We start from the raw sequence: 72089 nt of genomic DNA on the forward strand, positions 1-72089 counted from the left end.
ATGCATTTGTGGGAGGAGAGGGGGACCTCCACTCAATCGTGGCAGAAGGAGAGGATCTTCACGATGACGTTGCTGGTGTTGAGGGAGACCCTATTTCTGAGGCCGAACCGATCATCGATGCATCTAAGGGAGAGGAGGGGACCTTCACTCAATCATGGCAGAATTAGAGGATCTTTCTCAGGCCGATACATTAGTGGAGCCAACAACAGGAGGGGACCATCTTCTTTAGAGTACTCCTGAAGCTAGTGGCTCACTGTTGTCGTCACTAGAGTCATCTGATGTCCATCATGGTGCAGCAAAAATTTCAAACCAAACTGAGCGAGCCCGGGTGAAAATGGCAAGCAAATACAAGGCAAGCCCTACATCAACCCCTCAGTGAGCCGTCAGGATGTAAAGAGCCCAACGGTTAAAGCGTATGAAACTTTCAAGAAAGACGAGTGCGCAAGGTAAGCTCATAAATAACATTGCAAATATTGTTTTTTAATGAAACATTAATCCACCAAGGCTTTTCAAACTCATTCTATTACATATGCAGGTGTAATGTCGGGATCTTAGGGGATCGAGGGCTAACTTTTTCACAACATTAGAGGATCCCAAAGAAGAAATGAGTAGTGAACATATAGCCACATGCCTCAGCGTACTTTGTAAGTAGATGACAAGGCTGAAGTCGAAGCTATACACTACCCGTGCATGCGTGGTTGACACGATATTCTTCGTAAGTTTTTTTGAAAATTTTTCAATTCTAAAAATATTAAGTGTTTTATTGCATTTAGTGTAAGCTAATGTATACATGCTTCACAGGACACCATCCATATGCTACACACCTCATTTTCAACGAAGATGCCCGGTCGACTATGGTAATTCCCAATGAGTTACGGGCATACGTGGAGGGTGAAAAACTGACATAAGGGAAAAAATGATAAGATGTCGATTTCATCCTCGCACCTTGCAATGTTGGTGGGCATTAGGTGGTAGTAAAGATCGACTTTGTGAGGTGGACGATCAAAGTGGTGGACTCTGCAAGAACTTCGGATGCTAAGTATAACGAAGTGCGAGCGGCTCAGATGACACCCCTTACGACATTTATGCCAATCATCTGCCACCAAGCCGGTTATTTCAACAAAACACGCCAAAAGATACGAAATTTGATGCCCATGCCATTGGACATTCATTTGCCAAAAGTTAAAGTGCATCGGTAGGATGATAGTGTCAGCTGCGGTATGTTCATGATAGGGTACATTGACGATATCTTGCAATCAAAATCGATCAAAGTTAAGCAGAATATGATTGCAAATATGAGTCGCCAATACGCTCTAGAAATTTTTCCAACAGTTGTGAGAGCGAACCCTAAACATATCGACCCTTGTCTGAACATTTTTTGTATATACAATTAATTTTTATTAATTTTAATATTCGTTCACTTTATACATTACTTTTTCTTTCTCAATTCAAACATAGTGCTTAAGCAACTTATGGTACGCTTCAATTTGGTAATTCTCCTTGTGTTGATAACTATAAATAAACAATCACCAAAGATATTCCTGGTGATACACTAGAAGTATTAAAGGAATGTTGAAAAGCACAAAACATCAACAAAGGTTCTTCAACTTAATGGCAAGAGCATGCTTGTATCAAGTCATTAGCAATTGCTCTAATACATGAATGCAAAGCCATAGCAACAAAGTAATAAGAAACAAATCCAAATGAGAGCAATTTACAAGGGTTGAAATACATATAAAGTGTTTATCAAAGTTTCTACAAGGATAGACAACTTACATTTACAAATCTTTCGAATATAATGACTTCTCAAGAATTACTTCTTGTCTAAGTAAAAAAATTGAAAAATTGTTTGTTTAATAAGAATCAAAGAAAAAAAATATCTTTATGACAATTACATAATATATAAATTGCATACTACGATTGGATATAACAAAAGAGCTTTAGAATTTGAGATAACAGCTCTTAACTCTTTCTCAATTTCAACTCTTTTTAAAACTTGCACAATAAACAATTTGGTTAAAAGAACAAAAAATAATTTAACATCTTCCATAGAAGAAAACACAATACCCAAAATATATCTTAGTTTGCAACCTTTTATGTTATTGGTTATTATAGTAAACATTGGACTAAAGCTGTAAAACATCAACATCCAATTCATACATATTGATATATACCCAAAGCACCAGATGTGATGCAATGTATTTCACTCATTTGGCTTGTCAAAGTTAGACTGATTACACCATTTTTCAGATTTGATACATACCAATCAAGCATAGATTAATTGTTTTGAAAAAGTTTTGAAAAAGAAAAATAAAAAAAATACTCAACACAACAAGAAAATTACAAGTTTAAGGAGAAGAAAGACAAGAAGTGAATCATACCTCAAGGGAAGAAAAAGATAAATAAATCCAAAGGAAGGAGAAAAAGATCATTCGTTTTGCTCAACTAAAGTTTCTCTTTTTTTTTACTTTCAACAAAGTTATTTTTTCTCCCTCTTAAATTCCATTAGTGGTTAAGTGTAAACCCTCCTAGCATTTATCGATGGCACCGCTTTTTAGCTACAATATATCCTTTGAACCAAAATGGTGTTGATAAGTTTGAGAACATTACTATTTCTGATGCACAAGATCCAATTGAAGTAGCAAGTGCAGAGCATACTCAAGACTGAACTCTCTACATATCTATTCTTATTTTATTCATGAGAATATTGGAGAAGAAGGAAAAAAGTTTAAAAAGACATCGTTACAAACATATTATTCTTTATTTAGTTGAAAGGGGTCTTCTTGCCCCAATATTACATAGACTTCCCCTTTTCATAGAGGAAGGAAAAGAACAAACAAACTTTAAACAGTACAAGCATTATTATACATTTTGGATTATTTGAGAAAATTATGCTAATTGGATGTTACTTCGATCAGTATCTAGATTAGAAGCAAGGCTGAGTTTTTCTTTCTTGTTCTGCTTTCTCATGCGATTAGAAAAGTTTTCTGGGTCTTTTGTGCAATTCTTGTGAGAGACATGACATGCATTTTTGTTTTTTATTCATTGAGATTCTGTGGTGAGTTTGTTGAGAGATTTTTTCGTAGATAGATCTTTTCTGCAAGATTTTCCCATATTGCTAAGGATTTTATGACTATTCATAAGAGTAAGGGATACTAATTGGATAATCAAATAATATATCTACAAAATCAATAAAAAAATAAAGACTCATCTATAAGAGGAAACTAACAAACACAAAATCCAAATATGAATGAATGTAAGATATTGTAAGAGCAAATTGTGACAAAGGTATTGCACATGGGTTACACATTTAGTTAAGCCGATAAGCTATCTTCATCCATGACACACCCTATGTTTTCAGACATTGTCCTTCGTATTGGATAGTTGTTGCGTGTGTGACCGGTTTGTCTACAACTTGAACATGCTTTCAGTCAGCGCACTCGTGGAGGCACCGATTGACTTGGAAATGATGCCGAATTTGTGGATGGAAATACAAATGGTGATGGGTAATTCTGTCTATTATGGCAATACCTCTTGCATTGCGAACATTTTCGTGCTCGACTGCCTTCACCTGCCAATGGAATCTTACTTCTCCTCAGTCTTCTTGCTTGGCCTCGCTAAGGTGGTGGCAAGACGACAATTTGTTTCACATGAGAGGGGATGTCCCACTCACTATGATGGCCTATCGAGCGAATGGACCACACATAACCCTCTATCAAAACGGTTGTCTTGTAGTAGTCAGCGCAGAATTCAATGGCTTCACGTTTGCATTTACTAAAAAATACAACAAACTAAATCTTCAAGCATAATGTAAATACTATGTCAATTAGGGTTCAAATAATAAATAAAGATATTTTGACCTTATTGCTATAATGGCATGGCTACATGGCAGTAAATCTGTTTGAAACTCACAACATGAACATGTCTTCGTGGACAGGTTTACAAGTCCATCCATCTTCTCGTCTTTTACTTCGAACTCCACTAGATTGATAGGTTTAACCACAAAGCGATGTGCATCATTGAACTGTTTGCTCAACTACTTGGCAACCCAAGGACTGAGGGGCGTGGTCACCTTGACGGCCTCCTCGTACTAGTCATGGAACCAACGCTGGAACATGTCTCTAATAAACTCAATCAAAATAGTGATTGGCATTTGTCTTGCATGCTTCAAGCATGAGTTAACACATTTCGCAATGTTGGATGTCATCATTTGGTATCGCCTTGCCGGTGAACAAACACATGCCTATCTCTTAGGGCCTATTCTCATAAGGTCAGCATGAGCTCCCGCATGAATCTGCTTAACCTAGTTCATATGTCTGTTGAAATCGAAAACCTTATAGCAATCTCGAGCAATGGTGAAAATCATAGAAATGTCGTCACGCTTGAACTTGTTTTTAAAGTTTTTCTTCAAGTGGTACCCGCATAAACCATGGTGTGCTTCTGGGTATGCATTTTGGATTGCTTTTTTAATGTCGAGATGCTGATCGAAAATGAACATAGTGTTTTCAGGACAACCAACCGCATCACGCAGCTTGCTAAGAAACCACGTCCACGAGTCTTTGTCCTCAACATGGCCGATGCCAAACGCAACTGGATATATGCACTCATTCGCATCTTTGCATACAACAGCAAACAGAACACTCTTGAACTTACCTTTCAGATGTGTTACATCAATTGCAATCGTAGGACGCATTACATCCCTAAACCCCCGAATACAAGCCCCATATGCCTAGAAACAATATTTGAATCTTTTTGCCTCGTCAGTAGCCACTATAGTGATTGTGTCAGAATTTTCTTGTTCTAACATATAAAAATACGACGGTAGTAGTTGAAATGACTCCCTTGGGGGATCAAAAACAAGCCTCTCCGCATACTCCTTCGCTTGCCAAGCCTTACCATACAGGCATTCCAATCCCCACTGAACCTTCATCTCACCAATTATGTCCTTAGGTCTCAATGCTACTCCATTAGCCTGAAGCTTGTGTGACATAAGTTCACTAATTATCTTTGCACTTGCGGTTGCAAATCGCCCTTGCAAACCATTGACAGTACACGTGTGTACTTTGTGGAATGTCTGAACTTGCCAATATTCTCCTCCTTCAAGTAACTTCGTTGCACACACACTGAATTTGCATGCCTTGTCCTTGCAACCAACCTCATAACGAGCTTTACATGACCTTTTTACTCTTATCCCAAACTGCTCTTTTAGAGCCAACATGTTTAAAGCTCGTTTTAACTCGGCCTTCAAGGAAAATATTATTCCTTTGTATAAGCAACCATCGGCACATGTCGACTCTTCAGTTGTAATTGTTTGGAAGGAGAACCTTTCTGCACCTAGAATTACCCACGTACGAGATATCCCTGCATTTCCCCTTTCTTGATAACTGTCATGGAGCAATGTACCAGGGGAACGAATCCCATTCTCATCAACGATTGGGTTATTGTATATGGGGTCATCACACTGAACATCTCCTACATCAACACCTCTAACAAGTTCCGTTTCACCTTCAACGTTATTACAAATTGGAATGTCACTGTCATAAAGCTAGTCCTCGTCTGAACTCTCATCATGCCATTCATCAGGCCCATCATCTGAATTGTGATCAAATTTATCTTCACCGGCAGGGAACAAATCCTTATTTCCCTCATCATATGTAGTATTATCCTCGAGCGTCGCAGTGTCACCCTCCAACGTCACAGTGTTGTACTCAAGTGTCGCATTCTCATTTGAAAATGTCATTACATCTTGTACAGTTTCACCTGGTCATTGCATTTGCTGGACAGAAGTCACTAATTAATTCGATGCATATCCTGATCGGAATTGTGCAGCCAACTATTCTATGAATGTCGTGTGTCTACCGAGCTGCACAAACTCTTGTGCATACGTCAATTACCATTGTTGTGGGTTACGGACCGAATGTTGTGGTATATGTGAAGCATTGTATATCTCATTTTGATTGGGCTAATTACCATGTTGTTCAGCTTCTTCATGTGACATAACATTTGTTTGACATCCCTTAATGCTGACATACACAGCCGGAACATTCCTTTGTTCTAGCAGAATTAATGCAACATCTTCATCGTCCCTGATAATTAGTCGTGATAGCTCTTCAGGTGTACTGATCAATGCATATAACTGAATCTCGTCAATTTCTGAATTTACCCCAACAACATCTTCAACCAGCTTCATCAATCCCACAAACGACAAAACACTCATAACCCCCCACATTCGTGACTCACCACCCTTGTAAATGCCATCCACCCACTAACCACCGTGTCTTATCACAAGTCGCACAATTGGAACCCCACTGAAATTTTGAAAACAACAATAATTTGTCAATCATTTAACACATTACATGACATGACGTGTTCTAGAATTTGTCAGTCATGTTGTAACACGCTATGCATATAATGTAGAATGTGGTAACATGCCATGCATATAACGTAGAATGTGGTAATGCGCCATGCATATAACGTAAAATGTGGTAACACGCCACGCGTATAACACCAATGTTGACACACCAATGACTATAATTACTGTGTCCTTACATGAACTGGCATAAAATACTCATCGTGTGTGACATGCCAATCAGTGTAATTATTGACTCGTTACACGAACTACCATAAAATAACCAATTTCGTGACATGTTAAAATAACGCTAACACATGTTATAGATGCATGGCGTGTAACAACTCTGGGCAATGTTTCTAATCCATGTTCTAATTTACACCAAATGTTTCAAAAATTTAAGTGTTGCAGCAATAAACCTAATAACATACCTTGATGTCATCTCTGCTGCCTGGGTTTGTTAATCTACGACAATATGGCCAGATGCGGAGAGATAGACCACAGCCCGATGACGATAGTGCTCAACAGAGAGTTGACAGAGCTCATACAGTTCAGAGAGTTGAGAGAGCTGATGGCGATGTTGCTCAACAGAGAGTTGGCAAAGTTGAGAGAGTTCAGAAAGTTGAGAGAAAAAGATGACCTAGCTCAAACAATTGAGCATTTATTTTTATTTTTTTCTATTTTCTCTCTAGTGGGAGGGAGATATCGGGACTCTAATTTGAAACGATGTTTTTAAGGATATTTTGGTCTACTCATGTTTATTTTAGTCTATTCGTGCTTCTTTTTGGCTAGAAACAGATAACTTTATATGAGTGGTTATTTTTTAAATCACTTTATCACGAGGTCCATTTCTCACAATTTTCTCAAAATAAATTATCACATAAAAATCATAAATGACTGGTGCTATTTACTATTAACTTTATATGAGTACTTTCATCAGATAAAAATAATAAATAAATAAATAATTCACATAGACGTTAAAGTAATTAGAACATAATATAAAATAATTTTATTTTTAATCCTTAATTATTTTGTTATTTAATTTAACTGTAATAGTCTTTGCTATATATAGAGACCAAAACACACTTTCTTATATGTACACACTCAGTTGGTGTGGTCGAAGACTCTTGCCTCTGCCCAAATGGCCGATGAATTATTTGTTCCTTTATATGAAAAAATTGCTCGCAAAAACACTATACAAAGATCCTTGGATATTACTCTATTGTTCCTTCTAGTCTCACTCCTTGGTTATCGTCTCTTTTGTCTCAATAATCATGGACTCCCTTGGTTTATTGCTTTGGTATGCGAGTTATGGTTCACCTTCAATTGGGTTCTTGTTGTTAACTGCAAATGGAGTCCAGTGGAATACAAAACATACCCAGAAAACCTCGAAAGAAGGTAGGAAATTAATCCTATTACTTATTTTCCTTAATTTTGTACCCTGTTTATTTAAAACATTAAAAATCCTCGACATTTTTCAGGTTTCCTGAGCTTCCCAACGTAGACATGTTTGTTACTACTGCAGACCCTGTGCTAGAACCGCCAATCATTGCCGTAAATACCGTTCTCTCGCTATTGGCTGCTGATTATCCAGCAGACAAGCTAGCTTGCTATGTCTCGGACGATGGCTGTTCCCCTCTCACCTTTTACTCTCTGGTGGAAGCATCAAAATTCGCTAAGCTTTGGGTTCCATTTTGTAAGAAGTATAAAATTCAAGTTCGAGCTCCCTTCAGATACTTTTTTGGTGATTCCGAACCCTCAAGTACTGACGGTAATTTAGAGTTCCAACAAGATTGGTTAAAGATGAAGGTAAGACAAGAAGCTAGGCCACTGCTGGAGTGTGCAATTTTTTTTTTTTTTATTTCATCTCAGCCAAAATCAAAGAATGAGAGTTCAGTATTTCACATACAATTAGCGGATATCAATCCCATATAAACTACCGTGGGGCAAAAAATATCACGACAATGGGATGAAACAGGAAAGTAGAGAAGCAGCAATGATTCTGTTTATGATTGTCATTTAAATTTTTGTATAGGCCGAGTATGAAGTCCTTGCTCGGAAAATAGAGGAAGCAGCCAGGAAATCAGTCCCATGTGATCTAACCGGCGACTTTGCTGTTTTCTGTGATGTTGAACGCCGCAACCATCCAACTATAATCAAGGTAATGCCTTAAGCTATCAATTGCAACTCATTTAGTTAAGTATTGGATCTCTAGTCATTGGCTTAATATATAGCCACATAGAAGTAAAATCACAATTTTTGTTGCTCATGAGAGATCAAAATATTTAAAATATTAAAAATGTCTCTCACTTATCTATACGGTTTATAAAGATAGCTTTATACTTTCCCAAAAAGGCAAAAAGGGCTGTAAAGGGTGTGAATGTATCCTTTAACTTCAGATTATAGTGGACAACAAGGAAATTCATTCAAATGCGGTGGTGCCCAACTTTGTTTACATATCCAGAGAGAAGGCGCCAAAGCAGCCACATCACTACAAAGCGGGCGCCATGAACGTACTGGTAAGCTGACAGCTAATTTGATCTAAGTTAAAAAAAAACATTTATTTTTACAAATTATCTTCAACTTGTTATTTTTTTGTAAAAAAAAAAAAAGACTAGAGTGTCAGGAGTGATGACGAATGCTCCCTTCATTCTGAACGTCGACTGCGATATGTTTGTGAACAATCCACAAGTTTTTCGTCATGCAATGTGTCAGCTTCTTGGCTCCAAAAATGAAAGAGAAACTGCATTTGTTCAGTATCCTCAAGTTTTTTATGATGGATTAAGGGATGATCCGTATGGGAATCAGTTTGTTGTGCTTTATCAAGTAATTAAGTCTTCTTTTCGTGTAAACTTGCGATTAATGCAATCACTTTTCCCCTTTTTATTTCACTTACTGAATTTGTTGCAATTCTTAGTATATGTGCCGAGGAACAGCTGGAATCCAAGGACCTTTCTATGGGGGAACAGGTTGTTTTCATAGACGAAAGGTCATATATGGTGTATGGCCACGTGATCGAGAAAATGAAGCTCGAAATTGTACTTCCATCAATGGTATCAAATTATCTTTCTATCCTTTATTAATTATTTAGCTCCTAATAGTATTTATAATTTTGGGTACATTAATTAAATAGCTCTTTTACATAAATATGTCTCTTTCAATTTGGTAAAAATAAAAAAGGGAGGTGCTATATTCCCCGAACGTCTGAGGCATGAAAGTAGCACCAATGATATTAAAGATTCTACAATTTCAAAAATTTAATCCCTTTTTTGTAGGAAAATCAGTAGATGATACATTGCTAAAAGAATTTGGAAATTCAGAGGAGTTAATCAACTCGGCAGTGCAAGCTTTGAAAGGGAAGAAGGGTTTTCCAAACAATTTATCGAATTCTCTTGAGGCAGCATGCAAAGTCGCTAGTTGCAGCTATGAATATGGTACTAGCTGGGGCACAAAGGTCAGCAACAGAAACCTACAAAATAAATATTGAGGGATAAATGCTAATGTAATTAATTTCATTTGAGCGTAAACATTCAACAATGATACACTGGTTGCAGTGCGGATGGATATATGGAGCCACAGCAGAAGATCTCCTCACTGGTCTAAAGATTCATGCGAAAGGGTGGAACTCCGCTTTACACATGCCAGAGCTACCGGGCTTTATGGGGTGTACACCATCTGGGGGCCCGGAAGCAATGGCTCAGCAGAAGAGATGGGCTACAGGTCTAGCGGAAATTCTCGTTGGCAAAAATTGCCCCATAATTGCTACTCTGACTGCCAAGCTCCAATTCAGGATGTGCTTAGCCTACCTCTGGATTCTGTTTTGGGGCCTACGCTCAATTCCCCAGCTTTGTTATGCCGCTCTGCCTGCATATTGCATCCTTGCAAACTCACATTTCTTGCCCAAGGTGAGGAGAGTCATGTAAACTAACATTGTCATTGATTTGCTGCTACTTTCTTTATATGCTTCCAACTTCCAAGGTAGTATTGGTCTACTAATCAAGTGATCGAGGTGATATTTTATTGTCTCTGCATCAAATTGTTAAGAACCAAATCCCACCTTACCTTACCAATTTACTATCAGCCTGACCTATTGCTGAATTATGAATTAAGGAATGTTAGTTTTATTTCAATACAAAATGCTAAAGTACAAAAGTACAAGTATTGTTGAACAAAATTTAGATTAAGTTTTCAAGTCCCACAATTATCAATGTTTCCTACTAGACAACACTAATCAAACCAAAACTTAGAAACCAAACACATGATTTACCTTTTTATGGTAAATGTACTTGGGCAGAATTGTAGTTTTGCTCCTCGATCCTTCAACTCACATTTCTGGATCAAGGCAAAATCTAACATGTATGTATGTAGTTGATAACACAGAGTAGTATCATTTTACTACCTAAACCAGACTAAGTATTTGCTTGGAAACCAGATTCTTTAAATCTAATAAGTACTTATTGTTGGATCGGATGGATTATAGTGATTCTGGAAAAATGGGCCTTATCTAACGGCTAAAGATTTTTGAATTCAGGTCGAAGAACCAGCTATATGGATTCCTATTGCCACTTTTGTTACTTACAACCTGCACACTCTAAGAGAGTACCTAAAGGCTGGCTTGTCAATCCGAGCCTGGTGGAATAACCTGAGAATGGGAAGCATAACAGCAACCTCTGCGTATTTGTTTGGACTGTTTGCTGCCATTCTCAAACTCTTGAGAATATCTGAAACAGTCTTTGAAGTTACTCAGAAGGATCAATCTTGTGATGGTGATGACCCTGATGTGACTAAATTCACCTTCAATGAGTCTGCAGTTTTCGTGCCGGGCACGACGCTTTTGCTGGTGCACCTGATTTCTCTGCTTTGCCTTTCATCAAAGTTGCCAACGCCAGTTCATGATATGCACGGGGTAGGGCTAGGGGAGGTCTTTTGTAGCCTGTGGGTCGTGTTATGCTTCTGGCCATTTCTGAACGGACTGTTTGAGAGAGGAAAGTATGGGATTCCACTTTCAACCATACTCAAGTCAGCTGCATTGGCATTACTATTTGTTCATTTTTGTAGAACTTGAAGAGTTTGGGACTTGGGGTAGAATTCGGTTATTGTTAACGAATTACATTGTTCTATTTAAATTAAGCTTGTTAAATCTATCCCCTCTATATTGTTGGAAACGCTGTTTGAAAATAAAATTACATTTTCTTAATCTTGAAACTGATATAGAGACGCTAGGTGCTAGGGCTTGCACTTGTTTTGGCACTCAACTTTGCAATGCAAGTCAGTTAAAAGGAAGACAGCCAGGTCTAAAACTTTCTGCAGAAACAGATCATTAAACAGAACAAAAACAACAGAGCAGAGGTGCTGTAAATCTCTGCAGAAACTGATATCCTTTTCTTTTTCTCTGATCTTCTCATCAACTTGTACAAGTATATATTTATTTAATCCAAAGTTATCTACACTCATCACCATACACAATTCTGTAGACGCCCAATCTTGCTTGGGTTTCTTTTTATTCTTGTTTGATTATTAATTTATTATTATGAAATACAACTTGATAGAACAATTATAAGAGAAAATATTTAGAGAGAGTAAAAAAATCTTATGTAAGTGTGTATTTATAAATGAAAGGAGAGATTTATTTATAGGTTAATAACTCCTTATATAAATGGAATTTACAACATAAGCATAATGCTTAAGGGATTTGATTTGGATGAATTAAATTTTAATTTTAACCCAATCTAATTTATATCGAAATCTAGATATCCATAATCAAATATTAGATTACACTTTTGACCTTTTGCACTATTTGACTTGGTATGAATTTCTTGAATTATAACATAATAGACATTCAAACGTATATTCATAATACTCCCCCTTAAATGTCCACTATATTAAGAATATACTTCGTTAAAACTTTACTAGAAAAAACCTCATGGGAAAAAATCTGAGTGAAAGAAAAATATTGTCTTATTAAAAATTTTATCAAGAAAAACCCAATGAGTAAAACTTTGATGAACAAAGAGTACTTAATAGTCGAGTTCAATTATTTTGAACCAATTTCCAATGATCGAATCTCTTCTAGAATGTGAAAAGTCACATTTCCAAGTTGAATTACCTAGGTGAGAAATTTAATTAAGATTTTCACCAAAGTATTAGGAAAGTCTTAATTTTATATTTCGAAACTCCATTGGTTCAAAAGATATTTTCAGATCTAATAAGACTAAAAGAAGTATTCAACTAAAGCAAAATATCAATTATATAACCACAAAGTTCTAGATCAAATATCACATTTATAAATGCATTCATTTGGCATCATCTTTGATTTTGCATTGCGTATGATTCAATTAAATTGCAAATGGCTATAAAAACCTCGATGATGGGATTTTCAAGAGAAGCTTGTAGAGACGAGTTTTTTTAAAGAATTTCCCTAGGTGAGAAAAAAACTTTTAAACTTTACTAACGCTTTTGGATGATCTATGAATTATTTTTTCGATACGAAGTTTTTCCCATTATTTAAAATTGGAAAATTATATCATCATTTCATGGTTGCATCATGCGCATTAATAAGATATATTTGGTTTGTGAGTGACAATCTTCGACGATGGGATTTTCTTAGGAGGCTTGTAGAGACGAGCTTTCTCAAGAAATTTCTTAAGTGAGGAAAAATTCTTAAACTTCACCAAAGAGTTGGAATGGTCTTAGAAAATTTTTCCGTGACGAAGATTTCATTCACACATCGATAATAATAATAATAATAATAATAGAATTAATAATAAACAATAAATTATTTCCTGCAACTTTTCTCATTTTTTATACTCCATTAATGTTGCACTTATGTAGTGTTCCCAACTCCTCAAAAACATTAACTGCTACTTCTACTATGTTAACAGTTAAACACGCGATAAGTAATTATTTTTTTTGAAAGTCAAGTAATTATTTGTTCACAAGTTCATTTCACATAAAGACACAAAGGCATATATGCATTAACGGCTTTTTATGTCATATACTACTCTCCATATTAACCATAATCTTAGATGTCAAAATATTTATTTTTTGAATTGAGAGAATAGAAACTTAAATCTTACTCTTTAAATAAGAAAGATCATATACCAATTAATGAATCAAATATTTTATTTAATTTTATTATATATATATATATATATTTATATATATATGTAAACCAAAATCCTAACACTGTCAATAGTAAACCCAAACCGCTCAAGTTCTCTGCTGTCCCAATGGCCAAACCACTCTCCCTCCCTTTGTATGAAAGAGTCTCTTGTAAAGGCATCATGATCAGGCGAACCTTGGATGTCACCGTCTTCTGCCTTTTACTCTCTCTCCTCGCTTATCGCCTCCGTTCCCTCAGCAATCAAGGATTCACTTGGCTCCTCGCCTTTCTATGTGAGTCATGGTTTGCTTTTTTATGGCTTCTCAACCTTAGCACTAGATGGAATCCCGTTGAGTACCAAACATACCCTGAAAATCTCTTGCCACGGTAATACATATATGAAAGTTATTTTTCTGACTGTCTGCCTTTAGTTTGGGTTTTAATTGGTCATAATTTCAAAGCATATTTTTTCTCAACAGGTCACTTGAGCTTCCCCCTATAGATATGTTTGTAACGACTGCAGACCCCGTGCTTGAACCGCCCTTGGTAACAGTAAACACTGTTCTCTCTTTGTTGGCAGTGGATTATCCAGCTGAAAAGCTAGCTTGCTATGTATCAGACGATGGTTGCTCCCCTCTCACCTTCTACTCTCTTGTTGAAGCATCAAAGTTTGCTAAGCTTTGGGTTCCGTTTTGTAAGAAGTATAGCATTCAAATCAGAGCCCCCTTTCAATACTTCTCCGCCAAGTCCCTGCCTCCTGTTGATGGCTTATCAGGTTTCGAACTGGAATGGAAAAAGATGAAGGTAAACTAATTAATTAAAGTAGCAATAGGATGAATGGTTGATCTGTTTCGATTTTATTTTTCATTATCTTCAACTTTGAACAACTTTATCTATACAATATAAAAAACAAAATAGGGGTAAACGGAAAGAGAAGTTTGTGGCAGATAATTGCAACTAACGTACAAAGGTGAATTTGTCTTTACCCAAATTTCTTACTTTTTTTTAAGGATGAGTACGAGCATCTTTGTCGAAAGATAGAAGATGCAGTCCATAAGTTGACGCTGGGTCCCCATTCCACTGAATATGCGGTCTTCAAGAACATAGAGCGTGACAATCATCCAAGTATTGTCAAGGTAGAAATTTATTCCTTATCACCCCCTCCCAACAGCCGCGCCCCCCCAAACAAAAAACAAGAAAAGAAAAGAAAAGAAAAGAAATTTATTCACTTTTTACAGTCTAATAGTGTTTGTGTTCTTTTAGATATTTTTCACCAAATAATATTTTTGCTACAGGTTATATTCGAAAACAAGGAAGATCATTCAAGTTGTTTGCCTCATCTAGTTTACGTTTCCAGAGAGAAACGTCCAAATCATCCACATCATTTTAAAGCCGGTGCCATGAATGTTTTGGTATGTCAATTAATTATATAAATTTGTATTACCAATTAATCTTCTAGTAATAAAATTCAATAACTCTCCTTTGATTTGACAATTAAGCAGACCAGAGTCTCAGGAGTGATGACCAATGCTCCCTTTATGTTGAATGTGGACTGCGACATGTTTGCCAGCAATCCAAAGATCATTCTCCATGCCGTTTGCTTACTAGTAGGCGTCGACGATGAACAAGAATGTGCCTTTGTTCAATGTCCTCAGATATTCTACGATGCTTTGAAAGACGATCCTTTTGGAAACCGAATGACAGTTCCTTTCACTGTGAGTACGAATTTGATCAGTTATATAAATTTCGTCACCTGCATGGTACATATAAAACGCTGATAAGAATTCCGGTATCAAAAGAATTTTACGACATTCTTTTTAACGTAGAAATAAGACTTCATTGCATATGAATCTCTATCTTCTGTCAATGGTAACGAGGATTGGATATTAAGAACTCTTTTAAGTCCCTAGTTCTAATCCCACTATACATGTGGAGCGATAATCCAATCTTATATTAGTTCTTTTTTTTTAAATTTTGTTATTTAGATTTTTTTTAAAATTTTTACTGAATTCAATATGTCATTCATCGACGATAGTCTAATTTTATATTAATTATGTTTAATTGATTTATTATAAAATTATATGTGTGTGTGCAATCACACAAAATTATTACGTATTGTAACAAGTTTCATTACTATTTACTTAATTTATAGTCAAAATAAAGGCTGTTGCTTAATGTAGATTTTCGTAGGCGGGATGGCTGGGATACAAGGGCCTCCCTATGCTGGAACTGGATGTTTCCACAGACGTAAAGCTATATACGGATTACCCCCAAATCATGATTTTGATATCAAAGGTAAGTAAATATTTTTAGACCTATAAAAATTTGTAAATCATTTTTTTTTTTTTTTGGAAAGGTGAGTTTGTATTAGTAATCGGAGAATAGAGGATTCTCCTTCAAAAAGCAACACAAAAGGTAATTTTGAGCCATATAGCCATCTCAGAGTTGGGCATACTCACTCAAAATCCACCATGGACCATCAAAAAGGGTGATTTACAAAATATATCACACTGCACAAAACTACTACTACTACTACTTTATACACCTGCGCATCGGTAACACATCCCAATTAACATATCAAATCATCAGGACACTCAGCAGCAGAAAAAAAGTCCCAGCAGTGTCGCAGCAAAAAAATAGACCGTCCTGCATAGCAGGGCAGCTCAAAACAAAACCCCTTGGTGTTTCCCGCTTGAGACCCCCCTCTGAGCTAATCTCCTCTCATCTGCTTTGAGACAAAAAGCTGTCAGAATAATAAGGAAACCCATCCCGAGCCGTGAATTGCCTTAGAGAAAAACCATCCAACGCAACCTCAGTCTTTCCCCAGATCAAAAACTCCCCCTTGTATATCTTGCCCAATGACAGTTTATTTCCCCATCCTCCAGGCAGCCAAGTCCTTCCCAAGTCTGTGTTATCCGATTGCATACACACAACCAGTGAAAACTCACCCCACATAATTTACTGTGACCATGTGATAGTATGAAAGTCCACAAAAACAAAAAAACCAATTAACTCAGTGATTTTCCAATTTGCAGCTTGTTCATGGTATACATAGGTGTAAAGGTTCTTTCTCAATATTTTTTGTTGAGTATTTACATTTTTTATCACTTTATAAATATTTTTTTTGTTTTGGAATAACATTTTGGTCGACGTTTATAATCTTAGAGAATAGTGGGCCTCTCAATTGAGGTAAACTGATTTACCATGTGATAAAAAAATAAAAAATTTAAAATTCTCTTAAAAAAGTATTTTTTTTGTACGATGTGGACATGGTCTCGTGGCAAAATAGCTGACGTGGATGATGATATCAAACGTCATGTGAGAAGTTTGTTATCCTCTAACAATTGAACAATGAAAAATGACATTTGATCAAAATATTATTTTTTAACTTGAATGACAAAAACAGAAAATTAAAAAAGTTAAATGACAAAAAAGTAATTTTATTTTTTCAATTTAAAGAGAAATACTGACATATCACTTTTTTTTTTGAATAATTCAGGTAAAAATTTTATTAATCACCAGAAACATTGATACAATGAGACATACTCTTATTAGACATAAACAACTTAAATTCTAGTCCTTGCCAACTCTAATTTCGTACAAAAAGAGCCTCGTTAAAATAACCTTTGCATCAGATAAAACTCACGGAAAGAAAAAAGAATGCCATTTCATATATGTCTATTTCATTTATCAAGGGATCTTGTAACCCTTCCATCACTTTTTTTTTTTTTTTGGATAAGCACAGATTGCAAAATATTGGAAGAAAGATTTGGAAAATCCACCGAGTTCAGCGAATCAGTGGCTGAAATCCTGTTTGGGTCAGGAGAAAAACATTTTCCATGTGATATTTCAAGCATCACTGGGTCAGCATGCAGAGTTGCTAATTGTAGCTACGAGAATAATACTTGCTGGGGAATAGAGGTATTTCACGCCATGGAAAATTGCTTCTTTTCTTTTTTCATAAATGTTTTTCATTGCTTGGCAAGCTTACTAAAACGCAACAGAAACAACAGTTAACAATTAATATGTGCACTTGAACTATTTTGTATTTAATATTACCTTCATTAAACATGAAACAAATATGTTTTGAAAATGTGATCTGTTGTTACATGAATTGAGACTGAAAGAGTAATTTATTAAAAGAAAATTACATAGTTGAAGATAAATAGAAAATCACTGTATCTCAATTTGGCTAATTTCAGGTGGGATTGACGTATGGATCTGTAACAGAAGATGTTCTAACAGGATTAAGGATCCATACAATGGGTTGGAAATCTGTTTTGCTGATGCCCAGTCCACCGGCATTTATGGGCTGTGCACCTCCAGGTGGACCCGTCTCAATGACACAAATGAAGAGATGGGGTACAGGCCTGCTTGAGGTTCTCTTCAGCAAACATTCTCCCATTCTTTCAGCCTTCAGCACTAAGCTCCATTTTAGGCAGGCTTTAGCCTATCTGCAAATTGTTATGTGGGCTTCACACTCCATTCCTCAGTTCTGTTATAATATGCTATCCGCCTATTGCATCACCACCAACTCTCAATTCTTGCCTAAGGTACGCGAACAACATAATCCCTTAACTAAGGCTCCATTTGTTCATGTTTTTATTCGGTTAAATGTCACCCGGGGGCTTAAGTTTTGGATATAATTCAGATTAAATCCATTAGTTTTGGAATTGAACAATTCGTCTCAAATCTACAAAGGACTAGTAACAGAAATTAGGTAATTACTAATTTACCAACAACCTAAACACCAAAACCCTCAACAATCATGCTCTTTGAAACCAGATTGCACGATTCTATTTTATTCTTCATCATCCATAATCCAAACCTTCGTGCATGACTTCAATTGTGTTGGGTTTTTTCTCGTTTTCAGATTTTTTTGATCATTGCAAACAACACCTTTGATTGTTTTATCATCTTTATTAATTAGTGCAAGTGCAATTTGAAGGGAAATGCCTAGGAAAAGTAGCAAAATGTTTAATATCATTGATCTGTGATGTTTTCTTTCCAAGTATAATGTTTGATATTCTTGATCTATTGTGTTGTTTGTTTGATATTTTTTATATGAATTTATGGACATAATACTTGATTTCCTTGATTTGTGGTGCTATTTTTTTAGGCATAATACTTGATATCTCCGATCAGTTGTGTTGCATGCTTTATATCATTGATATGTGATTTCAAGCATAATGCTTGATATCCTTAATATGTTGTGTTGTTTGCTTGATATCCTTGATTTATGGTTCTAAGCATAATGCTTGAAATCCTGGATCTGTTTTGTTGTTTGCTTGATCTCCTTGTCCTTGATCTATGGTTCCAAGTAGAAGGCTTGATATCTTTAATCTGTGGTGTTATCTTTTTAGACATAATACTTGATATCCTTGATCTATTGTGTTGTTTGTGATTCAAGATATAATGCTTGATATCCTGAATTTACAGTATTGTCTTTTCAAGAATAATGCTCATTATCTTGCGTTGTCTACTTGATATATTAAATTTGTGGTTCCAAGCATAATCTTCGATATCTTGTGTTGTTTGCTTGATATCTTAAATTTGTGGTTCCAAGTATACTTAACAATACAATTGTGGTGTGGTCTTTCCAACTTGATGTTGATGTATTTTCAAAATGAAATATTTTCCTTTCAAATAAAAAGTTATCTTTTCATACTATATCTTATGAATGAATGATTATACTTTCAAAAAGTAATTATTGAAGCATCCTTTTATCTAAAAGTTGTGTCATAATGCGAAGATATCTTTTAAACAAAAAGGTGCCTTGATGACAGAGTTATGTCCTTGAAGAAGATATACTAGCAAGCTCATATAGAGGACTTGCAGTTAATCATTTTGACACATAAAAACAAAAACAAAACAAAAAAAAAATCAAGAGTGAGAGAAGTGTTGTGTTCTAAAAGTTAACATAAACACTTAAGTTCCCATCAATTATAAAAAGTGTCCAAATTCCTTATAATTTACTTGTTGTAGAAAGTAGGCTTTAAAATCGAACAACTCTGCAAACCCTCGAATGTATCTAGCAGTCTACTCTCATAAAGTGCAAGATAAAGTTAGACGTTGGCTTCATTGTATCCCTAAGGCTATTCACATTATTCCTTTTTGCATATCAAGTGATAGGGGCAAAATAAGTCTTAAAGATAGCGTCAATTGAAAAAGCTCGCCTTGAAGTCAATTTTGTTGGTTCTTTGAATTCCATCTAAAACCCATTTACACCAACAATTTTAAGATTTGTTTTCGTGTTATTAGATTTAAGATTTGACCCAATTTTTTCGGGCCATGACTGGTGCATGAGCTCAATGAGTATAGCTCACTAAGCCCAAGCAAGCCTATCCATTTACCTTTGCTTAACAAATTTATCATATTATGCATACACACACACACATTTTTTCGGGTGTGAACATAGCCAAAACACAATGGCATTATCGATAATAATATACATGCACTATACCAGTCATGTATTTAGCAATTTACATTGCATACACATATTCACATTGTTAGATTGTATTCACAATACAAAAGGATCCATGACTTTCAGCGGAGACATTTACAATAAAAGAGATTATTTTTGAATGCCAGACACATACTTAGGAGATGCACTACGGGGACTCCTCGATCTAGGGTCCAACAGTCACCTGATCTGAAAACATGAATTTTTTAATAAAACGTGAGTATAATACTCAGTGAGTGAACAAAAAGGGAACAAGCATACCATAAGGAATGTTTATCGAAATCATGATGCATTCATTTTCTCAAAACCATGCAATTGTTTTAATTCCTTTAAACCCCTCATGTAAACCCCACATGAGTAAATCACTTTACAAAAATCCATGCTCAACTATGATACCAAAGAAATGAGAAATATGGCAAAAATCCACAAGTTAGCAAAATGGACAGAAAGTTTCTCGCTGTAGCGAGAACCAGTTCTGGTGAAGGCCCTCAAACCTGAGAGTTTCTTGCTGCAGCGAATCAGAGCAACAAGAGAAAAGTTTTTCTTCACTCAACAAAAAGGCCACCCTACTAAACCAAAAAAATCAACATAAAACTCATGAAAATTCTCAAAGTGCAAAGTATCAAATTTCACATATATGTCAACCATATATCACATTCATGAGCTTTCATTTCATAAGTCTAGATATGCATAATTAGATAGACAAACATCAATATCATCATAATCACACCCGACTCATGTACATCCCCCCACATCTTGCACATAGTCGGCACCATCGTGTGCATCCCCCCACATTGTGCACAATCAATGCCATCGTGTACATCCCCCCACATCGTGCACACGGGCACTATCGTCATCCACCTCTCACGCCACCATAAAATGGAGCTCTGATACCAAGTTTGTCACTAAAGAGGGACATACCACTCAACTCCTTCACTACGGAGGCGACAAATGGTACCTATCAGAGCACTCATAGGGCGGCTCCACCTTTTTGGGTAGCCCTTTCCTCTATAAGCCCCTAGGCGAAGAGCCACGCTTCACCCCTGTTCACGAGTTAAAGTTCCCAGGGATCGGGTAAAACCTTTTGCTCTTATACCAACTTAATTCTTCCCACATCGTGCACACACACGGTTACAATCATTATACACAATATCATTCATCATGCACAACACACACACACACACACACACACACACACACACACACATATATATATATATATCATCATATTGCAATAATGCATGAATCCATAGCAATCACATATCACAACATCAAACCATTTAACAAAAGCTTGTTCCCAAGGTACATTTTCTAAGACAAGTTGGATAGAATCTTTCATATTCCCCAAAACAAGTTTGAAATGCAAGTCCACTCACCGATATCAAAAATCTGGATTTCGGGTCCACTCGGACTAATAGTCCTCTGGCGTAATTCTTTTGCCTTTTTCAGACGTCTCACTACCTTGACAAATAACAAAATCAAGGAATTTACTATATTGTCCCTAAATTGATATAAACTAATTTAAATTACTAACGCTTGATATGTAAATACAAAAATATGTCCGATTACCGCTTAATCGCGGTATCGATTAAATTTGACCGATCACCGATTAATTGGCGATTGTGTCCAAATCACCTCCAAATTAATCCATTTCTCCTCTAATACCTTAATTTACCACATACTATTTAAATAAAGCCAAATTCAGCATTAGAACCCTCACAGTTCCTTATAGAAAAATTCGGTCATTTGGTGCACTAGCACCGAAATTTTTTCTACATAACCGTTTCACCTTAATTCATCATTTTTCAAGCCATTTTTCTTGAAATAAAAACAATCCCCCATTGATATTCAGCCCTGATGGTTCAACCAACAAGGAACCCTAGAGAAATTGAATATTTCTTTTGTGTTTTTGTTCATAACCATGCTTAACTATCCCTAAACACTAACATAGTCTAAAATCAAATTATTCCAACAACAATTCCTCTTCCATACCCATTTTTCAGAATTGAATTCATCATGATAACTCAATATTCAACCATGAAAATCAAGAACAAAAGCATGGGTAAGCTAGGTATCAAGGAGAATTAAAGAAATTCTAACTTACCTAACTTGTTTCCTTGATTTTTTCACTTTTTCTTTAAATTTCCACCTAAGTGTTTTTATTTTTCCCTTTGTTCTTCCTTTGTTCTTGTTGCTAGTTGCCTAGACCAAATATGGTGAGAGAATTGGGGATTTAATGGGCTGATTTCTATAAAAATTAATAAAATAATCAAGCATGCCACGTGTCACATGCTTATTGGCCTAATTTTTTTTTAACTTTTTGACTTTTTCTTCTTAATTTTTCACCACAAATATTCTGGTATTTATCCAATCCTACCACAATTAAAATCCCTTGGTCTTGACAAGTGTTGGGGGGAAAAATTTATCGATTTACCCTCGAAGTGGAAAAATTACGATTTTACCCCTATACTCCAAAATGTACCGAAATTATATTATTTCTACCTTTCAACCTCAAATAACACTAATATTGATCAATATTAACCAAATGGGGCAAAAATCGTTTTATAAAAATTCTCGTTTAGTCCTCTAGTGACAAAATTATCATTTTACCCTTGTGCTCCAAAAATATCGAGAATCATAATTTTTCACTGCTAAACATCATTTTATACTCCAATAATCATAATTATATTTCATATAATTATTCTTGATCAAATGTGATCAAATCTTGGTTAAAAATCTCCATTTTATCATCAAATGGTAAAATGACCGTTTTATCCCTAATCGGTCAATTTTTCTGATGGACTCCAAACTGGATCTTGAACTCCAAATCACTATTCTAAGCCATTATGTAGGTTTCAAAATTTTCAAATTCCTCTTAAAATTTCTATTTGAACTAGTTCAAGACTTGATTTAACTTAGTTGTACCACTCGGTATAATACCGTCTTTTAATCGAGCTTGACAGATCTCACAGAAATATTGTCCTTTCAAATAAAAAGTTATCTTTTCATACTATATCTTATGAATGAACGATTGTACTTTCAAAAAGTAATTATTGAAGCATCCCTTTATCTAAAAGTTGTGTCTTAATGCGAAGATATCTTTTAAACAAAAAGGTGCCTTGATGACAGAGTTATGTCCTTGAAGAAGATATACTAGCAAGCCCATATAAAGGACTTGCAGTTAATCATTTTGACACATAAAAACAAAAACAAAAGAAAAGAAAAAAAATCAAGAGTGAGAGAAGTGTTGTGTTCTAAAAGTTAACATAAACACTTAAGTTCCCATCAATTATAAAAAGTGTCCAAATTTCGTATAATTTACTTGTTGTAGAAAGTAGGCTCTAAAATCGAACAACTTTGCAAACCTTCGGGTGTATCTAGCAGTCTACTCTCATAAAGTGCAAGACAAAGTTAGACGTTGGCTTCATTGTATCCCTAAGGCTATTCACATTATTCCTTTTTGCATATCAAGTGATAGGGGCGAAATAAGTCTTAAAGATAGCGTCTATTGAAAAAGCTCGCCTTGAAGTCAATTTTGCTGGTTCTTTGAATTCCATCTAAAACCCATTTACACCAACAATTTTAAGATTTGTTTTCGTGTTATTAGATTTAAAATAACTTCACTTAAAGATATGGCTACCAACATTGTCAAACTAGACTGCTTTGATGGAAGAAATTTTATTCAAAGGTAGAAAAGATGCGTCTCCTCCTTACATCTCTTAAGGTTGCTTATGTTCTAAATACACCAAAACCGAATGAAAATGGTGATGGAGAATCCATGAATCAAACTCGTTTAAGGAAAAAATGGGATAATGATAACTACATACGTAGGGGACACATTCTTAATGGAATGTTGGATGCATTGTTCGATCGTACTAGAATGAAGCTAATGCAAAACTACTTTGGGGCAAATTGGAAGCAAGATACATGGCCGAAGATGCAAGTAGCAAGAAATTTCAGGGTAATTGTTTCAATAACTACAAAATGGTTGATAATCATTTTGTTATGGAGTAATTACATGAGCTTGAATGCATTCTAAATAGCTTTAAGCAATATGATCCTAAAATGAATGAAGCTATTATAGTATTTTCTATAATTGATAACCTATTCCCCTCATAGAGAGATACTAAAAAAACTATATAACATAAAAAATAGGAAGTGTCTCTCGAGAACCTCAGTAATCATCTTCGAATAGAAGAAGATTATCACAAACAAGAAAAAGTCAAGCGAGATGACAAAGAAAAAGGTTCTAATTAAAAAAGACTTAAGATTTCGAAAGTCCATGTGATGGAACATAAACCATCAAACAAGTCGATCTCGCGCAGCAAAAAAAAACATTCTATTGGTATGAATAACAAAAGTCATAAGATCAAAAGAAACAAAAAGGGGTCATGTTTCTATTGTAGCAAAGTTAGACACGTCAAGGTGGAACGTAAGCTTTTGAAAAACAAGACACAAAGTGTAAACATTAACAAGGCTATGGTTTTCGAGATCAATCTTCTCTAAGATAATGGAGCATGGTGGATTGATATTGGTACAACTAAGCATGGATGTAAAGACAAGAGTTTCTTCAAGAACTTGGAAGCAGTTAATGAAGGAATTGTGTTATACGTGGGAAATTCCTTCACTACACAAGTGAAAAGAAAAGGCACTGCGGAACTTATGCTTATTTCTGTAAAAATACTTGTACTAAACAATGTTTATTATGTAGCGAAAGTTAGAAAGAATCTTGTGCTGGGTGGTTTGTTGAATAAGTATAGCTTCAAATTAGTATTTGAGACGGATAAGTTCATCATTACAAAAGATGGACAATATGTGGGAAGTGGATTTTTTGTGCAAACATGTTTAAGCTTAATATTAATAAGAATATTTCCAATTCTACTTATATTGATGCCTCATTCAATGTTTATGATAGTAAAACAACTTTGTCTAAATTATAGGATAACAGATTAGGTCATGTTTATTATAAAAGAATGCATGATATGACTAAATTAGAGTTAATACCCAATATTGATGTAAACAATGATACATGCAGGACATGCGTGGTTACTAAAATCATAATAAGCTCATTTCCTTAGGTAAAAAAAACTCCAAATTACTTGCATTAATACATTCTGATGTTTGTGACATGCATAGTACTTCATCTATTGGTGGAAAGAAATACTTCGTAACATTTATAAATAACTTATGTAGATATTACTATGTTTACTTACTGCATGCTAAAGATGAAGTAATGGAGAAATTTAGAATCTATAAAAATGAAATTGAATTGCATTGTGAATTGCTTATCAAATGTTTACGAAGTGATAGAGGAAGTAAATATTATGATCTCAAGTATTTCGAGTTCACTAGTATTATTCATAAGATTACTGCTCCATTTGCACCATAACAAAATGGTATAGTGGAATGTAAAAATCAAGTTCTTACAGAAATGGTCAATGATTTGCTTTCTAATTTGGATTTAGAAAAGGATTTTGAGGTAAAGCTTTATTAACAGCTTGCCATATACTAAATGAAATCCCAAACAAAAGGAGTAAAACTACTCCTTATGAGCTATGGAAAAGGAAGAAAGCTAGACCTTAATTATTTAAGAGTTTGGAGATGTCAAGTCATAGTAAGAGTTCCAGTACCAAAGAAAAGGAAATTGGATGAAACAGGAATTGAATGCATATTTATAAGATATGCTGAACATAGTAAAGCATATTGTTTCATGGTGATAGAGCCCAATAATTCATATTCCTTAAATACAGTTATAGAATCAAAGGACATTATTTTTGATGAAATAAGGTTCAATTCAATTCCAAGACCCAAAGAACTAGTAACGGAAAGTAATAAACTTTTAAAAAATGGTGAGGAAACTATTGAGCTTTAAAGAAGTAAAATTATTAGAAAATCAAAGAGATATGGATCCAATTTCTTCATATACTTAGTAAAAGGTACAAAAGAAAAAACATACAAATACTTACCTTACTGTTTAATATAGAAGATGAAAGATGAAGGTGATCCTCAAACGTATGAGGAGGCAATAAGGTCTCGAGATGCTTCATTTTGGAGAGAAGCAGTACAAATGAGATGGACTTGATAATGGGAAATAAACTTGGAAATTGGCAAGCCTTCCATCGGGGTTTCAAGCCAATAGGCTGTAAATGGATTTTCAAAAAGAAAATGAAAGTTGATGGAACCGTAAATAAGTTTAAAGTGAGACCAGTGGTCACGCGCTTTAAACAAAAAAAAAGTGTTGAATATTTTGATACATATGCACCGGTAGCAAAAAAAACCATAATTAGAGTGTTTATAGCACTTGCATCTATACATAATATGGTAATTCACCAAATGAATGTTAAAATGACATTCCTAAATGGTGAATTAGATGAAGTGATTTATATGGAACAACTTGAAGGGTTTGTCTTTTTTAGTCAAGAAAGGAAAGTGTGTAGGCTTGTAAAGTCCTTGTATTGATGAAAACAAGTACCTAAATAATGGCATCAAAAGTTTGATGAGGTTGTGCTAGCTAATGGCTACAAAATTAATCAATCTAACAAATGTGTCTTTAATAAGTTCCATAATGCTGAAGGTGTCATCATTTGTCTATATGTGGATGATATGCTAATTTTTGGCACTAATTTGAAACAAGTGAAGTACAAAAAATGGTTATTGTCAAAGAATTTTGACATGAAAGATATGGGTGTGGCAGATATTATTCTAGGTATAAGAATAATGAGAGACAATAATGACCTAACATTGTCTTAAGCTCATTACATTAAAAAGATTGTAATGAAGTATGGTAAGTCAGATTGTATGCTAATGTCTATGGCTTATGATTCTAATCTAAAGCTAGTACTTAATAAAGATAAGTCAATAGTATAAAATGAATATGTAAGGGTGATTGGATGCCTAATGTATGCTATGGTGTTTACAAGGCCGGACATTGCTTTTGCGATTAGGATGCTAATCTAGCTTACAAGTAATCAAGTAAAGAACATTGGTATGTTGTTCGTAGAGTTATTAAGAACTTAAAAAGTATAATGAATTATGGCATTTGTTATTAAGGTTTTCCTTCGATTTTAGAAAGGTATACAGATGCTAGTTGGAACTTAAATAGAACAAATCATACTTCTATAACTGGTTGGATTTTTACAATTGGTTGGGGTGTTATTTCTTAAGGTTTTAAGAAATAATCTTGTCAAGCATGCTCAACCATGGCAGTTGAATTTATAACATCTACCACCCAAGAAGCATAATGGTTGAGAGATTTACTTTATGAAATTCAGTTATGGCCTAAACCAATGGCATCGATCTTAATACATTGTGACAATGAAGCAACGGTATCAAAGGCATATAATCAAGCATACAATGGAAATGGTCAATATATTGGACTTCAACATAACATTGTAAGACAAAAAATTAGTGATGTTATAGTCATTATAAGTTATGTGAGTTCTTTGAAAACTTAGTGGATCCATTTACCAGAGATTTGAAAAAGGATTTGATGATAAATACCTTAAGAGGGATAGGTCTCAAGCTTATCAACTAAATCTCCAATAGTAAGAGCTCGCATCGACTCTTATAGCTAACCTACAAGTCTTGGGTACTGACCATTCTACCATATGGTGATTGTAAGCACAAATTTATATTTTCCATCCTAATGTGTATGGTGCTTGGCTCTCATAATGTGTAATGTACGGTTGAACAAAAGTTTTTAATATACCCATAACATGTATACGTTGAAGTATTATAATTACGTGGATAGTTCCGATGGGGGTTACCTATGTGAGTGGAAGTATGGCCATTTCTAAGAGTTGAAGGCTTAACTTTGACAAGCACTCATGAATGGATACAAAACACAAGGCTATAAAGAGTGTTGGAAAAACTAGATACAAAGCGAGCAAGGAAGCTTGTGTGTGTTTAGTGGCCAAACTAGTGAAATGAAGAATCGATGATTCAATACTTGGTCAACCACTCAATTCAAACTAAAACCAACCATACTCACTAAGTGAAGGTTTAAATCTGCAGGATACCTTCATTTATGACAAGATTCTCAAAGTTGTTGGTATTTTGAAATTTTGAAAATGGTGAAGGATTGTTGATGTATTTTCAAAATGAAAGATTGTCTCTTCAAATGAAAAGTTATCTATTCATATTATGTCTTATAAATGAATGGTTGTAATTTCAAAAGGCAATTATTAAAACATCATTTTATCCAAAAGTTATGTTTTAATGCAATATGTCTTTTAGATAAAGAGGTGCCTTAATGAAAGGTTTATATCTTTGAAGAAGAGATACTTGTAAGCCTACATAAAAGACTTGCTGACAACCATTTTGACACATCAAAACAAAAACAAAACAAAAGTAGAAAAATCAAAAGCAAAAGAAGTGTTGAGTTCTGAAAATTAACATGAACACTTTGGCTCCCATCAACTATAAAAAGCGTCCGAATTTCTTATAATCTACATGTTATAGAAAGTAGGTTCTAAGGCAGAACAACTTTGCAAACCCTCGGGTGTATCTAGTGGTCTATTCTTGTAAAGTGCAAGATGAAGTTAGATGTTACTTTCATTGTATCCCTAAGGCGGTTCATATTATTTCCTTTTGCATACTGAATGATGGAGGCAAAATAAGTCTTGAAAGTAACGTCTATTGACAAGGCTCACCTTGAAGTCAATTTTATCGATTCTTTGAATTCCATCAAAAACTCATTTACACTAACACTTGATATCCTTGATTGTGTTGTTTACTTGATATTCTTGATCAGTGGTTCCAAGCATTTAAATGTTATTTTCTTATATGCATTTAGTTTGTGTTATTGTTGATTAGGATATTACTTTGCATGATTGTATGTATTTATTTAACACTGATGCTTATTATTCTTTATTTGTATTTTCTTTATATCAATATTTTAATTCCTTTCTCATTCTAGTGTACATTCAATTTAAGCCTCTTTATAAGAAAAACAAAGCCAGAAGTTGTATGCTAGGGTGTCTTTTTTTTTTTCTTTTTTGGTGTCAAAAGCTAAAATTTATATCTTAAAATCTCATCACCTAAGCAAAACCTTACCTTTTCACCTCTTATTTCCTTAAATTCCAACTAAATAGAACAGAAGTAAGCATATACCTAAACAACTTCTGAAAGAGGCTGAAGATCAAATCAAAATTCTTGAGAAATTTGATGAAAAGATCTCCTCTTTTACTTGTGATTTTGATTTGCTTTTATAAACATAAACAAACTTTTTTTTTTTCTTAACAAATGAAGGTTATTATGGATATCATGTTATATCCACTTGATTACACTTTCTTTACAAGAACCACCACTTTGATTGTAGTTTAATGACAAAAGTTATTAGACTTGTCAATTTGATTTTTTTGAACAAGGTTGTCCAATTTTCAAATTATTGGATTCAATCTTAATTATATCCAAAACTTTAGGATTTAAGTGAAATTTACTGTTTTACTTGTTACTTTTTGTTATTTGTTTTAATTTGTTTTTAGTTTTTATTTTTTCCTTTCTATTCATTTTTTGCAAAAAAAAAAAAACGTATCAAAGCCTTGACCGAGAATGAACATGGTGGAAATAGAAATGGTATTTACCAAATCCACCTAATTAAATAGCTATGATTTGTAATTTTTGTATATTTCATAATCATACTACTTTTAACACTAGTTTCTTCTTTTTCTTTTTCTTTTTTGGTACATATAAGAAAATCAGTACTAATATATAAAGTTACTCACTGAATTAAGCAACAGATTATTTTTCTTACATGTAAGCTAAGTTTTCTATTGTAATAACTAAGATCTGTTTATGTTTGTGTCCATGTAGGTGCATGAACCGTTTTTTTATATTCCCGTTTCCTTTAGCTTGATTTCCAACCTACACTCATTATCTCAATATCTTCAATATGGTGAATCAATTCAAGCATGGTGGAATCATCAAAGAATGGAAAGAATACATGCAGTTTCTTCCATGTTATTTGCATGTTTAGGTATGTTTGTCAAGCTTTTAGGATTTAGTGAAACTGTCTTCGAAATAACACCGAAAACCCAATCTGTTTCTAATGATGAAAATGATGTTGAGAAAGTAGGAAGGTTTAGCTTCGATGAATCTCCAATTTTTATACCCATCACAGCTTTGTTGCTAGTGCATTTGATAGCACTGGCTATATGGCTACTTGGGTTGCAACCATTGGCTCGTGGTGGAGATGGATCAGGGCTAGGAGAGATCGCATGTAGTGTGTGGGTGGTGCTAAATTTTTGGCCATTGGTGAGAGGGTTATTTGGCAAAGGGAAATATGGAATTCCATTGTCCACATTATGCAAGTCAGCCACTTTGGCATTGCTTTTTGTACAATTATCTAAAAGTACCTTTATGTATTGAAATTAATTGTCAACATGAGTTGTAATTGTTAATTCTATGAATATTTTAAGGAGAATATTTTAGTATTTTCTTTTTACTGTACTTGTACTCCAATGAAGTTAAAGGTTAGAATACTTTCTTATTTGCTATTTACTCTACTTGCACACCAAGTAAGTTTAAGTCTAGTTGGCTATTATAAATAACCCCCTATGTAATTCTTTATTTTATCATCAAGCAATTTAGTTATATGCTTAGATCTTGAATATTTTCTACATGGTATCAAAACAGTTCTAAGCTTGTACTTGAAAAATCACCATTACAATTTTTTTTTCTTCTGTTCATCTAAAACTACATGGTAGAAACCAATTTCATCATTCCAACCGTACTAAGCAATTCCATTGTTCCAACCGTACCATGCAACCCATTACCAATTATTGTCCACCAATATAATTCTATGTTTCCTACAAATATCACACTATATGAGACAAATTACTCATTATGGTCTCAACTCACGGATATGCATATTAGCACCCACAACAAAGCTAGATATCTCACCGGATAAGGAAAAAAACCTACACCCGAAGATCCTAATCTTGGAACATAGATTACTAAAGATCACAAAGTGAAAAAATTAGCTTATTGACTTAATAAGTCCATTGCTAATGCAGTGATTTATTCGTCTTCCCACAGCCAAGGACATATAAGAAGCAATATCAAAAACCTTTTATAATGGATCAAACAAGACCTTTTTTTTTAATTAAACTAGAGATCTTTCTCTACCAAACAAAATGGTCAACCATTATCAACATATTATAATGAACTTGTGGTTATTTTTCAAGAAATTGATCACAAGACTATCTTGCAAGAAGGAACAGCAAAAGGCATAGTCTAATTGCATTCTACGATGGCTAGGCTTTGAGTCCATATTTTTCTAAGTAAATTTGATTTTGAATTTGATCAAGTTTGTGTAGAAATCTTACAAAACGATCTAAAACTGGATCTAGAAAGCACGTATGCATATGTCAGGAGAGAATATCAATAAAGACAAATAATGGGATGCTTCGTCTAAATCTTGCTGGCTAACTAAACTCAATATAGTAATATGACATGATGTGATATATGGACATCACAAAGATAGATAAAAGCAATTAACCACTTTAAAGGGCACAAACGAGTCTACATGGAGACACGATTACTAAATGGATTGGATCTACATATGATGAGATAGTAATTGGCTTTATGCTAGTGAGAGATGTTGGGATGAGCCTTGTAGCCAATTGGGATTGATTAAGGCTTGATTCAAATCATGCCATAATATCATTCATGTTGAATAATTAGAAGTTTTCCTTCATCAATAAAACATTAATTATAATGGTTATAAGTTTAATTGGATGAAATCCATGAGATTAATATGCCTTACAAGGGAACTATAATAAGTTGCAGTTATGAGATTCTTATGTATCAAAGCATAACCTCTAAATGTTCTTGGTCGATGTATCATTGAGACTGGACATTAATAATGCCTAGATATTGGTACATTCTATATTTCTTAGTAAAAAGTAAGTAACCAATCTCATAAGTTGAAGTATAGAGATTTTTAGAACTAGAGTATAGGTGTTTACCTAAGAGAGCAAGTTCGCTGGACATGACCTACCATGAGAAGTGCATTTGGTAATACACTCAAGTGTCTATACAATACTTCTCATGTATCAGTTGTGTAAATACTCTCTAAACTTAAGACACCAGGTTATCTTATGTGTGGAATACTATGTTTAATTTCATCCTTACAGGTGCCTAACCAAGGATGCCAAAATAGGATACTTTTGGGTATAGTATGAAGCATGTGAAGGCAAATGAGTGATCAAGATAGAAATCATAATCTCGGGTGTTTTTAGAGGACATATCCTATTAATTCTTGGTTGACATTAGCTTATAGAAGTCTTTGGTCAAAATGACTTGGAGATTATGAAAAGAGTTTCATAAGTCTTTATAAAGCTAATGATCTAATTACAAGAATGAATATGAAGGTCAATAAAAGTAGACACTGCACCATGCTCTTATCAACTCTGAAAAATATGATGAGAGAATGAATTACACTGATAAACTATATATTGAAAGATTGTCAAAGAATCTTTTGACTCTCTTAACAATTAGGTGGCCATGATGCGTTACTAGATACTAATCTTAATCTATGGAATTGAATTATTGATTAATATTATAATTTAATTCCATTACCAACTTATTAAGAACGTAATGGATCACACATAAAAGTTGTACTATGAATTAAATTGAGAGTGTGATGATTTAAGTTGAACTTAAATCATCCTCTAGGTCTTAACTTCTAAAGACTTAATTAAAATAGTTTAATTAAATGTAAGGTCAATATTATAAATAGTTATAAAATCAGACCCTTAATTGCGAACATGACAAATGGAAATTAATTTGATTTTAATTTCCAATGGCTAAATTACAAGGGTTCAATTAAGTGATTGGCCAATATTATAATGGGTTATAATATTTGACCCTTAGTTGCAATTATGGGAGTTGTTTAACTTAAGTATAAATATCACCTTTAACTACGTCTCACATATGACTATGAAAACCTAGTTGTGAAAAACAACAAAAAATTCTCTAACCACCTTTTGTGGTCGAGAGAAAAATCTTTTGATGAATTTCTCTAAAGTGATATGGCCTATAGTGTGTGTTAAAAAAAGAATGATTGTTGTCCACTCTGCTAGCACAGAGAGTAGTTAAAAATTCATACCTTGTTGAAAGTTCAAGTGCAATTGTGTGGAGACCATTGGAGGCCAAATGTTTGGGTGGCTTGGGTTCTTCCTCCTTTTGTGGTGTACATGGGCTTGAGTAGAAACAAAAGTAGTGCCGTATCTTCTCTCAATCAAGTGGATTTGCCATCGTGATTATGGTGTCACTTGTCTAGGTGATATTTTGATTACTCTTCCTAAATTTTGTTTGTATTAAAACGACCAAAGTCATCCATGGGCGGTGGCATGGCAAGGTATGTTTAAGTTTTTATTTTTCGCTGCATATGATAATTGTTATCTTTGACTTTCATGCCATTCCAACAGTGGTGTCAGAGTCTTCTTTGGCTCGTTTTAATACAAACGATGTCTCATTGTTGTTGATTCAATGTTTATATTTGATATGAGGTGTTCGAGTTTAAGCTAGTAAAGATTTGAAATTTTTTAAAATATGTTTTGGAACTGTTTCAATTTCCTGGACAGATTTAATTAGTGGATTTTAAATCTTAATTTTGGATATACTAATCTGAGTTTTGTTTCTTGATTTGGTTAGATTAAGAAGTGTGTAAAATGCACAAATTAAATTCATAAAACCATATTCAAGTTCATGATGTTTTGGTGCAGTTTAAAGGGCAAAATTTGATTCTGTCTAACAGTTGTTGTGGTTCAATTTTCAATATCAGAATGGTATCTAATGGCCTTGAAAAATTTTGAAAAAATCATGGAAGCAATGTACTTTGAAATAGTTCTAAGAAGGATTGCTGACCAAAGGTGAATGGTGGTGCAATAGCCACAAACTCATGGTTGAAACCATTGTTGTCAGCAGTTGTTTCGAGTCACGATTTTGACAAATTCTGGCAACTTAAAAGGAGCCAAAATTTGTGCAATTAGTTGCATTTATTTGTTGAAACTTTGAGTTTTGAAAGAGTTCAAATATTTCCAAAATTCGAAGTTCAAAAATCAAGGGATTTGATCCCTAGGATTTTGGCATTGTCAATGCCACCCAAGTAGCTGAAAAAGTGATTATGTCCAGAAGACATAGGTCACGGTTTTTGAATTTTTTGGACGGCTTACTTGCATCCAAAAATAATGAAAAATTAATGTGGAAAGGCTCCATATGTTAACTAACCATGAAAAAAAAATTGGGGATTAAATTCCCTGATTTAGAGCATTAAGATCATAATTATAACTGCACCATTACTGACTATGGCAATAAAGAGTCATAGTTTTGGGGCGATTTGACCAATCAATTTGCATTCAACAATCGTGAAAATTTGATATGGAATAGTTCCTTATGTTAGCTAACAAAAAAAAAATTGGAATTAAAATTCCTAAATTTATGGCCCCATAAAAACTGAAAATTGTGACTGCACCAATGCTGCTTGCAACTGACTAATGCCATTGTTTTAGCATTGATTAATTGCGTAAATTGCATCCTTAATGGGTGCAATTTAAATTACAAATTGACTATTGGAATATTTATAGAAAGCTTCTATAAAAGATAATTTTGACATTTGATTTCTTAAATAAAGGATGTTAGGAATTAATTTATGACCCCCGTAAATCATGGAATTTGATTCTTAAAGTTATGAGAGTCAATAATATTTAAAAGCTGATTGGATAATTATGAAAATAGTTTCATAAAGATAATAAATTCATATATTTGAATTAAAGAATTTGATTTCTTAAATTAAGGATATCTAAAATTTTTTGTTGATACCAAAAATTAAAGAATTTAATTCCTAGAATTACGAAAGTCAAAAATAAATGAAGGCAAGTCTTTCATCATGAATAAATTTTCGAAAAGAAGTTTGAATAAGATACAAGATTACGTTAAAGATTTTCTTGTCTTAGATTTGATCTAAATTGCCTAAGGAAGATTAAGTATTACAAGACATGCAATTTTTAATTAAATTGGATTAGCAAAAAAGTTACCTAAAATGTTTAGGATAACAAATAAAAAATGTTTTAATTCATAATAAAAATTTAATTCTAATCCTAATAAGAATAGTTATGAATAAATTACTAATTTTGGTTAGTAATACTTACCATATATGAAAGAAGTTTTCATATATAGAATTAAATGGTTACTCGAAAATTTGAAATTGACAAAATTCAAATGCTGAAAATTGCTAATCTCAAATACCTCATGTCACGACCCGAAACTCCCCATCGGGCCCGTGACAACCGCCGCGAGGCCTCGACAGACATTCTTCACCCCGAATGTCGATTGAAACCTCGCAAGGCTTAGCATCAACTTTCGCATCTCCCCGGTGAGCAACAGTTATTAAATCTCGCATTTCAAAAAAATCATAAGTCATTTTTAAATAAGAACAATAAAATATTATTTTTTGGCTCACAGGGGTATTTTCGTAATTTTTCGTCAAAAATCTCAAAACTTGCTAAAAATGTAGTAGGTAAGCAGAAAATATATATTTAATGATTTAAAAACAATTAAGTATCTAAAACGTTCATTTGAAAGCAAATTGTTGACAACTAGTACTATTCAAAAATAATAAATAAAATATTCTATTTTCTCATAAAATAAATTTTTATAGAAATATTCGTAAATAATTTTTCGCACATGAAAGTAAAGTAAAAATTGTATGAATAGAAATACAGATAACCAAAATATAAGTTTTGATCTGCAATGACACGTGGGCTCCAATTGACCAAGAGGATGTAAGACTGTGAACTCTTACTTTTTATAATGCAGTTCCGAGCTTAGTTCTCGTCTTATTCGACTATCTACAAACTGTCCTGAGCCTGAAAAATGTATAGGAAGAAGGGGTGAGATTTTATAATCCCAGTGAGTAAATAGATACCATCTAAAGTATCTAAAGCCGAGTAAATGGAGACAATTAAAATAAGTCATCATACTGTAATTTCATTACCTTTCAGTTCATTTAAACCAAATAAAATCAATCCATATAAATCGAGTAATCAACTTGGCTTATGAATTTCTTAAAACTTTGGCTCGTGCCAAAACTCATACTCAGTGATACCTTGCGCAGGGCATCCAACCGAGTCCGCCAAGGTTGTTAAAATTTCATATACACTTAAAATATATCTTTAGTTTGAGAAAAATACAGTCGTTCCTTGGCGTTGGCTGAGTTCCCCTTCACGTGGTGGTTTACGTGAAGTGAACCCTAAGCTTTACCCCAGGAGATACCCTACGCGCCTCTCCGTTCGAGGTAATAATATAATGGAGTTTACCGTGCCCCTCTAATAGGCTGGTCCACGGAACCCCCTCTACAGTAAATAATTAATATATAATCCACCAATCAATAAAATTCATTCTAGCATGACATGGTAATTTATCGCAACCTAGCCTCTCAAGGCTGAATACACAATATAAATAATTCTAACACCAAAATCAATTTAGCCATTCATGCTCGTTTATTCTCATAAGCCATTCAATTCAAAACCATAAATTTACAACATAGGCAGGCAGTCTCCAATTACTCTATTTTCCAAAACTAACATTCGATTTTCCAGAAAATTTATAAAATCATTTTATAAAATCACAATTTCTCTTAAAACATAACAATTTACCATTTAAACTCATTTTTCATAAAATCACATAGTTGTATAAAACTACTCTAGATAATTAAGACGATAATAAGTTTACTCACAGTATTAGGAGTAGAAATACTCCTATCTTTCGCCCTCGGGTGCAGTCTCTTACCCGAAACAATTGACTCACCACCTATCCATAATCTATGACACAAAATTCAATAAATTGTGCCAATTTATCATAAATTATTTCAGGCTCTTATCCATGCGTATGCACTAGATAGGATTTGAAATGTTTAAACAATCGCTTAATTGCGGTGTCCGACCTAACTCGCCTATACACGGTGTAAAGTCCTAAAATCCCCAATTCGACTCCAATTCCATCCATTTCAATTTCAATTATCCAATTATATCCACAATACCTCAATGACTGTGAATTTGGTCCAATTTATCAGTTCGGACTATAAATTACGCTTTTACCCCTAATGGGTAAAAATTTCAATTTATTGCACCGAAAATTCCCATTTAATTTCCAACCTCATAATTCATCATTTTTCCACCTAATTCTCTTAAAATAAAGTCAACCTCATCCTCACATACCATTGGCTAGATTCGGCCTAAGGAAATTCATGGAGAAGATAAATATTTTTCTTGTTGTTTTACTCATAAACATGCTACACTAACACTAAACACTAACATAGCTCAAAATCAAATTTATCTAACAACTTTCTCTCTCTAAACCCATATGACCAGAATTGAAATCATCCTCAAATCACATGATTCAACCATGGAAAATGATGGGAAATGCATGGGAAAGGTAAAGCACAAGACAATTTTAAGAAATGTTACCTTTTTTCACTTGATTTTTGAATTTCCACCTATTTTCCCTTTAAATTTCTTGGCTAGGGTTTTATTTTCTCCTTTCTCTATCTTGTTTCTTGCTTGGCCGAATGTTGAAGAAGAAGAATGGGTGGGCTGATTTTTTTTTATGCCTTTTTATTGTTTAATGAAATAATATTATTTTATTCATATTTTAAATATTTTATTAATTCATTTTTTTTTCTAGCCATCCACTTGTCCTACTTTTTCCACCATGCATTCCCTTTGACTTATCCAAGTCTTAAGTGAAATTTTCAGATTTTTCCAAAGTTTTGGTGGAGTAAATTTTTCAAAATTACACTTTTGCCCCCGAACTTTTCAAAAATTACATTTTTGCCCCAAAAATTGAAAATTTTCCATAATGCATAATTTGCACTCCTCATACTCATTTCACACTCCAAATAATTAAATTTGATCAAAATCCTTTCAAAAATTAAATTTTCGATTCCAGATGGCAAAATTACCATTTTACCCTTTTACTTCAAATTATACTGAAATTAAAAATTTTCACTTCTAAACTTCAAATCTTACTCCAATAAGTCAAATGGGGCCAAAAATCTTTTCTAAAAATTTCCATTTTGTCCCCAGGTGGCAAATGACCATTTTGCCCCTAGATAGCGAAAATTTCGGTTTGACTCCAAATTGATCCTCAAACTCCGAATCACCATATTAAACCATTCTGGGACTTTAAAATTCTTAATTTCATCGTAAATTCTCTATTTGATCTAGTTCGAGGTTTAAATCAACTTTGTTGTACGTCTAGGTATAATACCGACTTTTGTAAATTTTTTTCGGGACTCTCTTAGCATGCAAACATGCTATCCATCACATGTATGTCATGACAATTATTTTTATAGAGTCGGGCTTGTCATCTTCTCCCCCACTTGAATCAACCATATGATCTTTCTTCTTGACTGATTTCGACATCCGGCTAAATATTAATATTTTGAAAATTTTATCTTGTCTCCTTAGTACCTGAAATACCTTATTATGCCTCACTTGACTTCTGAATCGCCTTTTATCTCACAAATTCTCCTCTGATAAAATTATTATTATTTTATTGTTATTTTCTCACTTGTGAAATATTTTTATTCTAAACTACTTCTTTCGTCTTTTATCACTTTTAAACATTTTAATTGACCTTAGTTTGCATTTGATCAACTTTATTTATCACTATATCAAAGTATGGAGTATTTCACCTCATATGATTAATAATTTGAATGAGACATGTTTTTAAATTTTATTCATATTGATGAATATATATGGATGATTGTGGATATAGGCCTAATATGATTATGCTGTGATTGAATTTATATTCTTAATATTTTTGAAATAGGGCTTACGTGTTCTGCCTTATCTCTTTATCTCGGTTTGTAAAATTCTTTTTTGATCTTACTCCCCTCAAATGTAACTCGAGGTTTCTACATTCAAATGTAATTAGAATTATAATAGATGAGGAATTGAATTTAAAAAAATTGACAATGGAGATCTAAGGCTCTAAGGAGGATAAGGAGATTACAAGTAGATTTTGAAGATTCTTATACGTAATCCTTTAGGTTTGACCAAGTTAGTTTCCTTTGATAGATCAAGGAAATTAGTATAGTTAAAGTCCATAATCATCCAAAGTAGTTTGCATGTGATAAATTTATTTTATGCAACTTAATAAATGTTATGCAATGCCAAGTAGTATGCATGTGATAGATTTATTTTATGCAATTTAATAAATGCTATGCATGCAAAGATGAGACCTTAATAAAATTGAAAACAAAATCCTTCATTATATATTGAGTCACATGCCATGCATGACCAAGTTGTCTTCCACCATATGGCAAGATAACCCAACTACTCTTTTAATCAGAGACTTGTTGAGCACACTGAAGGTCACACTTTTGCACAAGTATGTTTGAGCTATTAGTGGGTATTACTCAACTAGTTTCATAAAATCCGAATGCTTGGAAACTTGATTATTATGGAAACTAGAGGCAAAGGCTAGGCGCAACATATATGATATGTTTAGGCAATGTGTTGTCACTTAGCTGATCTAGGAGTTGTATAGAGATACAATTAATAAGCTCAAATACCTACCTAATCCACCTATCATGGTTTGTTGAGCACACTCAAGGCAATGACTAGATGGATGGGATCCTAACTCATAAAAAGAATCCTAGTAGAAATCTCTTGAGATGATATGGAGGGTTATCATCTTATAGAACATAGACGGAGAACTATTTAAAATTTTAAAACCTTATTTTAAATAGTTTGTGTATGTTATTTATCAATTGCTTTATCTATTCAAACATGTTTATATACATTGCCAAATGGCTAAAAATCTGTTACTATGGTGCATCTTGGATGCAAATCAAACTCACTAGACCAAACCCTTTTGAAAGTTACTAAGACTTGAGAAATGTTCTCAATCAAAAGGTTGTTTATCTATAGGAAGCTTTGCCATAAGCCCATGTTGAGGAAACTGGTGATAAAACATGGGATCTTCATTAGACTCTTTAAGCCACATATGTGATGTTGGCTACTATAACTACAAAGCTTCAAAAGCAACATGAAAACATGTGTGCGACATGTATGACTTTGCAATCAAAAGAATTATTCTATAATCAAGGTCATACATAAAGGTATGAGATAACATAGAAATTGTTTTTATGTAAACAGACAAAAGATAGTTCTATTAGAAGTAAGATTTAAGGTTGTTAGGCTTTATAGTAAAACTACAGTAATGTGTTTATCATGAACTAAATATCAACTTCGTTCCATAATCTTTACCAAATACAAATCATATAATTAGGAGTGAGCTTCCATGAGATGGAATTTACATAACCTTAATTATGAATTGGGAAGACAAACACGATAAGGACACTAACTTGGAAATATTATCAAACATCTTTATGGTAAAGATGGGCAAAGGAAGAATTGTAAAAAAAATGTTTCCTTGATCAAGTTAAAGAATAAAAGCTTATAGAAGTTTCTACTTTGCCAAAGTTTATGATTGAGCTAGAAGTTACCACTATTGTATGAACATCATAAGCATTCGATACTAGATGTTGAATGCATTTAAGTAATGACATAAAATGCAAAACAATAGTAGTAAGTTGATGCTCAATATAAATGTCAAGAAAATTGATTACATATGATCTCGATTATGGTGTTTGAGTCTTGGTCATTGAAATAAGAATTATAATGAAGATACTCAGATCTTTTTGTGAGACTCTGTCAAGCTCGATTAAAAGACGGTATTGTATCGAGTGGTACAACTAAGTTAAATTGAGCCTTGAACTAGTTCAAATAGAAATTCTAAGAGAAATTTGAAAATTTTGAAACCCACAAAATGGCTTAGAATAGTGATTCAGAGTTCAAGGTCCAGTTTAGAGTTCATCAGGAAAATTGATCGATTAGGGATAAAACGGTCATTTTACCATTTGATGATAAAATTGAGATTTTTAGCCAAGATTTGATCACATTTGACCAAGAGTAATTATATGAAATATAATTATGATTATTGGAGTGTAAAATGATGTTTAGTAGTGAAAAAAATTATGATTCCTGGTATTTTTGGAGTACAAGGGCAAAATGGTAATTTTGCCACTAGAAGACTAAACGGGAATTTTTATAAAATGAGTTTTTTGTCCCATTTGGTTAATATTGATCAATGTTAGTGTTATTTGAGGTTGAAAAGTAGAAATAATTTGATTCCGGTACATTTCAGAGTATAGGGGCAAAATCTTAAATTTTTTCGCCTCGGGGGCAAATCGATAAATTTTTCGCCCCAGCACTTGTCAAGGCCAAGGGATTTTATTCATCCTGTAAATGGATAAACATGAGAAATGTTGTGGTGGAGAGAGATTGCTTAATGGCTAAGTATGACACATGGACCAATGGAATGGTGACATGTGTCAAAATCTCATCCATTCATTTTTTTCTTTATAAAAGGCATAAAAATCAGCCCATTTCTCCCATAGTGATTAACCAAACTAGAAGAGAAGAGAAACCAAGGAAGAACAAGCCCTAGGTGGGAAAAATCAAAGAGAAAGTGTTGGAATTCAAGGAAACAAGCTAGGTAAGTTAAAATTTTTTTAATTCTCCTTGATACCTAGCTTACCCATGCTTTTGTTCTTGATTTCCATGGTTGAATATTGAGTTATCATGATGAATTCAATTCTGAAAAATGGGTATGAAAAAGGAATTGTTGTTGGAATAATTTGATTTCAGACTATGTTAGTGTTTAGGGATAGTTAAGCATGGTTATGAACAAAAACACAAAAAAAATATTCAATTTCTCTAGGGTTCCTTGTTGGTAGAACCATGAGGGTTGAATATCAATGGGGGATTGTTTTTATTTCAAGGAAAATGGCTTGGAAAATGATGAATTAAGGTGAAGTGGTTATGTAGAAAAATTTTCGATGCTAGTGCACCAAATGACCAAATTTTTCTATAAAGAACTGTGAGGGTTCTAATGCTGAATTTAGCTTTATTTAAATGGTATGTGGTAAATTAAGGTATTAGAGGAGAAATGGATTAATTTGGAGTGAAATTGGACGCATTGGCCAATTTATCTGATGAAAAATCGACTTAGGCCACTACCGGGTCTAGATGGCTACCCATGCATTTTTCATTTCATATCATATATATATATATCGAGCCTGAAATAGCTTATGACTGTTAGACACAATTTAATTGGAATATGTGTCATGGATTACGGCTAGGTGGTGAGCCATTGCATACGGGTAAAGGACTGTACCCGTGGATTGAAAGTAGGAGTGCACATAAGCCGTTGCTGACCCGGCTATGTGCGAGTAAGAGTGCACATAAGCCATTGCTGACCCGGCTATGTGCGAGTGGGAGTGCACATAAGCCGTTGCTGACCCGACTATGTGCGAGTAGGAGTGCACATAAGCCGTTGCTGACCCAGCTATGTGTGAGTGGGAGTGCACATAAGCCGTTGCTGACCCGGCTATGTGCGAGTAAGAGTGCACATAAACCATTGCTGACCCGGCTATGTGTGAGTGAGAGTGCACATAAGCCGTTGCTGACCCGGCTATATGCGCCTAAGCCGTTGCTGACCCGACTATATGCGCATAAGCCGTTGCATATGAGATGATGATGATGGGATGGTGTGCATGATGATGATGATGGGATGGTGTGCATGTTGATGATGGGTATATAGCTGTAAATGCAAATATGTAAGCATTTGTTTTGTTGGAATTTGGAAGTTTACATGTGTTACATGTTGCTATTGTTATTTTAGCAGGATAACTTGTTTTAAGGGAAAAATGAGACTTTTTCCTTGATGTTCTGGTTCTCGCTGCAGCGAGAATGAAGTTCGCTACAGCGAGAAACTTTCTATCCATTTTGCTAACTTGTGGGTTTTTGCCATATATCCCATTTCTTTGGTACCCTAGTTGAGCATGGATTTTTGTAAAGTGATTTACTCATGTGGGGTTTACATGAGGGGTTTAAAGGAGCTAAAACAATTGCATGGTTTTGAGAAAATGAATGCATCATGATTTCGATAAACATTCCTTATGGTATGCTTGTTCCCATCTTGTTCACTCACTGAGTATTGTACTCACGTTTTATAAAAATTCATGTTTTCAGATCAGGTGACTATTGGACCCTAGATCGAGGAGTCCCCGTAGTGCATCTCCTGGGTATGTGTCTGACATTCGATAGTAATCTTTTTTATTGTAAATGTCTCCGCTGGAAGTCATGGGTCCTTTTGTAGTGTGAATACAATCTAACAATGTGAATATGTGTATGCAGTGTAAATTGCTAAATACATGACTGGTATAGTGCATGTATATTATTATCGATAATGCCATTGTGTTTTGGCTATGTTCACACCCGGGAAAAAGTGTGTGTGTGTATGTATGATATGATAAATTTGTTAAGCAAAGGTAAATGGATAGGCTTGCTTGGGCTTAGTGAGTTATGCTCATTGAGCTCATGCGCCGGTCATGGCCCGGGAAATTGGGTCGTGAGACCTTTTGATTGGGAATCGTAAAGGAGTTAGTAATTCTTATCTACATGACTAAATCACTTTTCATGCAAAAGTGAATGACTTGGCATGTTCAAAAAGTCTTATACATATAGATGTATACAAACCATTGAACATAAAATACTATGGCAAACGTTCTTAATTCATTAAGTTTACATAAGACTAAATTGAGATTTTGTCTTGTATACTTAAAGAAATATAATTTGAATACTTGAAATGTTCAGAGAATTCAAATATGAGATCATATGAGCTATATAGTATGAAGTACTCTTATTAAGATATGATCTTAGTGAAGATTACCCTTACTTATTAATTAATCATTCAAAAGATAAATGGAGATTCATGTGAAATGGAGCTTTCTTATGAATAGAACATAGAGATATTTGTTCAAAGAAGAAAACAAATTCTTATAGTGATATAGTGATATGATTTGGTCCATATCTCTCCAATATATATGTAGCTAATTATATTATTCCAAACCAATACAATTCCAAACATACATTGAGATGTATGTATGTAACATCATGGAATATTCAAAAGAGTTGGAACATTACTCTCACAGAGGATCTTCGATTTAATGGGAGCATGATGACACTAAGAAGGAGTTTCTTTAGTATTACATGGTTACATTGGAATCTAACTTTTAAGATTTTGCATAGAGATACATAATCAAATATATGAGAACTCTATAGATTTAGTAGGATATATTGGAGATGTATTATTCATATGAAATGAATCTACTAAATATGTTTTTCCTTGAAGTTACACACTTTGTTCTATTAAAAGGGATCCAAAGGGTTGGATTTAATAAAATGTACAAGTATTCTTATCTCATACACATGAGGAGGTTAGTAATAGTGAATACAATTTTTTAGTGATACAATTACATGGGATGAAATGTGTATACAAAGAAAGTGCCAAAATTTAAAAAATAGCAGATGGCACAATGAAAAGTGACAAATGCATATGATGCATGCAGCATAGTCTAGTTGGAATGGTTCCAAAGAAAAAAAAAGGACTATGTATATGTATATAATCAAAGTCATTTACAACTTATTAAAGGCTCAAATAGGAAGATATTTAAATTATTAGCTCATGAAACTAATATAGCAATCTAAAATTGTAAATGTAACAATGAAGCCATACTAAGAGAACTCGGGTCTCATTGGATCTAGATATAGTAATATGACATGATGTGATGCATGGAAATCACAAAGATAGATAAAAGCAATTAACCACATTGAAGGGCACGAGCGAGTCTACATGGGACACGATTGCTAGATGGATTGGATCCATATATGATGAGGTAGCAATTAGCTTTGTGCTAGTGGGAGATGTTGGGATGAGCCTTGTAGCCAATTCAGATTGGATAAGACTTGGTTTAAATAATGCAACAATATCATTCATGTTAAATGATTAGAGGTTTTCCTTCATCAATAAAATATTAATTATAATGGATTATAAGTCTAATTATATGAAGTCCATGAGATTATTATGCCTTGCAAGGGAACTATAATAAGTTGTAGTTATGAGATCCTTATGTATCAAAGCGTAATCTCTAAATGGTTATGGTCATGTATCATTGAGACTAGACATCAATGATGCCCAGAGACTGATACATTCTATGTTTCTTACTTGGAAAGTCAGTAATCGATCTCATCGGTTGAAATATAAAGATACTTAGAACTAAAATGTAGGTGCTTGCTCAGAACAGCAAGTACACTAAAATGACCTGCTATAAGAAGTTCATTTTGTAATACACTTAAGTGTTTGTGCAATACTTCTCATGTGTCAATTGTGTAAATACTCCCTAGACTTGAAACATAAGGTTGTCTTATGTGTTGAATGATAGGCTTTGATTTCATCCTTACGGGTGCTTAATCAAAGATGCCAAAACAAGATGCTTTTGGGTACAGTATGAAGCATGTGAAGGCAAATGAGTGGTTAAGATAAAAATCATCACCTTAAGTGTTTTTAGAGAACATATCCTATCAGTTCTTAGTTGACATTAGCTTATAGAAGTCTTTGGCCAAGGCGACTTAGAGATTATGAAAAGAGTTTCATAAGTCTCTATAAAGCTAACGATTTAATTGCGAGAACGAATATGAAGGTCAATAAGAGTAGACACTACACCATTCACTTATAATCTTTGGGATATATGATGAGAGAATGAATTATATTGATAAACTGTACACTGAAAGATTGTCAAAGAATCATTTGCCTCTTCTAACAATTAGGTGGCCATGATGCATTGCTAAATGTCAATCTTGATCTATAGAATTGAATTAATTAATTAATATTACAATTTAATTCCATTACCAACTTGTTAATAACGTAATAGGTCACAAACAAAAGTTGTACTATGAATTAAATTGGAAATGTGATGATTTAAGTTGGACTTAAATCATACTCTATGTCTTAACTTCTAAGGACTTAATTAAAATAGTTTAATTAAGTGTAAGGTCAATATTATAAATAGTTATAATATTAGAACCTTAATTGCAAACATGACAAAAGGAAATTAATTTGATTTTAATTTCCAATGGCTAAATTGAAAGGGTTTAATTAAGTGATTGGGCCAATATTATAATAGTTATAATATTGGGCCTTTAGTTGCAATTATGGGAATTGTTTAACCTAGGTATAAATATGACCTTTAACTACTTTCACATATGACTATGAAAACCTAGCTGTCAAAAACAACCAAAAATTTTCTAGACACCTGTTGTGGTTGAGAGAAAAATCTTTTAATGAATTTCTTTAGAGTGATATGGACTATAGTGTGTGTGAAGAAAAAGACAATTGTTATGCACTCTGTTAAGACAGAGAGTTGTTAAAAGCTCTTACCTTATTGAACGTTCAAGTGCAATTATGTGGATACTAGGGCTGTGCAATCGGTTAGTTCAGTTAATTCGGTTACTGGATATCTAATAACCAAACTCTTATACAAAACTAACCGAAACTGAACTGAAGTAAATAAATAACTGAATTAATCGAAACCGAACTAATTCGGTTAGTTCAGTTCGGTTACCGAAAATCAAATTTAATAATTTTTTTGGTTTGTATACAAAAACCGAACTTAATAAATAATTTGATGTACTATTGCAAGGGCTCCATAACTTAATAAACTGAACTTAAAAAATGACAGGGGCTTCCATTCAACAGAGATATACTTCACCAAGAGTCCTGTTACTACAAAATCCATACACAAAATGTATATTAACAATTATCTTTCACATGCACAGAAGCAATGGCAAGAAATCTCATGGCATAAAATAGCCCAACTGCATGACCATGTTGGCGATACCTTGACAATGTAGGCATGTAGTAATATAAACTTTAATAGGGCAAAATTTCTATGTTCTGCACTGAAAAACATATCAATGTTAAATGCCAAGAAAATAACATGCTAAATTTCAAAAATGTCTAAACATCTAACTCAAGCATATAAAACCATAGATAAAAACAAGATGCCTAGAAAACAACAATCACTGTCAGACACTAGATTTAGAAACATCACAATTCACAACTGGCACAAAACACCCACATATGGCAAGCAAGTGCCAGCATCGTATATTAACTTCTAATACAGAAATAACAAAATATCTATACATTAACTTCCAAAGAATAAGACACAAATAGAAATGAAAAGACAGGATGATCCCATGTTTCTTTTAGTTCTTCTGAAACTTTTCCACATATGCTTGCAATAGAATAGGTAATGTAATGGGTCAACAAATTATGCATAAAATGAAGTAGCCTAGATTAAATTAATAATAACATTCCAAAAAGAAATTTTCTATCAAATTCAACCATTGAGATGACACAAGACATTACTAACAAAAATACATACTAGCAAAAATAGACATTACTAACATTAGCACTAGAAGCACTCATTTCCATAAGTAAGAACCAATATATTCTCCAGTAGCACCCCCATCTTTTCTTCTGAGTGTCACAAAAAATTTTAAATAAATGAATGTCACAACCTTGTCCAATTAACAAAAGTATACGAAAAAAAGAAATCTAAGTAATAGAGCTGAAGTGATTAATTATTATTATCTAGAATTCGTACTAATTATTAATGCACTGTAATTTTTTGTAGTCTTCATATTCATTAATTGTATTTAAAAAGAAGTTTGCCAAAAGGAAAAATGAAAACTAAACAAATTATTATCAATAAAGACTAAACTTTGTCAAAAATAAGATAATATAAAATTGTTAATTTGATAAATATTTAAGAGTATATTTATCAAGTACTAAACATTACTTGATTACCTTAAAGATTATTAAGTACATTGTCCACTGCAATCTTTGACAACTCTACAATACATAAACAAGAAAGTAAGAAATAAAGCAATTACATATTAACAATTGAAACAACAAAAATAAAATGATGATATAAATAAAATACTTACCTTCATCAACTTTCTCAAGCTCTGCCAAATCATTCTCAGTGTCATGAAGATAATAAGAAGGTCCACGTAGCTAATCTTGAGCACAAATAAGGGCTTGCACCATCTTAGGCATTAAAGAACTCCTATATGCATCAAACACACGACCACCAGTGCTAAAAGCTTATTTCGAAGCAACTGTGGATGGAAGAATCGCTAATACATCACAAGCTAGTAGGGCAAGAGTAGGATACCTATGACTATTGAGTTTTCACCAAATAAGAACATCAAAGTCATCACTATCGATTGCATCAAGCTCATTTAAACTCAAATACTTCTCCAATTTTGATTTATCCTCTTCCCTACCAATTGCAATCTTATATCTTTTAAATTCATTCAGAAGAGCAAAACTAGCACTGGAGTCAATATCATCATCCACTTCAGAAATTTGGCTCACTTGGGATTAGCTATTGTCACCAACTTTCTCAAGAAGAGGTTGTACATTTTTTTTGTATTCAACAAGCAACTCTTCCATTGTTTTTTTCAAACTTACACAAATCGGTGAAGCCTGCTCATTCGAATACATTTTCCTCAAACAAAACTCCACAAATACAAGTTTCTTCCTTGGATCAAGAATAAAGGCAACATAAAGCAGTTTATTCATTTTTTCTATATTTCCCTAATACTTGTCAAATTTCTCTTGCATTTTCTTTGCCATTGTTTACAACTCAACATCAGCATGTCTTTGTCTATCTCTCAAAATGCAATAAATACCACGAATATCATCAAAAAAAGTATTAATAGTGGCATAAGAAGTACTTGAAACTTTTACTATGAGCGTGTAAAAATGTTTCAAGAAAAGATTCAACCTCTTAACATTTTCCCAATCCTCATGTTCAAGTATCCCATCTCCCATCAACAAATCAGTTTTATACTGAGAATCGGCTTCCTCAAATAAAGTAAAGGCTTCTTCAAACTTTTGAGCTTTTTCTAACATCAAGTAAGTGAAATTCCATCGAGTACTAACATCCAAACACAACAAATTTTTTGATTGAATATTTGCAGACTCAACACATTCTTTGAACTTTGCTAACCTATGAGGTGACTGTCTCACGTATTTAACTGCCTCTCTAATACAAGCAATTGAATCATTCATTTCCTTCAATCCATCAATGACAATGAGATTAATGATATGTGCAATGCATCTCATATATAGAAATTTACTTTCTAAAAAGCTATTTCCTGTTAAATTCAATTTTTTCTTCAAATGTGCTATTGCAACATCATTGGAACTAGCATTATCAACAGTAATAGTGAAAACCTTACTAATCCCCCAATCACATAAACATTTATCAATCATTTTCCAAATGGCCTTACCTTTGTGACTATAAATGGGACAAAAGTTTAAAATTCTTTTGTGTAATTTCCAATCATTGTCTATAAAGTGAGCAGTAAGACACAAATAATTCTCTCTTTGAATTGATGTCCATATGTCTGTAATCAAAGAAACTCTAAAAGAAGATGTTCTCAATATATGCTTGAAATGGTTCTTTCCATCAACAAAAAGGTTAAAGCAATCTTTAGCAACAGTCCATCGTGATGGCACAATAAATCTAGGATATGAAGTTTCTACAAATTCCTTAAATCCTTCCCCTTCTACAAATATGAAAGGCAACTCATCTCTGATGATCATCTTAGCTAGAGACTTTCTAATGGCTTCTTGACTAAATTTCCAAGTTCCTATTGACTCATCCCCCGATTGAAAAGCTAACTCAGTTTGAGAAGAATCATTAGTAGAACTAGGAAACTTTTTGCAAGAATTCATGTGATTCTTCAATGAAGTTGTGCCATTATATTTAGAATTAGTAGAAAGTACCCTATCACAATAATTACATCTAGCTTTTTGTTCACCTTGATCATTGATGAATCTGGTGAAGTGTTTCCAAACTTCAGACCTTAGTGGAAGTGTTTTTCGTTTTTTAGAATTGACAGCATCACTTTCATTAGTGGAGATTATAGTTTGTTGTGTAGTTGGTGTTAGTGACGATGACGACATGCCAATAGGAGGAACAGGCTGCGTAGCAACATCACTAGGAGTAGGAGCTGGATTATCGCTTTCACTTGCCATTTAAATCTTTAACCTATCACTCAAAAAGAATTAATTAATTAGCAAATATGTTATTCAAGAATGAAAAATCTATTAAAGAATCTATCATTAATAGCACATATTAAAAATACATGAGCAAATATAAGCATTTAATATATGTGCCACTATTTTGGTTAATAGAATTAGATAATATCAATTTTGAAAGTTGGCAAGAGGAATCAATTTCATATCTTAAACATGCTCAACAAGCCAGCCTGATTTGTCTCATTCTATTATCTACAAAAGCTAGCTCACTCAAAAGATTCATCTTAATTATCTCTGGATTATTCATATTCCATAATTTCAAGTCACATTTATGAATAATAAATTTTTGTATTTACTGAGTGGACAAATCAAGCTTGAGAGGTTGTTCTGGTTTCACAACATTTCCAAAAATTTTATGAGTGAGATTAGATTTCCAATGATTGCTCTCAAATTTCGTGTAGTAGTATAAAAAGAAAAATCAATTTCATCTTGTTTACTTTTAATTACAAAGCTTTAATTGGAAAAGTCATATGGTTCCACACAAAGGAGTAAAGAAGATTCTACCAATTTTGTAAGACAGATTGGTTACTAAGATGCATTGTTTTCCTAGCATGTTCAAAACTTGGTCGGTAATGGTGGTTGAAACTCAAAGTTAGGTACAAGTAAGTAAACCAAAAGCTCATGTATGTCAAGCAATGAACCAACGCACTCTCATATCTAATCGAAACCTAAACATTTTTCAATACAAGTGGCTTTTAAAACTGAAAGCAGAAGATAATCGAGGCCCATAGCTAGCTTAAATTAAATGAACAGTATTTGTAGAAACCCAAAAAAACTTACCAATAACTTGATGTGGGAAAGCCCAAAAAGGTGAAGCAAGAATGGTAGTGACTGGCAGCGGCAGAAGTAGAAACTAGAAAGGGTGAGACCGTGAAAGTGGAGATGGCAGTGACCGACAATCAACAGAAGTAGAAACCAAAAAGGGTGAGACTGTGAGACGATGAAAGTGGAGATGGAAGACTGAAAGTCAAGGGACGGCAATGATCGACAGTCGACTGAAGAAAAAATCAGAAAGGGTGAGACCGTGAGAGTGGAGATGGAAGTTAGGGGACAGGTGGACGGCAGTGACCGACAGTCTGCAGAAGCAGAAACTAAAAAGGGTGAGACCATGAGAGTGGAGAATCTGGAGATGAAAGGTAGGGGACGGTAGTGATGGGCAGTAGGCACTAGGTAGAAACCAAAAGCCAAAAGAATTTGGTATTCAGGTTTAGGAATTTTTTAAGGAAAATTTCCAAAATACCCTTTTTGGGTTCAGTTAGCAATTTCTTTAATCGAAACCGAATCGAAATAATTTTATTAACCAAATTAACCAAACTAAATTAACCAAAAAATTGAACTAACCGAACTCAGTTCAGTTCGATTCTGTTATTCGGTTCGATTCTATTTTGCTCACCCCTAGTGGATACCGTTGGATGTCAAACACTTGGGTCGCTTGGGTTCTTCCTCCCTACACGAGCTTGAGTAAAAATAAAAGTAGTGTCGTATCTTCTCTTAATCAAGAGGATTTGCCATCGTGATTACGACATCACTTGGCTAGGTGATATTTTGTTTCCTTTTCTTAAATTTTGTTTGTATTTCAACCACCAAGGTGTTCCATGGGTGGTGGCATGGCTTGGTATGTTTAAATTTTTATTTTGCTCTACATGTGATAATTGTTATCTTTAAGTTTCATGCCATTCCAGCAGAAAAGAAAAACACTAAGAGTGAGAATGAAAATGAAAAAGACATGGCAATGCTAGTTAGGAAATTTAGTAGGACATGAAGACAAATTTTAAAGCTAGGAAACCTATAAGAAGAGATGTACCTAAAAGTAAAATATATAAAAAACCACTTGATATGTTTTGATTGTAAAAGGCCTAGTCACAAAAAATATAAATGTCTCAACAATAACTTTAGGAATAGTCCATGAAGAAAAGGATGATAACAACTTGAAGTGATAGTGATAACTCTCAAGATAAGGAAGATAATGAAGTTGCAAACCTATGTCTCATGGCACTTGATGATTACAAAACCTAAGAAGGATAACCATATCTTTAGCCTTCACATTTCAATGGTGAAAACTTTCATGCTTGGAGATAAAGAATGGGACATTTTATAATTTCAAATGATTATCAAACATGAAAGCAAGTTGAAGATGGTTCATACAAAATAAAGAAAGACATGACAAATTGAAATTCATATGATCTTGATTTGATTGAAATCAATGCCAAAGCCATGCATATCTTTTTAGTGCTTTTGAATAAAGTTAATACAATCAAGTTCAAAATTATGGAAATGCTAAGAAGATATGGGACAAGCTAAAAGAGCTATGGGCAACCATTTGAAAGAGAACTAGAAGAAGATGATTTCTTGGATGAAAGTTCATCAAGTGAAGATGAAGAGAATCTCAAATTTCAAACTTCAAGACCAAACTATGAGGTAAGCTCTTCTTCTCATGAACCACATATTCTTACGGATAGTGAATTGGCAAATATGTTTGAAGACTTAACTTTCACATATCAAGATCTACGTTTAAGTCAAAAGGAGAAAATTTCAAATCTTAGACTTGAAAATGAATCATTTATGAAAGAAAACAATCAATTGAAAATTAATGTTGAAATACTCTAAAGAAATTACGATCAATTAGAAAAAGAATATAGGAAATTGAAAAACATTGTCAAAAGAAAGGAAATATAAGAAGTTAGCAATAGGAACTCTGTTGAACAAATAAATTCCTATTGCATTCCTATTTAATTCATTATCTTGTACATATGTTTGTTGAGACTAACCTTCAAAGATCCAAAGCAATTTGAATACCATATAAAAATGAGTTTTGTAGGTATGAAACCCAAGGAAGAAGAAACTCAAGGTTGAACACAAAAATGGGTGATATATATTTTTCTTACCCTTTTAATTTGATGAATGCTTGACTGATGAAATTTGATTGATTATGAAAGCATTAAGTATTGTTCATGTTGCATTAGCTTGAAATTATTTATGATTGGGTGTTGATTGTGCAAAATTGTTTGTTGCAAAAATGTGAGCATGAGATGCACTTACACTTGAATATAAATGCTTTGATGGTTTGAGCTTAGCATACTTGACTACTTAAATTAATTCCATCAATGTGTGTCTATAAAAGAAAATTATTTGTCATGCTTGAGCTTATGTTGATTTATAGCTTGAACAAGTTTGTCACATGTTGAAGATGCTACTATGACTTGTTCTTGATAAAAATGAATGCATGAGTAAATGCTTGAATTTGTTGATCTTATGTGCTTGCATAAATGACATTATGTCTTGAGAATGAAATGCTTACATGGTCATATTGATTAAGTCATTCCTTAAGAAATTGAAATGTTAAAGTGCTTGATCTAGAATCGATTTTTGGAATATGCTCTATAATTGTGCTTACTTGATTATTTCAAAATTGATCTCTTGGTATGCATATGGAATTGGTTATGATGAACACATTGAACTTCATGAAAATATTTTTAGTTCATCTATCATTTTGATCAAGTGACATGCTTACATGATGTCTCATCTTACTTGATCCTAAGATTTGAAGTCTATAACTTGACTTGGATAATGCTCTTGAATGAGAAATCTAAATTATCAAGTTAGATCATGATATGTTGTGTTGACATAGCTAAAAAATCATTTGAATGTGCTTTTGAATGTTAACTATGTCTTCCTTGAGCTTAAATAATTGAATGATTTGGAGACTTATGTGCATCCAATCTTAATTTATAGGCTACCATGAATGACTTGGTTTAAGATGAAAAATGGCCTATAACTTAAGTTAGCTATAAATACCTAATTAGTCATGGATGAATGCTTATCTTAACAATTGGTATTCATTAATGCTTGGATGTCTATACGTGATATGTTCATGAGTTATGTGCTTTATTTCCAATATTTCATGACACTTGGTATCATTCATGCATCATTAAGAAATAGTATGCATGAATGAAATTCAATGCTTGTATGTTCTTAATAAATGCATAGTCATTTTTTTTAAAATTGAAACCTTACTTGCATTTTTATGAACATTATTGAAGCCATAATTAATGAAGAGAGCCATGTTATTACATGTAATCATGCTTATGTCTACTTGATCATACTACTCTCTTGTATGATTACAACAAGTGCAAAATATCTTGGCAATGGTTCATTGATAATGATCTTACTTTGATAAGAAAACTTCTCCTTAATTTGATAATTTATACACAATTAGGAGAATCTTAATGAAATATTTGCTTGAAAATATTGTGAAATAAAGGTAACCAAAAATGACTAAATGATGATATTCTCGTGATGATATGCTTTTGTTGAGATAATTCTCTCATAAATTGTCATTGTTATATAATTGAGAGAATTTCTTTAAAATGCTTGATTGATAGTACTTGGACAATGCATGATGAAAATTAAAAAGGTGCTTAATGCAAAAATAATATCTTAAACATGCATTGGAACTAATATGTATACAGTTCTTGAAATTATGAATGTTTGAAGCATATATTGAATATTTATTTAAATACTCATATTTTTCTAGTTCCATGAATGTTTGAGCATTTGATTAACAAGTTGAAAATCCATTGTAATACTTATCTATCTTATGCTCATACTTTATTCCCATATTTGTCTCATGATCCATCTAAGAGAAGATAAGATTATACTTTAGTATGTTAATCATTAAATATCTTCTCTTTGTTGAAATTGATCTAGTGAATGCTTAAAGGGGAGATGACCTTTGACATTATCTTATGGTTCTTGAGCATTTAAAATGTTTAAAAATGATCTTGGTAAAATCTCAACAAGCTGTGTTCATCGCTTTTGGTAATGTCTCTTAAACACCATATTACATTTGTGCTTGAATAATGATTGCTATACTTCATACTATAGTTGTCTATATATAAATTTATGAATATATTTGCATGATTTCTTGAGTATCTAGTTAAATGAATATGTGAACATAGTAGCATATAAAGTTCCACACATATCAATAAATCATGTTTACATTATATGTAGACTTTTAAATGCCTTATATTTGACGATGCATATTCAACTTGGACTTACAAGATAAAATGTCCACACTTTACTTATAAAAGTATATCTATATGTGGCTTCCTTGGTTGATCAATTTATGATATATTCCATAATGCCTTGATTGAATACCTTACATGGAAGTATATCTTGGTTGGGAATATCTGTATGTGCCTTAATTGCAATGGTTGAATATAGTTCTTCATACTTTACTTGATATCTTGAGAAGAAATATGTTATGATCTTTGAATACACTAAGTGAGTATATTTCCCTATGCTTTGCTTGAATATATATTGATTTGGAATATATCTTGATTTAATACTCTCATATCATGATGATTGGATATATTTCTTGGTCTATTGATTGAATATTTTCCTGGAAATATATCTCAATGTTTTGATTTGATGGTTATAGATCATTATTGAACTTAATGCTTATTTATACTTGTTGATTATCACTAACCATTTTACCTTAAGTTCAAGTAACACTCACACTTCGAAAACATTTTTTGAACTTCATGCATATATTAGGAGGGAGAATCTATTTAAAGTTCATACTCAATTCTTATATCCTTTTCATTTATACTTAAGTGTCTTCAAGGGTATAAAGACTAATTAAGTTAAGGGAGGTTTCAAGAAATTTGAAATGCAATATGCTCATGGTTTTGTCATATTAAAAAAGGGGAGATTGTTAGCATTGAGTTACATCATGTTTGATTTGACAAAATTCACATGCTCTCTTAAACTTAATGTCAAACATCTGAAATTGTCTCAATTACCTTTTTAATCCCCTAAGGTTTTATGCTTGTTTGAAAAACCATACATTATCAAAAACCATCATATAAGCTTTCAAAAAATTCACATTCAGCTCAAAATGCAAAAGCAAATATGCCTTGTAATGTTATTTGAATATAAGTACAAGGAAAAGAAGAAGTAGCTAGAGAGAAGCATTAACAAGCTAAGGAAACTTCAAAACACAAGCCGAGAGTCCATCCTAGAGAAGCTCAAGTCAATTTGAAGGTTGAAAAAGTGCAAAACTTGAATATCATAAAGCCCAAGTCAATTAGAAAGGAAACCTTGTTCTAGAAAGATCATGAAAATCAAGTTCAAAATAGCCATAGTCGACTACAGAGGAAGCGTAGTCGACCATGTTTCAAAATGATCAAGAAAATCAAGTTGATGAACAACCATAATCGACTATAAAAAAGGTATAGTCGACCTTGACAAATCAAAGGCTAGAGGAAGTCAACTTTAAGAAGCCATAGTTGACTATAAAAGAGGCAAAGTTGACTATAAAAGGCCAAATTTGAAAAACACACGCCCTTTAGAAGTGGATCAGCTAGAGAAAGATTATACTCGACTATGGAAACCCTAATTGAGAAATTTAAAGAATATAGTCAACCCTTGGTACATTGTAATCAATCTTTAAGCTTCAAATTTGATTCAAACTTGTATCTAACAGCTCCAAAACATGCCCTAGCTATAAGTAGATGCATTTGAGCCATTTTGAAGAAAAGAAAACCTAAACCAAAGCTTCAACCCTAGAGAGATTACCCATAAGCTCATATTCACTCTCTTGCGTGTTTTTAATCTTCCATCAAGCTTTCAAAGTTGAATCTTTACTTCAATCCAATTGAAATTTCTTCTCTTATTATAAACAAGCTTAAAGTTTTAGCACGCAACCTTTGTAGAGATATTTTCTTGTTAAGATTTTTACTCCATTATAAGGGTTCCAGCTTAACATTGAAAAGCAATCTTGTAAATCCTATCAAAGAGCAAGAATCCTTTGTGGATTGTGTGGGTTACCACTTGATCCCGTAAAAACCAAGAATCTCTTTGTGGATTGTAAAGGTTATTGCTTGATCTCATGAAAAAATTGCTAGGAACGATATGATTAGAGCATCAACACATCAGAATAACAAAAATTGAAATAAAAAAAAACCATGCCTCCTACTTTTGGATCACCTTGGTTGTTTAATACAAAGTTAAACATCATAGAAAATTAGAAAAAGGTTTTTACCTTTCCAAATAATATTTTAATCAAATGAATTCCTTTTGGTGCTAAAAAACGTGAACACCTTCTTGTGTGAAAGAATCTCAGCTACTCAAATGTTTGGCCTTTAATGTTGCACATAGGATTGCAATGGATCTTTCATAAGGAAAAACCTTTATGCCATGAGCTTGTGCTAGCAAGTGGACAATTACTTGTCCTCTTTTCTTCTTTGATTTACAACAAAGAATCAATGGAGAAGTTTTTCAAAAAAACCTTCTCAAAAATGATAGCACTCAAGAGAAAAAACTATTAGTTATTTTTTTTTGTTACCTTAGAAAAGAGTGGCTATAAAGTAATATTTATATCAATGTTTAACTAATTAAAATTTACAAAATAAGTTCTTAATATTATAACAATTATAACATTTAACCAGTGCCTAATTAAACTCTTTTAATTAGGTCCTGAGTAGTTAAAACCTAGAATTGGATTTAAGTTTAACTTAAATCATCACACTCTCAATTTAATCCAAGTTGCAACCTTTGTGTGTAACCCATTAGGTTCATAACATGTTGGCAATGGAATTGAATTATAATATTATTAATTAATTAATTTAAATGAATCATATTCAATTTTAAATTAACTAATTCAATTCCATAGACCATGATTGGTATCTAGCAATACATCATGGCCACCCAATTGTTAAGAAAGTCAAAGGATTCCTTGACAACCTTTTGGTGTACAACTTTTCAATGTAATTCATTCCTTCATCATATATCCCAGAAATGATAAGAGTTTGGTGCAATGACTACTTTTATTGACCTCCATATTTGTTCCTGTAGTTAGGTCATTAGCTTTATGAAGACTTATGAAACTCATTTCATAATCTCCTAATCACTTTGGCTAAGGATTTGATTAAGTTAGTGTCAACTAAGAACTAATGAGATATTTCCCCTTGAATCACTTGGGGTGATGATTCCTATCTTGACTACTCATTTGTCTTTATATGCTTCATATTATACCTAAAAACATCTTATTTTGGCAATCTCGGTTAGGCATCCATAAGGATAAAATCAAAGCATAGTACTTCACATACAAGACGACTTTATGTCTCAAGTTTAGGGTGTATTTACACAATCGACACATAAGAAGTATTGCATAAACATTTGAGTGAGGTACCAAATGCACTTCTCATGACGGGTCATGTTTAGTGAACTCATTCTCCCATGGCAAGCACCCACATGCTAGTTTCAAGTATCTCTATACTTCAATCTATGAGAGAGATTACTTACTTCATAAGTAATGAACATAACATGTGTTGATCTTTGAGTATTATTGATGCCCTGTCTTAATAATACAATGTTTAGTAACTTTTAGGAACAACGCTTTGATGCATAAAGATCTCATAATTGTATCTTAATACAATTCCTTTGCAAGGCATATATAGTTCCATGGGCTTTATCTACATAAGTACAAAAAATAATTAAATCATAAACTTATGGATAAATAACTACCTCAATGTTATTTTGAATATCTCAAAATTGCATTTCCCATACAACCACAGATTGGCTTATAGGGCTTATACGAACAAAAACAAGAATCCCGTTGTGGATTGTGTAAGGGTTATCGTTTCCTGTTAAAAAATAAAAATCCTTGATAGTGGATTGAAATTCCTTGATTACTAAAGGAGTGAATGTAGGCATAAAAACCCGAACCACTATAAATTGCTTATGTTTCTTTTTAGTTTCCACATTATTATTTATTATTCATACTTGCCTTAAGAAAACAAATTTATATTGATTGATTGTTTTCTCTTAAAAAAATATTTTTCTTTATCCTTCATAGCTAGCATTTATTTCTAAAAAAAATATTTTATTTTGACTCATTATTTTTATACTTAGTGATTTATTGTAGGAAATTTATTTTTGATATTAGGATATATTTTGGGTGAAAAAGTTTTAATTTTTACACTTAGATTTTCAAAAAAACAATTTAACATATCAATTCACCACCCTTTTGATATATTGCATATTGAGACTTCTACACTAACATAACTTAAATATTTCATAGGGATTGAGGTTGCAAGATCGAAATAGGGGATTTTCCTTTTGCAATAGAAATATGTGTTAGATCTCTTAATCGAAACTGAAATGCTTGCTTGCAAACTAGTAGACATGCCTATAAAGATGAATCATAAGCTTGGAATTTTTCCAAATCAAGTGCCAACGACAAGGGTCGTTATCAATAGTTAGTTGGGAGATTAATTTATTTGTCATACAAAAGACCAAATATAGCTTATGCTATAAGTGTCGTAAGTTAGTTTATGCATGCACCAAGTGAAGAACATATGAATGCAGTATATTGAATCTTAAGATACTTGAAGAGTCCTCTGAGCAAAGGTTTGTTGTTCTAAAAAATTGGTATCTTTGATATTGAAGAATTTATGAATTCTAACTAGGCAAGTGATCAAACAGTTAGATGATCCACATCTGGTTATTTTACTTTTGTGGAAGGTAATATTGTCTCTTGAAAAAGTAAAAAGTAAAATGTTGTGGCAAGATTAAGTGCAGAAGCTGAATTTTGAGGTATGGCTCATGCAGTATGTGAATTATTATGGATTAAGGGTGTTATTAAAAAGTTGAGAAATGAATATGCAAAAGCAATGAATCTTTATTGTGATAATAAGGTAACCATTGAAATTGCACAAAATCTTGTACAACATGACCGCACCAAATATGTTGAAGTTGATCGACATTTCACCAAGGAGAACCTCAACCAAAAAATTATACAATTTCCATTTGTCCAATCTAAAAGTCAATTGGCTAATATTCTCAAGAAAGCAATTTCAAAGAAGGTGTTCCTTGGTATAATCGACAAGTTGGGCATGATTGATATCTATACTCCAACTTGAGGGAGAGTGTCAGCATAACTTGTAATTATTAGTTTAGGAATATCTTGGGCAGAATATTTCCCTATTTTCTGTTACTTTTATTGTACTTCAAGGAAGTATAGGGTTAAAATACTTTTTTATTTACTATTTACTTTACTTATACACCAAGTAGGTTTAGGTCTAATTGGCTATTATCAACAACCCCTGTGTAGTTTTTTATTGTATCATCAAGCAATTTAATTCTTTGTTTAAATCTTGAATATTTTCTACACTATTTCTCTTTTGTTTTAAAATATATATTTATAAAAAGTTTTTATTTTCTTTTGGATAATTTGTAAATACTTTTAATTGACTTAGAGATTCAATATGTATTTCAATATTATTTTCCTACCTAATTATGAGGTTGTTTTTATAACTTCATTAAATTGTTATTAGAGACAAATTAGAGAGAAAGAAAGAATGCTTTGTCTTGTATGTAAGTCAATAAATATAATTTTTTTTTATATTACATATAAAGTGATTTAACACTTGATCACCTTCATGTATCATGATGATAAGACCACTAATGATCTTAAATTATTACATTTGGTGTTATATTTAGGAGTGTGCAGTGGTCGGTTGCAACCGGGCAACTGACCGCAACCGTCGATCGTTTTGATCAGCCTCGTTGGTAGATCGGCTCGATCATTGAGGGGAACTCCTTTCCCCTTGAATCGACTTATTAACCGATCAGTAGTTTTTTTTTAAGGGAGGAAATACAAAATTACCCTTCATTAAACCCCCCTTAGAGTAGCAGTTCTGCTGGTTGCTGCCTTTATTTCCCCTTTCCCCTGACCCTTCTATTTTTTCCTTCCCTTTTTGCCTCTCCCTCTCATACTAAACCCTAAACCAACAGCCACCAACCAAGTGGTTTCTCTTCCATTCTTCAACTGGTGCTTCATTATCATTTATTAGTCCAAATTACTGTCATTGCTAGTGCAAGGTAAACCATAGACTTTTTTTTTTGTTAGTTATTTTGTGAAAATAACAAAAGAGAGAAAGCTTGAGAGATTATGAAAAATCGAACTGAAACCGACCGAACCGAAGGCCATTAAAACCTACCAAAACCAACTTTAAGAACAATGCAGTTTGGTTGGTTAACTGTCATTAATTTTTTGGTTAGTTTTACAAAAAACCGAACCGATATTTGCTCACTCCTAGTTATATTAGATTATCACTTTCAAAATCATCGTTTTTTTTCTTGAAAAAGAAGTTTTATTAAAAATTACAAAATAATACATCATTATAATCTTCACCAAAGATCAAAATAACATATCTACACACAAACATCAAAGACAAAGATTGAAACAACATCACAAGTATAAAAGATCACCCAAATCTAAAGTTCATGTAAGTATTAGATAAAACTTTGAAAAGTTCTATATGTTTAAGAAATCAATAGTTAGTTGATCAAATAGTTTTATAAAATTAAATATCATAAAGAATTTGAGAAAATAAAGAGAGTCAAGTAAAGGTAAATGGAAAAATTAATGCAAAATGTAATGGAATAAAATTTAGAATTTAGGCCAATATAAAAACTCAATGGGGTATAATCAAAATTTATGAAAAGAATGGTTACCTTAAACCCATAGGTGGACTCACGTTGGAAGGAATGGTGTCACATGACACCACTCACTTCCTAAAATGTTTTAATTTTTATATTATTTAGTTAAGGTTTAGGGTAGTTAATATACTAATGAACCTTTTTTTTTTTTTTGCAATTTTATAAGGAGTGGGGTCAAATACTCCAAATAAAAATAGTTTATTAAAAAGTAATTTATGTATTAATATTTAAATACTATAAGGGAAGACAAAAAAAATTTCCTTTTATAATTTAAGATTCTATTAAAAAAGTCAAAACTTAAACTACTCTCTCTATCTAAAAATTCAAGTCCTTCCTTTTTTCAATCTTAGCTGTGTTTTTTACTCTCAAAACAACTCATATAGACTTCAATTTTAAGTAATTTTCAACTAAAATTAAGTTTTTAAATACTTTATGTCTAAATATTTTTTGATTAATTTGATAATTTAGGTTCATAATAATAATTTAGCTAATAAAAAATAGTATTGCATGTCAAATAATATTTTGAAATTATGAGTCTTTCTTTTTTTGATTTATTTTGTAGATATATTATTCAATTATTTGAATTTTGTATTTAATTTTATGTGGTTTGTTGATGCTTAGATTTAGTTTTGATTAATAAATAAAAAATTGTTAATTTGTTAGTTACTGAACTTGATAATTTATTATGTAAGATCATATTTTATTTAATTTTAATATTTTAATTTATGTTAATGAGTACTAATTTTTAACAAGTTTTATAATTTGAAATAAATAAGTCATAGAAAGATATTTTAAAAGAAAAAAATTGTCTCATAAGACCCAAATCTCTGATAATAACAAAATTCTATTAATGATTATACTCAAAAATATTCTTCTAAGCAAAATTGTGTTGAATTTGATCTAAATATTCTTTCAATAGAAAATTTTCTAAATCTACCCCTGCTTAAACCTATGCAGAAGAAAGTTATAAAAGGGTGTAATAGTTAGGAATTGTTATTATAACCGTACAAGTGCATCGCTGACTTGATGGTTGCCTGATTTTTATGTTGGATTAATAGTGATTAAAATGTGTTAAAAAAAGTTATTTATATAATAGTGTAAAAGTTGTGAAGAAAAAAAATATAATTTTGATATTATATTAGGTGTTGGACAATGACTGTAGCTTTTAGGGATTTAGCATATTTAAGTGCAATTAAGGGAAATTAGGATGAAGGTTTTGGCTTTTGGTATTAATTTTTAGGTTGTTAAGGACGAGTAGGGATTAACCTAGGCTCTTGATTTTCCTTTCTCCAATTTGCAAATATATTTATTTGACACAGTGTTTGCCTTTCGCCTCTAAATGCAAATTAGCAAAGGGTGAAGCCAAATAGAGAACTGATTCCTTGTAGTTATTTTTTAGGGTTAATCAATTAGTTGATGCTTATCCTTGTGTTTTTATTTATTTTGCTAACTTAAAGAGATTTTATTAAGATTCCTAATTAACTCAATGTTGCAAGGATTATCAGTGATCCTAGTCCTTCAGCGAGAAGTTAATGCATGTCCTTTCTATACTCCCTTAGCGCTTGAAAAGAGGTATCATACACTGGACCGTCGCTCGAGATCGTTGGTGATCAAAATAACAAGACTGCGATTAACTGTTACCTCTGAACAAATGCTTCAAGACGATTCATCCACCATTGTTTCTGTGCTTGACTCTTTTTCAAATTAAGCTTAATTTGGATGATTAGTTGTGAGAACAGATATACACTTTTTTTTTTTTAGATTTCTGCTCTCCATGGTTAAAATTCAATTCTAGCAAAAAACAATCTGATGCATGCAAAATTGAAAATTCAAAACTCAAAATTATATGCATGCAGGAGGTAGTAATAGAGTTGTTCATATGACCGGATTAAACATAGTTTTTAGGTTCAAATCTGACCTATTATTAATGTTGTCGTTTCATTAATAAGATTAAAAATTAATAAAAAAATTAAAAATATTAGATACATGAAACTATATATTAAAAATTACCTTAAAAATTTCTTTTTTTTTCTCTCTCTAACTCCCTCATCAAGTTCTTTTCTTTTTCTCCTCTTTTTCTCTCTCTCCAACTCCATCATCATAATCTAATGTTTAATTTTAAGTTTTTAAAGATTTCTAGTTTTAGGAGGTAGTAATATTTGGTGAATTAATAGTGTATAGAAATAATTCATTGTTAGTATATCAAATATAAATCCATAAAATATACAGTGTATACAATATGGGTTGATTGCTATTTTCTCTTTATATATCTTGAGACAAGTAAAAATGAAAAAGCTTATTTACATTAGGCATAATATCCAAAAAAACTCTTAAATTATTTAGTAAAATTCAAATAAGTATTTATATTTTTATTACATTCAATTAAACTCTTATATATTTAGGTTGAGTCAAATAAGTCCATTATATTTTTATTTTGAGTCAAATAAGTCCTTATAACTAATGATTATCTTAGTTAAAATGTCATTTGTCATTTTATACCGTGTGACGCTAATGTATCACAATTGATGATAATGTTGTATGTTGACATACTATAATTGATGATGACATGATATACTTATTTAACATAATAATATGATTATATGATATTTTTCATTTTTTATATCAACGTTATGTTAGTATCATGTAGATATAAAATAATTAATTATAAAAATTTATTTAATTTAAAATAAAAATATAGAGATTTAATTGAACGTAATAAAAAGATAATGACTTATTTAAATTTTTTTAATAATTTAAGAATTTATTTAAACATTATGTCTTGATTTTACACTTTTATCTCCTCTATTTATCTTTCACTTCACAAAATTTCATTGATTTAATTTAAATAATATATTTATGAAAAAAATGTATGATCAAATAACTTACTTGAAAAAAAATACTTGCTAATAGTAAAGAATAAATAAGTGTAGGTCTTATCTTCTTGCCCAAAAAATAGAAGGCCCGGGTGATCCGTCTTTTGACCCGAGCAGCATCCAAGCAAAAAATTTAAAAATTTTAAAAAAGGGAAATTGCGGTTCCCTTCCCTCGATATTTGGCGCCTTTTCTTTGATTTCATGACCTCCCCATCGTCCCCCTCCAAAGAAGCAACAGGAGAAAAACACTTTACCAATCGCCACACACGGCCTTCGCCTCCGAAACGACGCCGCTAGAACGTGAATTCTGAAAGGAGGCTAAAAATGGTATTACCCCACAACCAAAATCCGTCTCGGAAGAGGCCCTCCTCCCCTTTTGGCCCTCCTTTTCCTCCGGCCAAAATCCCCAAATCTCGAAACGACGGCGTTGCGGTTGATGCAGTTGAAAAGATGGTTTCAATCTTAGCTGAGGGTGGTTGTACTTTGATAAACCCCTTGGGCGCACCCTCCCTTTCCACCAATCGCTACAAGCTCCGCCGCTACCTCTCCGGCCTTTTTTCTTCTTCTTCAGAGGATCGCTCCCTCTTCCTCTCCGGTTTCTCGTCTTATATTCAATCCTCCTCCAATCTTCGCAGGTCTGTTTACTCTTTTTCTATTTCGAATTTTTTTTTTCATTTCCCCCAATTTTTATGCGCATTTTATCTTTTTTTTTGCTTTAAAATATCTGAACCTAGCTTTTTAACTTCTTCTACGAGAAATTTTGCATTTTGCTTTTGGAAACAAAAGATAAATATGTAAAAGTAACAACCAACTACACTAGTATTTTCTTTGTGCTGCTGAATAGACCTGAGTACTTGGTAGAAGTTTTTTAGGCTAAGCAATTAAGCTGTTCTTCTCCTTATGTTTTGTCATCGATGGACTGAGCTTCTACTGGAAGATGTTTTAAGGTTTTCACATGATCGACTCTGTTGGTATTGATGAGCAAATGTCTCATATTATTACTGGAAATTAAATGCTTTCAGGGTTCTCATTTCATCGGATGGAAGTAGTTTTGCTCCTACTAGAAGTGAGAGTTTAGTCCGACATCTCTTGCTGGTTGCACCAATCCAATTTGACCTTCAGATTATGCTGCTTGAGAAACTGCCAGAATATTTTGACATTGTTTCTGGTGATTCACAAACATTATTGTCCCTTGAAGATGATGTTGCTAGGCTTATCATCAATCATCTTCGGTGGCTTGATTTTGTTGTTGATCCTAGTTCCTTTACCGATAAGTTAATGCAAGTCCTTTCCATTTGCCCTTTACACTTGAAAAAGGAGATCATTGGATCATTGCCGGAGATCGTTGGTGATCAAAATAACAAGACTGTGATTGATTCCCTTGAACAAATGCTTCATGAGGACCCATCCATAATTGTTCCTGTGCTTGACTCATTTTCAAACTTCAATTTGGATGATCAGTTGCAAGAACAGGTCTATCCTTTTCTCTTTAATTTGTGCTCTCTATGGTTTACATTGAATCCTTTGTTTGAATGTTGTTAACATTTCTAAGATGTAAAGGTATTTACTTGTAACAAACCAGCGAAATAGTTATAGCAAGCTTAATGCATCGACACTTTCTGCTCTTCAACATTCAAAATAATGATAAACCTGAAATAAAGTACTTTTTCTTCTTTTCCTACAATAATACAGCTATTGAATGCAGTACAAATTAAACAGCGATTCAGGATCTCAGGTTCAAAACTATACCTGAAGTAGAAATACAAGATTGGGAGTTAGTATCAAAAGTTAGAATTCAGGTTTTTTTTTTTTTTCAGTTGCAAATAGCTTAGAAACTTGGTTTGAGGCTGTTTGGTTGCCGAGAGTGAGGTAATTATGTGCTGCAAATTGTAGCTTTCATTGATTTAGCAATTAAGTTGAACTAAGGAAAATTGCGACGAAGGCTGTTGGATTTGATAAGTATGGTTTCTAAGGAGGAGGAAGAGGAGGAAGAGGAGGAGGAGGAGGAGGAGGGATTAAAACATAGACAAATTGAGCTTATGTTCTCAAAGCACTCAGAGCTAGGTGAAAATGTGCCCAACTTCACAAGAATTCACTTCAGTATTTGACAAAGAAACCTTTTTTTTTATGTCTGCTGAGCAGCTGAAGTAAGAAGAGTAGAGCAGAATATAAATAGATCAACTTTGGTCCTCAAGAATATAAGACAAATGCAAAACGGCACATAAGGATCAAATAATATTGCTACACGGATGCAAGGCCCAGGAAACACCAATACACTCATTGATAGGAAGGCTTGAATTATTCAGGAATATTGTTGACCCAATAAAATTGAGAAAACTCAAAAACTGAACCAGCCACACAATATTAAACGTAGATCACCATAGGAGTCCCAAATTATAATTTGGGTATTGGAACCAGCTTTCCTTGCCTTTAATGCAGTTTTATTTGTCCTCCCAGTATTTTTGGCAATTGTCTGTTGGCTTTCCTTTTTTTTGTATTTCTATTTATTGATTCCAACATTATTAGGGGCATGAGCACGACTGAATATTCTCTTAACAAATATATAATTTTGCTTTTGGAGCTGGCTTTTCCTTTCAAGACCGGAGAGATTTGACTATAGTCTTCTTCTTTACATCATTCCACGATATTTTCAGCAACCAATCAAAATGTTAAGGTGCTATGCTGCTTTTTTATATTGATATCTAATTTTTATTTATTTCTTCACATTGAAGGTCATAACCATTGCACTATCATGCATTAGAACAATTGATGCGGAGCAAATGCCTTGTCTGCTTCGATTTTTACTGCTCTCTGCCACACAAGTAAATGTTCGAAGAATAATCTCACAAATACGTGAGCATTTAAAGTTTCTCAGTGTGCCAAATACTCACACATTGCAAAAAAATAAACTCAAAGGGAAGTTGCTTGTTGACAACACAGAGGCATCTATTCTAGATGCCTTGAGATCTAGTCTTCAATTTAAGAGCGTAAGTCATTTATCCTCCTTATTTGACAATACATGTTCTAATTAATTCACTCTTCTATATCTACCACTATCAATAGATACTCTGTCAGGAGATTTTGAAGGAATTGAATGGCCTTGAGAAACCTCGAGATCACAAAATCATAGACATATGGTTGCTTGTGCTATTGTACACAAATAGTGAGTCCATGCGAAAAAGCATTGAGAAGGTATTTAAGAAGAAAGTTATTGAAGGTTGCATTCAGGAAGTTATGCTTGATCAGTGCATTTATGGGAACAAGGAACTGGCAAAGGTATCTGTTGCTATGGTTTGCCATGAGGATCATTTCAACTTTGCTGAATATATTTCAGAAACTCATTTTGAGTTTATTTTTTTTTTTACTTTTAGGAATATTTCCTGTCCTTGCTTTCTTTATCTGAGTACCTATTGGCATGCAAAGAACAAAAGGCAAGGGATTTTGGCATTTACATGTATACTCTTCTTTTTGAAGAGTTTGCTGATACTTATTCAAGACAGGAAGTAAGCATCAATATTTATTCTCTATCTGATGACTAAGTGCATTTGCTCCATGATATTTTCATTTGGCTTTGTGCAGGTTCTTGGTGCACTAGTCACTCATGTGGGCTCTGGTGTCAAGTCTGAAGTAAGTTCTGCTCTGCAGGTTATGGCTTCACTGGCCACAAAACATGCACAGGAATTAATTCCACTTTCTTCTCATATAAATGGTACGTAAACTCTTGCATGCAGATTTTTCTTTCTTGTTTGCTGCTATTGTTCTCTTGGTCTGTTCAATGTACTTTTCAGGAATCTTGGACTACTTGGAGGGACTGACTGTTGAAAATCTTCATAAGGTTTATTGCTGCTCGTTATATTTCTGCTCTTCTAAGCTTTTCAAGACCAGAGTTGTATGTGAGTTTCACTAGCATTCACACAATACAGGTTTACGAGGTCTTCAGCCATATGGCACTGCTAGCTCGCTCTAGTTCTGACTGTTTTGGCTCTTCCATTGCAAATGAACTCTTCATAATTGTTCGAAAGCAGGTATCTTGGACTAACATGTCTCTTTGTAATAGACAGTGCTTGAAACATTGACTTTTGTGTGCTATTTTTAGATGGTATCTTTCGATTTTCTGTACTGTAGACTTGATTGGAGGATCTTAGTAACAGGAAGTTATTTTGACTAGCATCACCTTGCAATTGGGCAGGTCAGCCATCCGGATCTGAAGTACAAAAAGATGGGCCTCATTGGAATCTTGAAAATTGTTTCATGTCTTGGGGATGCAAGTAATGTCACATTATCATCACCTTTTCAGGTGGGACCTGTTATCATTGTAATTCACAATCTGTGACCCTCGGTGACTATATTGTTATTTTGTGGTTGATCTTACTTCGAAAGTTGTTATTTTGTGGTTGATCTTACTTGGAAAGTTGCACTTTACTACTAGATTTAACTATGTACATACTGCATGTGACATATGGGTGATCTTGATGGCAAATTGCTGTTGTTTCTGTCATTTTTATGTCTATTGGTGTAAACTAGATAAATTTATCATTAATTCCTGAAGGCTGTGGAGAAGCAAAAAAAAAAAAAAAAAAGAGCAGGAAGCTGCTGAAAATTGTGAAAACTTCCTTCTAATTTTGTCTCAACTGTTACCCCCCAAAAAAAAAACTGCAGTCCAAATTTCTTTGTAGGAGGTTGATATTTTGAATAATTGCTTTGACTGAGGCATTACTGGCATTAAAACTGGTGATCAGAAAGTCTACGTTAGAGCTTGGGGCATTTGGATTCATTTGACCACATGTATAGTTCCGCTGTCAGCAGTGCTAGTAAATCCAGAAGCAGTGGGAAGAACAGAGCTTTTTCATCAGTTACAAGGAACTTTTAGCAGGCTTAAAACATCTAAGTAACAGGACATCCTGAGTACTGGCTGATAACACAGAAGCTGGAATCACATAGAACATCTAAAATCAAGCACTCGTAGGTCTGAGAAATATACCTGAGACCTGAGACCGTACACCTTGCATGAGCAAATAATAGCAGCAGAAAGTTAACCTGTCACAGTAATGCATCAGCAGTAGAGAGATTGAAAGTTGTAGCTGGCTTGAAACAATTGAAACCCATGACTTCCAATGTTTAAAACCATAATAAAAGCTGAGATATGGATGAAGTTGTGGTCTCTGGATAAAGTATTATGGAAAAAGCCCCTATCTAATCTATGGCCACTTTATCAATGGGACTCAATAGCTACTCTAGGAAGCTATCAGAAAATAATTGCACTAAGGCCTCCTAGAGAATAAGACAGTTTAAACTGGCTGGATGGATCTCGGGTTCAAGAATGGTTGGGTATGCACAAGAGTTGGAGTGTTGATGAGTATAAAGTACCACTCTCTATTAGGAAGAAAGTGGAATTAAGAGTTCATCTACCTTTTGCAGATTGCATCCACTGCTGGAACTATTATACTGGTTAATGCCGGCTTCTTAGCCATGTTTTTTTTCTTTTAATTGTTTGTCATATACTTGTAAGCATGGATTGCGAACTTTTATCCTTTTCAGGCAAATGTCAACTTGTATGGGAAGGTTCTGATCATTCTCTTTCCCTGTTGAGTAGCTTAGTATGTTTGAATTTATTTTTACTGTTCATTCACCACTGTGAGATCACTTATTTATTATTTTGAGAAAACAGAAATCAAATACTGAGGAGGCCTTGGAGCTCCTTGAAACATCCCTGGAATCTTGCAAACAGTTGTGCTTATCATTGATCTTCTTTTACGATGAACTGACTGCAATTTTGGAAAGTAGAACTCTTCACCCTGTCATCGTGGACTGGTGAGACAACTTCAGCAATTTGTTATTGCTGTTATTTAGCTTGTAATTTGTAAGCATTTAGGAAGGTAATAAAATTACTTAAGTATTGCATGTGACAAAGTTGCTTTTGTTTTACAGGATTGGCAAGCATGTAGGAGAATTTGAATCTATTTTCCTGTCTGATCTTGATGGTGGCCAATTGCCTAGCAGGAATTCATATTGTGGTTTAGAAGGTAGGATTAAGAATACTGTCTGTGCTTTCCTGAAGTTGTAGGTAAAGTTATGTCAGACTATAGATTATGCTTTCTACCTTCTACTTCTGTAGGGGAGCTATGGATGAACTTGGATGGTGAAATATCTCCTATTTGTCTGAACATTCTGCCATTAGCTTCTTCTTCGCAGTAATGTTCTGTTATGCTATCCTTTGAATATAAATGTCTGTTTTCATCTTTCTTAGAGATAGTGTATGGTAAACTTGGAATCTTCACTTGCAGGTCTGCTTGTTTGCAATTTCTTCCTGCTAACTTTCATTTACTATCAGCTGTAAGTCCGTGCTGCCTTAGGCATCAGAAGTATTATAGAGGAAAGGATTTTCTTAAAATTGCTATTAATTGTCAGGTTGAAAGGTTGACAAATCAAGGATCTCTTGGTGGAATTGATGCATTACTTGGCTGTCCTTTGCTCCTTCCCTCGTCTAAGGTGAGATTAAGTGAAAAACTCATGTTAAGATCATATTTTTTATACCATTATGTGTCAGAGTTTCATGATGCTTTTGCATTTAAAATGATTATCTCAGTGCAAATTTACACTTCACATTTGGCCCTGTTTGAGTTCAGATCCTTTAACACTTTAAACTTCTTCAGACAGTTGTGATTTATTCTTGAAGTTTGCCAAATATCGGAAAATTTAAGACTAATGCAAAGTGTTGTGATTTATTCATAAAGTTTTCCAAACATTGTTTTTCTTGAAGGGACAATAGTTTTCTTCTCATTTCTCCATCACTTGCTATGCTTAGCATGTAAAACCAGCAAACATAATTATCACTTATCAGAACCAGAACAGAAAATGGCCCATTCATGGCTTTGGATCATCAGGTCAATGGTTCAGTGGCCATTAGGTCATTCGGGTCAATGACGGGTTAATAAAAACACTTTTAGATGTTATATAATATTACTCTAAAATCATAGATAATATATAAATAATAAAAATATTTTGAATAGTTTTATGAACAACAATCTATGAGATAAGAATTATCAAAATTCATTATAATTTAAAAAATTACAAAAAAAAAAAAGAAGTTGAGAACAATCGAAGAGATAAGAATTATAAAAATTCATCATCATTTAAAAAATTACAAAAAAAAGTTAAGGTTACAAAAAATAGTTTCTACCTCTTAGTTTTTTATTCTTTTAATGTTTGTTCAACTCTTTTTCTAAGAAAAACAATATTTGTATCAAATGACTAAACAATCTATAATTAATATGCAATGGTTTAGTTAGTTATGATTTAAAAATAAATTTGATAAATACATGTTCTACACGTTTGGGTCCATAAAAACCTGGGGGGTCAATGTGGGTCAGTCAGTCTGACCACCAGGCTGGTGCTAATCTGCCAGCAAAGCAAGATATAGTCATCATAACTGAGAATGATGGAGGAAAGTGAAGGATTATATAAGTTGGGTGACTAGGGATCTTAATTGCTAACCTCTTAAATGTGGAAAAGTGACACATTGCTCACCTGACCTTGCTTTATTGCAGACTAACATTAGCGGCTTCTTTACTTGATCACTGTTTGAAAGCTTATGATTGCTCTCCTCCAAAATATAAAAATACTTATGTGGAGTAAAGTCTTCAGGAAAAAAAGTTTAATATCTATTAAAACAGATGAAGCTCAAATTTGTTGTGTAGCTTT

At 33.2% G+C, this 72089-nt stretch overlaps 4 protein-coding genes and 1 pseudogene across 18 annotated transcripts in view; 4 read left to right on the forward strand and 1 right to left on the reverse strand.

The window, feature by feature from the left end:
- The first annotated feature begins 7436 nt into the window (after positions 1-7436).
- LOC18612302 (cellulose synthase-like protein H1) lies at positions 7437-11546 on the forward strand. Of its 3 annotated transcripts, none has more exons than XM_018113928.2 (9): positions 7437-7747; positions 7831-8158; positions 8385-8510; positions 8749-8868; positions 8963-9175; positions 9267-9402; positions 9625-9803; positions 9904-10254; positions 10881-11546. In XM_018113928.2, the coding sequence occupies exons 1-9, from the start codon at positions 7491-7493 to the stop codon at positions 11412-11414; spliced, it is 2244 nt and encodes a 747-aa protein (XP_017969417.2). In that variant the 5' UTR covers positions 7437-7490; the 3' UTR covers positions 11415-11546. The 3 variants fall into 3 exon arrangements, with proteins under 3 accessions (XP_017969417.2, XP_088664953.1, XP_017969419.2); XM_088808827.1 differs by having other exon boundaries at positions 9637-9803; XM_018113930.2 differs by lacking the exon at positions 8963-9175.
- Positions 11547-13517: 1971 nt separating this feature from the next.
- LOC148764528 (cellulose synthase-like protein H1) lies at positions 13518-43259 on the forward strand. 9 transcript variants are annotated; one of them, XM_088804432.1, is made up of 10 exons: positions 13518-13838; positions 13931-14255; positions 14462-14587; positions 14747-14863; positions 14951-15166; positions 15632-15746; positions 17197-17372; positions 17654-18004; positions 43023-43075; positions 43188-43259. In XM_088804432.1, the coding sequence occupies exons 1-9, from the start codon at positions 13579-13581 to the stop codon at positions 43029-43031; spliced, it is 1695 nt and encodes a 564-aa protein (XP_088660558.1). In that variant the 5' UTR covers positions 13518-13578; the 3' UTR covers positions 43032-43075; positions 43188-43259. The 9 variants fall into 9 exon arrangements, with proteins under 9 accessions (XP_088660558.1, XP_088660541.1, XP_088660542.1 ...); XM_088804415.1 differs by lacking the exons at positions 43023-43075; positions 43188-43259 and adding exons at positions 29728-29890; positions 30047-30410; XM_088804416.1 differs by lacking the exons at positions 43023-43075; positions 43188-43259 and adding exons at positions 29728-29890; positions 30059-30410.
- LOC148764529 (uncharacterized) lies at positions 30614-31330 on the forward strand (annotated as a pseudogene).
- Positions 43260-47701: 4442 nt separating the features above from the next.
- On the reverse strand, positions 47702-49944 carry LOC148764530 (zinc finger BED domain-containing protein RICESLEEPER 2-like). Its single transcript, XM_088805292.1, has 4 exons — positions 48542-49944; positions 48370-48439; positions 47841-47910; positions 47702-47745 (listed from the first exon to the last, which is right to left on the reverse strand). The coding sequence occupies exons 1-4, from the start codon at positions 49942-49944 to the stop codon at positions 47702-47704; spliced, it is 1587 nt and encodes a 528-aa protein (XP_088661418.1).
- Positions 49945-64471: 14527 nt separating this feature from the next.
- The window catches only part of LOC18612304 (fanconi anemia group D2 protein), a 17052-nt gene continuing 9434 nt past the window's right edge, over positions 64472-72089 (forward strand). Inside the window, exons 1-14 of one of the 5 annotated variants that reach the window (XM_088802896.1) lie at positions 64472-65023; positions 65411-65861; positions 67121-67375; positions 67452-67664; positions 67760-67891; positions 67968-68097; positions 68177-68223; positions 68312-68413; positions 68557-68685; positions 70057-70199; positions 70317-70411; positions 70504-70579; positions 70673-70721; positions 70797-70877. In XM_088802896.1, the coding sequence (XP_088659022.1) occupies positions 64713-65023; positions 65411-65861; positions 67121-67375; positions 67452-67664; positions 67760-67891; positions 67968-68097; positions 68177-68223; positions 68312-68413; positions 68557-68685; positions 70057-70199; positions 70317-70411; positions 70504-70579; positions 70673-70721; positions 70797-70877 (2214 nt within the window). In that variant the 5' untranslated portion in view covers positions 64472-64712. The remainder of the gene's footprint in view (positions 65024-65410; positions 65862-67120; positions 67376-67451; positions 67665-67759; positions 67892-67967; positions 68098-68176; positions 68224-68311; positions 68414-68556; positions 68686-70056; positions 70200-70316; positions 70412-70503; positions 70580-70672; positions 70722-70796; positions 70878-72089) is intronic. The other 4 variants (XM_088802894.1, XM_088802893.1, XM_018123670.2 and 1 more) reach the window with 4 other exon arrangements.

This window comes from Theobroma cacao, chromosome 1 (assembly GCF_053813885.1).
Source record: "Theobroma cacao isolate CCN51 chromosome 1, ASM5381388v1, whole genome shotgun sequence".
Lineage (NCBI taxonomy): Eukaryota > Viridiplantae > Streptophyta > Magnoliopsida > Malvales > Malvaceae > Theobroma > Theobroma cacao.

Bases quoted from the DNA above. Each gene is read 5' to 3' on its own strand.
- LOC18612302 (XM_018113928.2), top strand. From the start codon at position 7,491: ATGGCCGATGAATTATTTGTTCCTTTATATGAAAAAATTGCTCGCAAA. The intron at 7,748-7,830 runs GTAGGAAATTAA...GACATTTTTCAG, and splicing joins CCAGAAAACCTCGAAAGAAG to GTTTCCTGAGCTTCCCAACG. The intron at 9,403-9,624 runs GTATCAAATTAT...CCTTTTTTGTAG, and splicing joins AAATTGTACTTCCATCAATG to GAAAATCAGTAGATGATACA.
- LOC148764528 (XM_088804411.1), top strand. From the start codon at position 13,579: ATGGCCAAACCACTCTCCCTCCCTTTGTATGAAAGAGTCTCTTGTAAA. The intron at 14,588-14,746 runs GTAGAAATTTAT...TTTTTGCTACAG, and splicing joins ATCATCCAAGTATTGTCAAG to GTTATATTCGAAAACAAGGA. The intron at 17,373-17,653 runs GTATTTCACGCC...GGCTAATTTCAG, and splicing joins ATACTTGCTGGGGAATAGAG to GTGGGATTGACGTATGGATC.
- LOC148764530 (XM_088805292.1), bottom strand. From the start codon at position 49,944: ATGGCAAGTGAAAGCGATAATCCAGCTCCTACTCCTAGTGATGTTGCT. The intron at 48,440-48,541 runs GTAAACAATGGC...TCTTGATCCAAG, and splicing joins AGACATGCTGATGTTGAGTT to GAAGAAACTTGTATTTGTGG. The intron at 47,911-48,369 runs GTAAGTTTGAAA...GCTCAAGATTAG, and splicing joins AGCAGGCTTCACCGATTTGT to CTACGTGGACCTTCTTATTA.